Genomic DNA, 55,224 nt, shown 5'->3' on the forward strand with positions numbered 1-55,224 from the left:
CGAATTTGGTTGGAGCAAAATGGTTTATTGTTAGTTGCTTTTCTTTAGTTGTTATTCATGAGCTTCTTTTTGAGTATGTTTGGAACGGCGAAACGTGGATATTTCTATTTTAATGCTGGTTGTTGGTTGATATGGCAAACCAAAGACACGTCTGACATTCATCTATAGGTTGAAAAAAAGTTGTCCTTCATAGGTTTAGAAGAATGATAATGGGGGGATGGAAAGGAAACTTTTTGAGAGTTTAATAATTTGAGAAGGGGCAGGGAAGTGTGAGGGTAACACATAGACTCGTCTTTTTCCATGCTTCCAATCTCTTCCGATTCTGCATCTCAAAAACAAACATACTGTCTAAAATTTCTCTACTTTCTTTGGTTTAGTTTATGGTATTAGATCAAACTGGTTCTTTCTTTGTAGTGCCGGTGTGATGAAGACAGGTGTGGGTAATACAAGAAAGAAGTTTAGTTTACAGATGGTTGCATATCTAACTGGTCTTTTGTTGCTTCATGTTAGTTTAGGAGTTTGCATATTTTGCTTTTAGTTGGTGCGTATTTGTGATAGCAATTAAATTTAATAATGATTTCAGGATAAAGATTGGGAGGGTGAAGAATCAGATGAAGATGATGATAGTGATGATAATCTAGATGTTTCAGATGATGATGATACCTACTATGGAAGAAAACCTACGAGTCGGCAACGTGGCAAAGTGGGACGAACTGTAAAACCTACTAGAGAACGCAAATCATTTGGTGCGTCTGGTCGGCAAAGAAAGCCTAAGACATCTTTTGAAGAGTATGCGTCAACAGCAGAGGATTCTGAAAGTGAAAGTGATGATGATTTCAAAAGCATGAGAAAGAGAGGTGCAAATGCTCGCAAGAATAATGTTCGTTCTTCTGCGGCTGCTAGTTTTTCTGGCCAGAGCAGTGAGGTTCGCACATCTAGTAGGACAGTTAGGAAGAAGGTGTCATATGTTGAAAGTGAAGAAAGTGAAGAAGCAGATGAAGGGAAGAAGAAGAAGTCCCAAAAAGTACTGCCTAAAATACATGCTTTTCATTGATGCTTTTGTCTATGTTGAACATAATTGCAAGTGTTCTGGAATGTATCTTTGTGGTGATTTTCCATTATGTTGGGTTGTGTTATTCACGTGTAAGGAAGCTTGAAAAATTGAATCATAGTGGTTATAGCAGGTGAGATATAGAGTGTATTCCTTTGCACTGTCTATGGTTTTTAAGACATAATACTTTATTCTTTCTGCTGAGATGACTTTTTATTTATTTCATTATGTTTGTTTTCCGTTATTGGGTGATATAAAGGGGTATAGTTTGATGTGTTTGTTACATGCTAGTAGGCTCTTTGTAAGTCTTTGATTTAGCTTAACTTATAGCCTCAGTATGCCTGAACTTTGTTCAAAGTGGCGGTATTGTTTTAACGTCATTATTTCTTTATCTTTTAAGGGTTTTGCTTGCTCCTGACCTGATGATTATGGAAATTGTATGAAAAATGGTTTAATTCTCAAGTAATGATAGTACAATTATTTTCTGGGCCATGTGGACATGACTTGAAGGTGTGTGGTTAACTAGTTATTGGCTTTAATTCCACGAATGTTCTCTTTTTCTTCAATTTCCCATTGTTTTCTACCAACTATTCTGAATTGTGATCCATTTCTTCAGGAAGAGCTTGAAGAGGAAGATGGTGACTCCATTGAAAAGGTGCTTTGGCATCAGCCAAAGGGCATGGCTGATGAGGCGCGGAGGAATAATAGATCAACAGAACCTGTTTTATGGAGTAATTTGTTTGATTCTGAACCTGATTGGAATGAGATGGAATTCTTAATAAAATGGAAAGGCCAGTCACATTTGCACTGTCAATGGAAGTCATTTGCTGAGCTGCAAAATGTATATTTCTCATCCTTATTGTTGATGCTATTTGCTTTATCTACCTCTGTTTTTATTTTCCCCCTTTTTTGAAGTCCTAAGTGATGATTCTACTCCTCTTTTGAGTTAATTTTGCACATCTTTTATATTTGAGGTTTATTCTGTGTGTCTTTCTTGCTCAAGTGGCGTACCTGCTGTTTGTTGTTTGTGAGATTGCAGCTCAGTGGTTTTAAGAAGGTTTTAAATTATATGAAGAAAGTGACGGAGGACATCCGGTACAGGAACACAATCTCAAGAGAGGAGGTAAATAATTGTGTTTGGACAGAAGCATATAGCCTTACCCAATCCCCTTGGACATTCTGGTGTTGTTGAAATATTTTTTTGTTATGAGTAAAACTGCATTGTATTTTCCAAATAATTTACATGTAAGTAAACTTTTTAGTGTATATACTGTGAGAGAAGTAGTGGTAATATGTTATGTGCTTCTTAAAAAAAATTGTGTATCCCTTTACTTCTGCTTAACTGCTGCAGGTTACAATCATTTAGTTGATGTTCCTATGGTTTTGATCTTTTCTTAAGTGTTTATATATATGTATATTTAATTCCTATAGCGCACTGTTAGGGGAACTAATTCCATGTTTTATGTTTGTACTTCAATTTTCTCCTGAATGATTATCATTCAAAGCTTACTTTCGACTTGTATCTTGACATTATCCAAGCGTTGGGCATGTTTCAGTTTTTAATCATTTAATGGGGCTGTTTGCAGATTGAGGTCAATGATGTGAGTAAGGAGATGGATTTAGATATTATCAAGCAAAATAGCCAGGTTTGTTTTTCTGCGTTTTATGACTTTGATCTTCCACTTTTCTTTGTTTTATGATGCACTGCATCTAATTTAGTCATATTTTGTTTAGGTGGAAAGAATCATTGCGGATAGAATCAGCAAAGATAATTCTGGCAATGTTATTATAGAATATTTGGTCAAGTGGCAAGGGCTGTCTTATGCTGAAGTGACATGGTAGGGTAAAGCTAATTATAGATTAACTTGTGCCTTTATTTTTCTGTTCTTATCTAAGGCCTTTTAATTAGAAAGGAACAGTTGATCTTATTGCCTCCTTGTTTTAGGTCCTTACCTGTGGGTATAATGTTTTCTATTTTATGCTGCAGCCGTTAATATTAGTTGATCTTTGTGCATTGGTACCTTCGAGTGTGGAATACTAATGTTTTTTTTTCTTGGTTGGCTTTTCTACCAGGGAGAAAGACACAGATATTGCTTTTGCTCAGCATGCTATTGATGAGTACAAGGTAACTTCATTTTATTTTAATAATTTATTGGGGAAAATTAATTATTTAGTCCTCATAGTTTTAACTTGCTTACAGCTCAGTCTCTGAAGTTTAACTTATTCAACTCGGCCCCTCAAGTTTTAGCTGTTTAATCTATTGGTCCATGTACTTAAATGTCTAGTTTTTTACGGATTGAGTTGTAACCGAATCATGAAGTACAGGGATCAGCAGATTAAATAGCCAAATTTAGATGGCATGGCCTAAATAAGATTAGGGCTTTCTTTGACTTAGGAAGCTTATGAACAAGTGGCATGAAGTAGGTACTCTACGACAAGCATGTGGACTCAGCAATTTAGAGGTTTATAAGTATTATGTGGGTAGTATTTGTCCAAATAAATAGGAAGAGTATTTCTTACACACAACACTATTAATAACTTTTGAATAGTACTACAAAAATGCCATTTATATTCTATATCTCATAACTTTTAGAAGTATCTCCTGTGTCATTTACAATAGAATGAGTTTTACGTGTTCTGTTACGTAATTGAATGATCTCATTTATGCAACTGTTAGGGAATAACAGAAAATACAGATAAAAAATGAGGTCTGAGAAAATTCTATGCATTTTATATTTAAGTAATTTACTGAATCTTTCTGCGGTCATTGTCCTCTAATTTGAGTGTGTCATGAGCTCCAATTTTAAAAATTGGCGTCAATTCAGCTGATAGATGAGAATGTGCGATCATCATATTCTTGGGCTAGCATGTGTTAAACCAAGACTTGGTCCTTCCCCAAGTGAATTTTAGGTCTGAATCCCTTGCATGGGAATGGTGTTTTAGGGAGAGTAAGTTCTGAGGTTTTGGCCCTGCTGGTGCACTTAGGAGAATAAAATCTCTTAGGTGTTGGCCCTACTTTTAGAGTATTCTAAACTATTGAAGTTGCAAAAGTTGCCATGATAGTGTCCTCCCTTCCGTGCATTTGACACATACAAGCACACCCACTCATTTGATTGGGAGCCTGGATGTTGCAAGAGACAGGGCAATTGATTGTCTAACTTCTGCACCGTGGTTGATTTGCTGGGATCAATGCTTATATTTTCTTCCTTCCGATCAATAGTTATTTTGTCCATCTTCTACCTCACGAGCATGTCTCAGAAGGAGTCGTATAGGCTGTTGGATTTATCTTATAGTTTCAGTCCAACTTGTATTTCGGGACCTGTATTTTTACTTAACAGTGCTGTCTATTGTCAGCAAGCTAATCCGTATGGGGAAAATCTGTTAATGTTCTTAAATTACTTATCCAATAGCAGTAAGCATTTTGTTCTGTTACCTCTTGAGCAGGCTCGTGAGGCTGCAATGTCAGTTCAAGGAAAGAGTGTAGATCTACAACGCAAGAAAAGTAAAGGTTTGTGTCTATTTAGTGTTTTTCAAACTGGTATGAGGCTGTGTATTTTGTGAGACTGATGTGAAATGCATATTTCTGTGCCTTATTTCAATGAAACTATGTATATTTGCAATTGTGCCTTGGTTGCACTGTATCCTTCATTTGGCTTTTGGTGCATTATTACTTTGGCAAGTCTTGGCATTTCTGATATATGGGGAAGTATCCTATTCAATAGACACCCTTCTATAAACGGGTGTCTATTGAATGATATATTTCTATTTTAGCCCATTCTCTCCCTTCTATATGTATCATTTTCCCTTTATGTTCTTGGCTAATTTACATAACGGATTTTTAAATTCTTTTCATATTATTATGCTAATAGTGCTATCTAACAGGGTTGCCTTCTCTCATGCTTGGCCCGGTTTTGAAGCTTAGGCCTTAAAACCGTGTGTGTTGCAGATTGGTGTAACCATGTTCATATGTAGAGACTTCTGGGTCTAGATTTAATTGAATGAATCTATTGGAAATAATTCTCTGATACTTCAATGGTTTTTGCCCACTCACTGTTTCACACATAAAAGAGATTTTTAAGTCTGCAATTTTTTGTGCGTCAGAATTTCAATACTCTTACTTCAAAGCTTTTATCATGACATGAAATTATGAAGTAGTTGGAACCATATTGATTGAATACTTTGTGTTAATATTTGTTTTTTGGTGTAAGTTTAAGGTGCAGTGGTAGTATTTTCTCTGGGAACTTATCTGTCTTTTCACATATTATTAATGTTTTCCTACAAAATTTAATTGCCACTATGATTGAAAACAAATCAAGTTATCAGATTATTAGTCTAAAAGTTGAATTATTGAACTGATATATCCATTCTAAATTTAAAAGCATTTATTGACAAACTTATGTTTAATTTACTCAACAGCAAGTATTTGAAAGTTGATAAATGAAATCTTCTTTATGATGAGCATTTCACTCTGGTGCCTTCCTTTTATTTTTATTCTGCTTTCTTCTATATTTTTCAGATACATGTTGGCACTATGGATAATTTTCCAGTTTCTTGTTCTGAATATGTGATATTTTTCATATGCAAAGAATGCTATTTTAATATGTGCTTTTATGATTATTTAGCAAGTTTGAGGAAGCTTGATGAACAGCCTGAGTGGTTGAAGGGGGGAAAGCTTCGTGATTATCAACTTGAGGGCTTGAATTTTCTTGTTAACAGGTATGTATACATGTCTGAATACATCATGCTTTTCACTGACAGATGCTCTAATTTTCCCTATTGTATGACAGTTGGAGAAATGACACAAATGTTATTTTAGCTGATGAAATGGGTCTTGGTAAAACTGTTCAGTCAGTATCGATGCTTGGTTTTCTTCAGGTATAATACAAGTTTTCTGTTTGCCTTTCTGATGTTTTGCTATTTTGAAGATAATTATATCATTTCCCTGTTGCAGAATGCCCAGCAAATCCATGGCCCCTTTCTTGTAGTTGTCCCTTTGTCTACTTTGTCAAACTGGGCCAAAGAGTTCAGGAAGTGGCTTCCTGATATGAATATTATTGTATATGTTGGTAATCGAGCAGGGCGAGAGGTAAGAGCTATTTCTTGAATTCCTGGTCTACATGTGAAAGTTATTACACAGTGAGTAGGATATTTGATTATTAACGTGTTGCTGGAACCCTTTCCTCTCAGTTTAACTGCTGATCAATATAAATTTCATTTATTCTAAAATAAAGCCTAGAATGGGTGGAAAATTTAATCCCTTGCTGGTTTGAATGTTAACAATTATCCCACTGGCTTTGATATTCCCTTATTTCATATCTGTGGGGGCAGTGAGTCTGCTGATTTAGTTTTAAGGACATAGTGTCTCCTGGATCCTATACCTACTACATATACAAAAGTAGGTTAGTGAAGTTGGGATCTAGTCTAGTGTGGGATAAGTTATAGTCATATATGCTTGTTTGCCTTTTTGTTATTTTTTATATTATAATTTTCTTTTCAAATGTTCAAGAGGAAAATGGGCAATAATGTACATTTGGAAGAGGTTTTTACCCTTTATCAACGATTCTTTTCTTAGAGATTATTAGTTATCTTCAAATGTCAATGGGTGTTGTAACCCCGTTTCTTTTCATTTAAACACTTTATGTGTGCTTTAAGATATCGTTTACCATAGGTTTCTCAATCATGAAAAGATGGCTATGGTTCCACTCATTTTCTGTCTCATCGACCGCATTTTCTTGGTATGTGCTTAGTTGCTGTGTTGTCCATTGAAGTTAACCTTATTTGCCATGGTTGCATATGCTGTTTTGTTTATTTTAAACGCCACAAGCTTGGTTCATTGGAGCTATATATATTTTTAAGACAATTTTTGTTCGTTTAAATCCCTACTGTGCACTTGAGTTCATCAACTTTTAATAGTGTGGGACTGCTGCTTGCAATTCGTCACATATGTTGGGATATGCTGATATGGCAGCCATGTTTGAACCCATCAATCAAATTGTTATTTCAATTGTCCTTTAATTTAATCGCGGAGATATACCAAATTTTGTTGTTTTCTTTGGTCTTCAATGCCTATATTGTTTTGTGTTGTGTTTCTCCATTCAAATGTGATGTTGATCAGGAATGTTAAACTGTCAATTTGAGCACCACTTTGTAAAGCGGGGTTCTTTTGACAGAGAAAACTGTAGTGATTTATCTTATTTGAGTTGGCTGGCATAATATTTAGCTGCGATGAATGGGGGGTGGTTCTGTCGGCTGCCTTTGAGTTTGAAATCAGCTCTTCTAGACGTTGGTATTTGTGATTCAAATTAACATCGGAGCAATTTGTTCTGCTTGATTACTTTCGTGCAGATGGTTTAATGTTGTAATGTTATATATTTCATTTTTAGGGAATATTAAAGAAAGCTGCAAACACTTTGTGTTCAATTGTTTTTAATGTTAAATGTCATGTAATTTGCCCCCCCTTGATTGTCTGCTTTCCGGTGGCAGGTTTGTCAACTGTATGAATTTCATAATGATAAAAAGGTTGGCAGGCCTATAAAATTTAATGCCCTCTTGACTACATATGAAGTAGTTCTGAAGGATAAAGCTGTTCTCTCCAAGATTAAATGGAATTATTTGATGGTTGATGAGGCTCATAGGCTGAAAAATAGCGAGGCTCAGCTGTACACTACACTTTCAGTATGTAACGTTTCCTCTTAATTTCCACGTTGACAGTATTTCGTGATGCTCTCTCTATTTTTTTTTTGCCTTTTGGAATATTAACTTACTTTATTTTTCTGATTTCCTAGGAATTTAGCACCAAGAACAAATTGCTTATCACTGGCACCCCCCTACAGAACAGTGTTGAAGAGCTGTGGTAACTAAATAGCATTCTCATTTATTTTTGGCTTGTTAAAGGGAGAGTATCTTCTTTGTACAATAACAGATTTTATTATTTTTTTGGATAGATGGCAATAATTCTGAGCTCATAATGCAATCTGATTTTGCTTTCATCTTTATTAAGGTTCCATTGAATGCACATTTAACTAAATGCCTGATGCAATAATTAGCTGGCACATGTACTATAGATCCTTATGCATATATGATATTCATGTAGGAAAGATAGAAATCATATTCCTTCTTCTAAGATGCTTCTCTTGTTTCATTAGCCTCTTAGTTGCTTCTGAGTGCTAGCTCTATATTAATGTTGTCATGTGTTGAAACTACAGTTTACCAGTTTCCATGGTAGAAACAGAGCATGTCTCATGTCACGGTATAAGCAAGTACTCTATAGCGGAGCACATTTATTTGAGTACTTGACGTAGATCAATCTGTTCCATTGGTTGATCAGTTGATGGTTTTAATGTTGTGGTGAACACCACTCTGTTTATTTGTGGTTGTTTTTCTCTCAGTTTTAACTATCATACATATGTATGTATACACTCTAAGGAAATTATCAAGAAAGATATTAGCATCTTAATTTTGGTTCCCTCAGTTTTCTTCACTTCTCTATAACAGATTACTTTCTTTGTTTCCTAGGGCCTTGCTTCATTTCCTTGATCCTGATAAGTTCAAGAGCAAGGATGATTTTGTTCAAAACTATAAGAATCTGAGTTTGTTCAATGAGAATGAGGTATGGTTTGCCTTTATTATCCCCCCCCCCCCCATTTTATCTGTTCCTTAATTGCCTTGTTCAAGAGTTTTTCTTTCGGGTAAATTGATGCCTATGCATTTTACATGTTAGCTTGCCAATCTTCATATGGAATTGAAGCCTCACATACTCCGAAGAGTCATAAAAGATGTAGAGAAATCGTTGCCCCCAAAAATTGAGCGTATACTCAGAGTTGAAATGTCTCCTCTTCAAAAACAGTGAGTACTATTTTTTTGTTTTAATTATATTGTTCGTAGCCACCCTGTGAGTTCGCTTTTTATGTTCCTGCTACCTTTGCATTTGTATAGGTATTACAAGTGGATTTTGGAACGTAACTTTCATGATTTGAACAAAGGAGTTCGTGGGAATCAGGTCATCTTACTATTGTTTTATAATCTTTTTATAATAATTTTGTTGAGTTATTTTATGTGGTGCCTGTGTTTTTTCTCCATGATGCTGATTTGGGAAGATGGTAGAAGTAATATTGCTTGTATGGGTTATCTTTCCAGTTGTTCTGTTTAAACAGACATTGTTTCAAATGTGGTATATAATGTTTTTTCCCTCTCCATTTCCTGGGATTATCAGTTTGTCAATGATTTTTTCCCTGTAACCATGTTGCTTCTGAATTTCGTTGCTCTTGACCATTTTACAAGCTCAGGTGTTCTCCTTTATCTGTCTTATTTCAGGTTTCTCTACTTAACATTGTGGTTGAATTAAAGAAGTGCTGCAACCATCCCTTCTTGTTTGAAAGTGCTGACCATGGTTACGGGGGGGACTCAGGAAGTAGTGATAGCAGTAAACTCGAGAGAATTGTCTTCAGCAGTGGGAAGCTTGTCATACTTGATAAGCTACTTGTTAGATTGCATGAGACTAAACATCGTGTTCTGATATTCTCTCAGGTTGGTTGTTGGAACTGGTTCACCAGGTGCAGTTCTTGATAAATGATCTTACTGAAACTTTTGCTGAACAATGTTGCATTATTCTACCTCTATTCCTAAATATAAGATCTACTTTGTAGTGCAAATTACACTACAAAGTGAATGTTATATTTAGGACCGGAGGTAGTATATATACAAATCTATAGGAATTGATCCAATTCAAATCTTTACTGTTGGGTATGTTTGTATTGAGGAAACTGGAGAAGGGAAGGGAGGAGGGTGTTTGATTTATATATTTCTCTTTATTTTAGATATAAATAAACATTCCATCCCTTCCCTTCTCCTCAATTTAAACATACAATTATGGTGATTTCTGACGTGTATAGTTGAATTAATTTTACTTGCGATAATTATGCTTGATATTCGGCAAAAAGATAACTATGCTTGGTAATGTTGTTCAAACTGCTTAGTAACTAGTCTACTGGCATGAATGGCTTGGCACAGTTTGTTAAGATGCTTAATTTATCACCAATCAGTACTTATGAAGTTTTTTGTCTTTGGATACTTGAGTGCCCGCTAGAAGTGTTCCTGTTTAGTTAAAAATTTAAAATTGTGATGCAGCCAATAGTTCTTAGGCTGTCATGGAAGCCTTAATGGATGGGTTGCTCTTCTTCCTGTTTTGGAAGAATTAGTTGCCTTAGCTTCTTCAGTGCCTATAGAAAAATTAAAGACAAAAATTTCTTGAAGAACTATGGGAAAACTGGTGCTTATTGATAATATATTTAAACAGTTTATTCCTAGTTGCCAATCAGTCTGAATACTTCCAGTTTCTGAAGTCTGAAAGCAAAGCTGTTTTGATGTCTTATTTATTTTGAAGGTTCATGAAATCTAGGAGGTCATATAAAAACATGGGAAAATCCCAAAAAAAAAAACCTCTTGAATTTCAAAATTCCAGATTAGTCTTATTTATTACACTTTAATGGCAATTGACTATTCTTGAAAAACAAATGACAACACATTTTTGTGGTAATTTCTGATTTGAGATTTTGAAATTCAAGAGGTATTTTTTTGGGATTTTCCCTAAAAAACATCTCAAGTATTACTGAGTGTTCTGCTTGCTGCGGTTGATGTGCTTTAGTCTTGGGGATATATTGATTGCTAATTCTGAATCAATATATCACATACTTATGTAGATGGTTAGGATGCTGGACATACTGGCCGAGTACATGTCCCTTAGAGGATTTCAATTCCAGAGGCTTGATGGAAGTACAAAGGCTGAGTTGCGACAGCAGGCAATGGATCATTTTAATGCACCTGGTAGTGATGATTTTTGCTTCCTTCTTTCAACTAGAGCAGGAGGTCTAGGTATCAATCTTGCCACAGCAGACACTGTCATAATATTTGATTCAGACTGGAATCCCCAGAATGACCTCCAGGTATTAGCATGTTTATTATTTCTATTATCATGTTTATTGTTGTTGGTATTTCAACAATGGGTTTAGGTTACCTACTTCTATCTTTTATTCTCTTTTAGGCCATGAGCAGAGCACATAGAATTGGGCAACAAGAAGTTGTCAACATATATAGATTTTTGACCAGCAAAAGTGTCGAGGAAGATATTTTAGAACGAGCTAAGAAAAAGATGGTATGAATCTTTTGCCTTTCCTTTTACTATATCATAATAAATTTACTTAATAGTATATCCATTCATTTTTCAGAAAAAACTTTACGTTGTGTTTATACGTGAATTTTGCATCTATATTTTTCTCTTGCACATGCAGAGCTATATAACTTATTTGTTTCATAATTTGCCTTGAGCCCGATAATTCTACACTCCTTTTCACGTGAACATGTTTTGTAGGTCCTTGACCACTTGGTCATTCAAAAATTAAATGCAGAGGGTAGACTGGAGAAGAAAGAAGCCAAGAAAGGAGGTCTTTTTGACAAAGTAAGGATACATGTCAAAATTGATTAATTGCTGGTTTGTAGACATGTTTCCATTGGATTATGTGATACCATTGTAGATGATATTACTGGGCTAATATCATCCCTGTTATTTTAGTACATAAAACCTATTGAATCATATTGGTTCCACTCTTTAGGTGTTTGCTTTTGATTTATTACCCTACCGTATCAAACTTGTGCTTCTTCCATGACAGAATGAGCTATCAGCAATTTTGAGATTTGGGGCAGAGGAGCTTTTTAAGGAAGAAAGAAATGATGAAGAGAGTAAAAAGCGACTTTTAAGTATGGATATAGATGAGATTCTTGAAAGAGCAGAGAAGGTTGAAGAGAAGGAAGCCGAGGGAGAGCAAGCGCATGAATTATTGAGTGCCTTTAAGGTACGATTCAGGGACCACATCCTATATCCAGTTCTTCCATGTGATTTTATCGTGTGATTATTCGTATTTTACAGAGCATAATTTGAGTTGGGACAGGGCATTACTTAGCTGCTATTCTTTTTCAACTTGCTTTTCTACAGGTTGCTAATTTCTGCAATGATGAAGATGATGGGAGTTTCTGGAGTCGTTGGATAAAACCTGATGCAGTAGCCCAAGCTGAAGTATTGTTCTCTTTTGATCTTCCCCTAGAAAATCTCCTAAATTTGTTTCTAAAATATTGCTTGTTTAGTTTTAGCATGTATATCTCTCTCTTCTGTTCGATTCAAGACGTGTAATTCTATTTTTTCTGTTTTTTCCCCTTGCTTTTTCTGTTTTCTTTTGTAGGAAGCTTTGGCTCCACGTGCTGCAAGGAGCATTAAAAGTTACGCAGAGGCCAATCAATCTGAAAGAAGTAGTAAACGTAAAAAGAAAGAACCTGAGCCTCCTGAGCGAGCTCAGAAACGCCGGAAAGCTGAGTATTCAGCTCCTGCAACGCCAATGATTGAGGGAGCATCAGCCCAAGTGAGATGTTGGTCCTATGGGAGTGTATCTAAAAGAGATGCACTACGATTTTCTCGTGCTGTAAGTTCCTATTATAACTGACAACCAGTTACGTCATTTCCTTAAATTTCTTATTTTTGGCAGCCTTAATGTTATGATGCCCTATCAGCATTTTCTTAATATGAAAATTTTGATAATCAATTTCTAAATCGGCTGCATGCTTGTTACCACTGAAAAAGTAGCCCCCTTATTATTGCTGCTGCATAAATGTAAGTTTTACAGAGAAATATGTTACAACGATAAAATTTATTGGGATCAGGGTGTAGGTGGGAAGAAGATAACCAAAGTATTGTATTTTATGTTTGATTCAACATGTTGGGAGTGTGGCCAAAATTTTGGACGGGCTAATTCTAGTTTTTTGTAGTTTATTAGTGAAACTGGATTGCAAATTATTGAACATAGTGGCATTATTGACGTGGGGTGTGTAGCTGTTTTCTTTGCTCAGGGTATACCTCCATGGCTTACGCTTTGTGGAGTAGTTTTCACCATTGAATAATTGTTTCCTTCGCAAACCTTGCACCAAATTTAAGTTGGTCACCTTAATGTGATTTAGCACGAGTTTTTTTCTTTTTTTTTGGCCCAAATTAACACAAGCTCAAATCACATCCAATCATTCCGTACACACAACTATGAAGCAATAAATATTTTTCTGTCCTTTTCTGTGAGTACGTTACTCGTGCTGTTATTTGCTATTGTTCATACAAGTTTTCAGAAATATACTGCGGTTTGAGATTTTGAGTGGAGTGGTCCTAGGGGAATAGGACAATATAATTGAGCATAAATTGGGGGTTCTTGTTTTGGCTTAGAGTAGAAATCATGGTTTACCTTTTTGACATCTGAAAACTTCCCTCAGACATGTTTGGGCATCCCTGTGGGTTTAATCAAGTTGTGTTAATTTTTGGGATAGCTTTCTTAGAAACATTTCTTTGCGCCCCTCCCTCCCTCCCTCCCTCCCTCCCTGTCTATCTTGGAGAGATTTGTTCAGAATATGCTTTTATGCTGATTGTATATTCCTTTATTTTGTTATTTTCATCATTTTCCTTATAAACTATTGTTGATACTAATCACAAAAAGAAAATCAGGTTATGAAATTTGGGAATGAGAGCCAAATCCACTTAATAGCTGCTGAGGTTGGTGGGGCATTTGCGGCTGCTCCGCCTGAAGCTCAGATTGAACTTTTCAATTCTCTAATTGATGGCTGTAAAGAAGCAGCAGAACAAGGAAGTATAGACCCAAAGGTTTGTATAGCACTAAATTTCTTTACAAGCATTTGTGGAATTGCTTAATGTATTCTAATCATTTTCATGTGTGGCATGTATAACTGCATACAGGGGCCTCTTTTGGACTTTTTTGGTGTCCCAGTGAAGGCAAATGATCTGCTTAACCGTGTTCAAGAACTCCAACTCTTGGCAAAGCGCATTAGTAGATATGAAGATCCCATTGCACAGTTTCGTGTTTTAACATATCTTAAACCTTCAAACTGGTCTAAAGGTTGTGGGTGGAATCAAAGTAGGTGTTACCCATTATGGTTTGTATTTATGCATTTTCATGAGTTTGTTGATTTCTGGTCTTGCTGATAATAGTTTACTTGTTGACAGTTGATGATGCAAGATTGCTTCTTGGAATTCATTATCATGGATTTGGTAATTGGGAAAAGATACGATTAGATGAAAGGCTTGGCCTCATGAAGAAGATTGCACCGGTTGAACTTCATCACCATGAAACTTTCTTGCCACGAGCTCCTAATTTGAGAGATCGTGCTAATGCCCTTTTGGAACAAGTATGTAATTGTGTTAATCTAATCTACTCTCTTGTTTCAATGCTTTTATATGCTTCCTGGTCTTGTGGAATTGAAATTACTTTTTGACTTCTTTTTCTACTTAACCATGCATGTATGGTGATGATATGCATGCTAACTACAGGAGCTTTGCTAGTCCATGTTTAGGTTACTCTTAGCAGCATCATAGTGTGATTTTTCTTTTCTCCTTTTTAATCCCTGTGGCACACTGATGTGAGGATAAAAGCTGGTGTTCTCAAGCAATATTATTTATGTGCTGCAATGGATTTGCTTTTATTTTGGCATGTATTATTTATCTCCCTGCAAAGTTTCTCTGCATGACAGGGGAATCATACCTGAAGACTGCTATAATATACAAGGTTTTAATAGTTCTTTTACCTAATGGAAAATAGAAGTTGCCTTTTTTGTTTAGATGTGGTTTCTTTTGAACCCTGTAAAAGAAGAAACTAATGGGGTCAATTTAGGTGTAGCGGGTTTGGAGTATCTTGAAACAATTATCACACTAGTGTTATTTCTCACAGGTGCCTTCAAAGATATTATCTTACCTCTGGTTCAGGATCTGCAGTACGGTCCTAAATCAGGGGTCATACTACTTTTGTCTATAGTTGGTTAATGATTTTTGTTCATTGCACTGCAACTGTATTGCTTGACCTGTCATGGTGTCTTTATTTATTTATTTATTTTGGGCCATTAATGGCATGAGCTAATTCCTGGACTATAATTCATCTAGGAACTCGTTGTTCTTGGTGGTAAAAATGCCAATAGTAAAGGGGGCCGCAAGGCTTCCAAGAAGGAGAGGGAAAATCTTATGAGCATTTCAGTGGCACGTGGGCCAGAGAAGAGAAAATTAAGTTCTTCTAAAGTTAACGCCCAAATGAGAAAGGATAGGTCCCTGAGGTCCCAGAGGATTGAACCAATAGTAAAAGAAGAGGGTGAAATGTCTGACAATGATGAGGTGTATGAGCAGTTCAAGGAAGTAAAATGGATGGAATGGTGTCAGGATGTGATGATTGATGAAATGAAAACCTTGAAACGTCTGCACAGGTTGCAGACAACCAGTGCCAACCTCCCAAAGGAAAAGGTACGCTTAAAAGTGACCTCTTAAGGAACCCCACCACCCCACCCAAAAAAAAAAAAATGATGACACTTTCACTATTCACATATGTTTGACCTGGTTTTTTGCAGGTGCTTTCCAAAATCCGCAATTACTTGCAGCTTCTTGGGCTGAGAATAGATCAAATTGTGTTAGAACATGAACAGGAGCCTTATAAGCAAGATAGTAAGTTCTGCTTCCAGTTCTGAACGTTAATGCTCTTCGCTTCTTAGTTATTTTAGCCAATTTGTTAATGTCTTGAATCTTGATCCCATCTTTCTTTTAAACCATGTGGATTTTGTTTATCTTCTTGGATGACTGGCGTTGTCTGACTTTGTTCCCTTGTTACTTGCAGGGATGACAACGCGACTGTGGAACTATGTCTCCACCTTCTCCCATCTTTCAGGGGAGAGGCTGTATCAGATCTATTCCAAACTTAAACAGGAGCAACAAGAGGAGGCTGGGGTTGGCCCCTCTCACATCAATGGGTCAGTATCTGGTCCATTTGGGAGAAATCACCCTAATTCATTCCCTCGTCATATGGAGAGACAAAGAGGATACAAAAATGTGACTTCCTATCAAATGCCAGAACCAGTTCACAATACAGGAAAATCTGAGGCTTGGAAACGAAGGAGGAGAGGAGAAGGCGACAGTCATTTTCAAGGTCAGCCACCATCTCAGAGAGCTATGGGTAATGGAATCCAAATATCTGACCCTAACTCACTGGGGATTCTTGGGGCTGGACCCTCTGATAGACGTTTTGTTAGTGAGAAACCATATAGGACACGACCTGGTGGGGTTCCTCCAAGACAGGGTTTCTCCTCAGGCATAAAATAGTCACTTATCTGTGGATGAGAATGGCTGATTCTAGAGTTTTGGCAGTCGGCTATGGGCCGTGCCTCTGCATGTACATGGCTTCAGCTACTGTATATTCTCTGGAGTATTTTTTTTGGCAACCCATGGGAATAATGAGATCTTGCAGATCCTTTTTTGGCCCCCTCTGGCTGACTTGACGTATCCCGAAACATGGGATTTGCAGCCTTGAACGAGTTAGTCGAAGCCGACGATGATCTGGGCTGTGCAAGATGAAAGGAGTCTTGCCCCCTTTTTTCCTCATTGTCAGCCTTTTGATTTTCACCATCCTCCCTTAAAGTTGAGCTCAGCAAAGTGTTTACGTATATAGCGAAAAATCTTGAAAGGATTTTTTTCTTTTTTAATCTTGACATTCGATACAGACATGTATTAGGAAAGTGTATATTATCAGTTTTGCAATTTAATTGAACTTGTTTGGCCTCTTCAGGATAAAATTATGTCAGCTTATGCATACAGGAATGTATTTTATCTCCAAGATTTTGTGCAACTCTTCCCAAGTGATTTCCACTAGTCAATGAAAAATGAATTCTTGGATTTTTTCCCCCTCCTTGGTTTCCGCATGTATTCTGACTTTTTGTTTTTGATATGTCAATTTTCGTTAGTGTGGTGCACGTGGTTCAACAATGACAAATGTTGCATTCGTTTCCAGGTGATTTTTTTTTTTTTTAAATTCAAAGCCCGCGTTGTTGAACTTGCTTGGATTTATTTGGAACCTTATTTTGTACATTGGCGCTGTAAACTTGTTTGTGTGCAGAAATCTCAGCCCATGTGATCAATTTATGCCCACATTTCTATGTGTATTGAAAATGTTTAGCTTAGTTATGTTCAATGTATTAATTATTGTAATTCATATTTCATACGCAAGTTTCTTTATAGTTGTCGAGTTTTGCTGTAGGACTTGTTCCTCTTCAGAGCTCTTAACATTTCATTAATTAAATTTTGCAAATATTTAATTTGTCCTTTTTATTGGTCATGTGGCTGCTCTAGCTTGTTATTTTGCTAATTCAGTCTTTACTAATATATTTTCCTATAAATATAAAATTTTTTTCAGGCATAAAGAGTGATTTATTTCTTCGTTCAATTCGTTTACCATTATTTTTTTTTCCTAAAAAAAAAAAAGACGTTGGAAGCACAGTTATACGCTGCAAGGTTTTATATACGTACGTGTGTAACTAAGGAGGAATATTCAATGGGCCAGGAAGTTTTTACTTTATAGGATATAATTGAAGAGTTAACATTTGTCTTGTATGTAAGATTTATTTTACAAGTTTATCAGTTTTTTTCCTCAAATTATTGATATTTTTCTAACAATAATCAACCGAGAGGATGGTAGGAAATTAAGAAAAATACTTTAAATATTTTGCAAAAGATATATTCTTCCGATTCAAAATATAAGACCCTTATATATAAGGGTCTTATATTTAGGATTGAAGAAGTATTATATTAATTAATTTAACTATTATGTCTTATATTAAGAATATGAGGAGTAGTTTATAATATATCTTTTAAATATTTGATACAAATGGGTATTTCCGTGGCACGGGGAAAAGGGGAGAAAGCGAGGTGTTGAAAAGTGATTTGAAAATGAAAAATGAACCCTGCGATGAATAGAAACAAAGATGGACATCATAAATTAACAAAGGTCTTTAGCAAAAAAAAAAAAAAAAACACCATCCAAACATCAAGTTTGGACCGTCCATTTTAAGTATTGCTTCGCTTCAAGTAATAAGGATATGAGATATGCCAAGAACACGTTACTTCTTATTAAAACTAGTGTTAATTAAAATTGGCTAAATTATAAAACCCCCACACTTCATGTCATAGGTAAATAAATTTTATAACCTTTGAAACTTTACAGCATGATTCTCTGAATTTTTCCATACATGTAGATAACTTCAAATCATCAATTTCACAAACCCTTAAATTTATTTTTGTATACCCCTCAAATTTTAAGTTATATGCAAATAAATCCTTTAAAATTGAAGACATTTATAGATAAATAATGAATGATATTAATAATTTGAGATTTATTTTAGTGAAACATTAGAGCATCCCCTACTCGAATAATGAGAGGCTAACTCCCGGGACTTGCAGAGGCCCAATAATAGGAGCTACACTCCCAAGCACGCCAGCTCTATTTCCATCTTCCAGCAGAATCGAACCCGGGAGAGATGGTTAAGGGATACAGAGCCCCGGGCTCATTTTTAACCATAGTGCATCCTTCTTTTGTACTTATTGCTTTCCTCAACTTGTTCCATGGAAAGGGAATTCGCAAAAGTACAAAAGAATCCCCCCGGGCTATGCATAGCTATCCTCCTATGAGGGATAGTATCTGAAGACATATCTTCTGCAATCCTATATCCCACGTAGACAGAACTGACTTGTCTTTTGCATGTATTAGATTATTTTTATTTTTCTAATACTACCTCCGGTTCTAATTATAAGAGTCAGTTGACTAATTTAAGAAAATTAAGGAAAGAAGTTAAGTTAATTATTTGTAATAAATAGATATTGTCTTTTCTAAAATATCCTTACTAATCAAGTATATTGGCTAAAACTATAATTATTAGAAGGACTATCTTGAAAAAATTGAGTAAATGTGAGAGACAAAATGGATTAAGGTCTTATATTTAGGATCAACATAAAAGTTAAACGGGGTCTTATATTAAGGATCGGAGGTAATAATAAGTTTATAACTTTGTGTAAATGATAAGTTTTTGACAAAACGGATAGATTAGAAATGTCCAAGCGTACTTCTAGGCATACACATACACATTGATTAGCAACTAATGTACTGCCAGAAATAACTTGAGATTATAAGTGAGGTTAAAATTGCAATGGATTAAACCTGAAGCCGAATTAAACCTGTGACCTCTCATTTACAAGTGAACTTTAATGCCAGTCTAAATGACTGGCCGGCCTGTAGATTTTTTTTTTTTTTTGAATTAATTAGAGGGGCAGGTACTAATAACTTGAGATTTAAGTGGGATCGAAGATATTTGGAGCCTTCCATGTGCAACGTAAGGGGGTTTCAATAGCATACTCATAAGATATACTCCGTCTTCCCAAGTAGAACTCTCTGTTCACCAGTCACCAATTCATGGCCGCAAGATGAGTTATGGAAGTTGCGAAATCAGCTGGTTTGGAGAATCAAGTTAATGCTATCCATATCTTGATTTTGCTTCTCCTCTGGAACTCACAACTTCTGGTTAGTGTCCAGTTCTTGAATAAAAAATTGAGGCGAGGATTTCAAGTAAGGCCTTGAAGTCCAAATATGATTTTCTGTTCGGAGAATCTGAAAAAACACTCTCCTAATTGATTACTGACTTACAGAGGACATTAATTGAGTTTCTATAGTCCCTTAATTCATTGTTTGTCCTCGTAAAATTATAATTTAAGTGTTTCATAATCCAGGGTACTTTTTTTTACATCTTAGTATTTTGATTTGTACGTCGCCAGTTACACTGCATATAGTTATTGCTGTAAAAGATAACGCTCAACAACCAGTAAGTTTAGAAGTTCTTGTTTAAAAAATGATCATTACACTAGCAGAAGAGGCTTAAATTTCAATCTCATTATGTCATTTTTATATACACTTTGGATGTTTCAGTTGCATGTTTGGCCAATGATGGAGCAATAAACAATAGCGTATGGCCAAAGTATTCACATGAACTAAAGATATATAATAATGGGATTTCATTTAGGTGGTTCAGCAGAGGGGAAAATCAAGAACTGATTGAATCTGAGGAAGCTGAAAATTGAATCAGGACTAGATGGATTGCTATATGGGCCAGGAAGAAACCATCTTTTTGTCCCGGGGCCAGTCAACATCCCTGAACCGGTCACTCAGGTGATGAACTGAAACAATGAGGATTACCGTTCTCCTGCAATTCCAGAACTCATAAAAAATTTGATTGAGGATGTGAAGAACATTTTCACGACTATTTCTGGAACTCCATTTCTTATCCCCACAACTAGTAATTTTTACAGATGGACAGGCCAAATTTTACTGCTAACCTAAAACCATGATCATTAGCCTTTCACACTCAGTTTACTGAAAAGATTGTCTTACCCTCTTGGAACTTTGATGTGAGCAATGCATGTCTATGAACAAAATCTAGCTATTGTACGAGAATACTATGTTTATCCAGTGTGTCCTATAACAATCTCTTCTTGAATGGCTTGGTCTTCTTTTGATGTGGGTACGGGTGCATGGGAGAGTGCACTGACAAACACAGAGTCTCCGGGAGATCGGATTGTATCTTTTCTGATTGGCCAATTCGGTTTGCTTTGGATTGATCAGCAGAAACGTCTTAACTTCAATGTTGATGTCGTTGAAAGTGAATGGGGACAAGGTGCCAACCTTGACATTCTGGAATCAAAACTTGCTTCTGATAGAGCACACACCATAAAGGCAATTTGCATTGTTCACAATGAGACAGCAACTGGAGTCACTAATAACCTCGTCAAAGTGAGGAGCCACCTTGGTGAGCATTCCATCTATTTCTCTTCTCTCTTCTTCAATGATAGAGGTCACAATTATAATGAGGCATTGCTTAAAAACTTAAGTTTTTGAGTTGAGAAAATCTGCCACAAAAATCAAGTTATTTTTGTTATAGAAACTGTAATAGAGCCTGAAAGAAGTTCCACTATCCCTTGTTAAGTTTGTGTTATTTTAATTTTTTTTTCCCTGGTCTATAAGTTTACCAATCCTTGCATTTTCTGTGTTTTGGGTACTTTTGGCTTTTCTATATTCATTCATGATCTTTTTTCTTTGTTTTATTGGTTTACTTTCAATTATATTCCCTGTTTCTTCGATAAAGAAACAGCTTAGTCCCACTACTCATTTTTTTCAAGAACAATTTCATTCTTCTGATTTCACAGAAAGTGCAAAAGTCATCCAAATAATGCTAATCAGCTTAATTTTTTTAAAAACTTCCCTAAGCCCTTTCTTTCCATGGATTATCCATAAGATAAATCTCACATGGAGCATTGAACTATCGGAAGAATATCAGCATCCAGCCCTCCTGCTTGTTGATGGAGTATCTTCCATTTGTGCCCTCGATCTTCGTACGGATGAATGGGGAGTTGATGTTGCCCTAGCTGGCTCTCAGAAGGCTCTTTCCCTCCCTACTGGTTTAGGCATAGTATGCGCAGGCCCAAAAGCCTTAGAGGCCTCAAAAAATGCAAAATCACTTACAGTTTTCTTTGACTGGAGTGACCGCTTGAAGTTCTACAAGTTGGGAGCCTACTGGCCTTACACTCCTTCCATCCATTTGTTTTATGGTCTCAGAGCAGCTCTTGATCTCATTTTCTAGGAAGGACTTGAAAATATGATTGCCAGATACCATCGCTCAGGAGAAGCAACCAGGTAAGCACATGATATGCTTATTAATGTTATTATAGCCTTTTAAAAAGTTCATATTTGACATGTCTGATTTTAGTACGGTCTATATAACTGGTCTCCCATGCATCAATTATGGTCCGTTTGTTTAAACATTTTAATTAGCTACAGTAGGAGTTGCTGGAAGAAAAACTATTTTAAACTGATTTTGATAAGTGATTTCCTTTTTTTTTTTTAATAAATTAAAGGGACAGGCACTAACAGCCTGAAGTTACAAGCGGGATTGAACCCGCAACCTCCCACTTATAAAAGGAGCTTACATGCCACTAGACTACAAGGCCATTGACTTTGATAACTGATTTTCAATTACCTTTTTGTTTACCATAAACAAATGGGCCCTCAGTTATAGTAAGGATCATTTTGAAGAATTATGGATGATTCTGAATGTGGTAGAAATAATACAGGCTTGCAGTGGAAGCATGTGTTTGAAGAACTGCACACAGAAGGAGGAGTGGTAGAGTGATTCAGTGATTACGGTTCTTGTTCCTCCTTACATTGATACTGCTGAAATAGTGAGAATGGCATGGAAGAGATACAACTCTAGCTTAGGTCTTGCACTCAACAAAGTTGCTGGCAAGGTTTTCAGAATAGGTCATCTTGGCAACTTAGATGAGGTATTCTTAATTTCCCCATCTCCCATCAATCCATGCATTTCATCCTTGTCTGTTTGTATTAATTATATGTATATGTGTGTATGTAAATGTAGACATGTACATACTAAGTGTTTGGAGATTAAGTGTACAGAGACCTAGTTGGTTTGACGAATCTGGTTGGCAAGGCATTAGGAGGCCAAGACAATGTCTAGCCCAACCTAATCATTTCTCACGAAAATAAACTTATGAAATACTTTTACCCAACAATAACAAAAATATAATATAATATAATATAATATAATATAATATAATATAATATAATATAAAAATTGTAATATTATACTATTCATGAGTTATGAACAGTATGTCTTTTCTTGTCATCCTTTACTCTGAAAAGGAACTCATACACCCATCATACTTATAAAGGGTTGAATACACAACCTTGTATTTAAATAAGACTTAAAGAGGTGTTTAGTGTCAGTTAGACCAAACGGCCCCAATAATATGAGTTATTTCTCAGATTTCATATGATTCACATGATTCACACTAGTTACGTCAACAGATTTGTCTTGTTTTTTGTGCATATTCTCACACACACTCTCTCTCTCCCCCTATATTATGGCTGACCAAATACATACAATAGTACTATATCATTGACTTGTTGATTCTTGCTTATTATGGTTAAATAATTTGCATAACAAACTTTAATCTATGCATTGAAATTTGTTTTCACAGTTGAAACTATTGGGATGTCTTGCTGGAGTGGAGATGGTAATGAGAGATGTGGGATACCCTGTGAAGCTTGGAAGTGGGGTTGGTGCTGCTTGTGCTTACTTGCAGAACAACACTCCTCTCATCCCTTCCAGAATGTGATTTCATTCTCACATTCCTTCAAATTCCTTTCTCTTTTCTGGATTCCATCTGAATTAGACAAACATGCTTACGTGTACAGTCTCTGCTTTTAATTTATTAATTAATAATTAATTTATTGCTTCTTATAATTGGAACCCTATAAAACCCCCCCGGGGGGGCTTGCTTCAGTGTATGAATACAGAGTCCATATCACCTGAATTTGAAAGTGAAGTGTATGGCTTATGTTTTTTTATAAGAAAATCTCCTAAATTTGAATTAAATTATTTAAATTTTATTGTTTTAATTTTAAATTCACTTCTTCATCTATTTTGAACTTGACATGTATAAAATTGCTTGTATTTTTTTCTCCACTAAAATGATACTCCTCCGGTCCTTATTATAAGACCCAATTTGACTTTTTATTTAGTCCTAATTATAAGACCCAATCCATTTTGTCTCTTATATTTATGCATTTTTTTTTTAAGATAATCCTTTTAATAATGATAGTTTTAGCCAATATACTTAATTAGCAAGATATTTTAGGAATGACAACACTTATTTATTATAAATAACCAACTTAACTTACTTCTTTAATCTCCTCAAATAAGTCAATTGGGTTTTATAATTAGGACCGGAGGAGTAATAAAAAATATTTTAAGCAAATTTCTCCCAATTAATAAATATGGGTTGTTTGTAGTTGTAATAGCTGATTCACGACCTGGATTTATCTATACAACATCATTTTCAGAACAATTAAGTGATTACGATGGCATTAAAAAAAAAAAAAACTCGAGTAATAGTTGATTCCCGACTTGGACGATTCCCTACCGACGTTGGGCCTGATGGGACCGATGAGGCCCACTAACGGTGATAATTCACGTAAGGCAAGTCCACATCAAACCACTCACGCCAGACACGTGACAAATGTTTCATTCTGAGTGATCCTAGATGCTTCCACTGTTTTTCCCTTGGCATGTTCCGATCCAACCACGTTCCAGTCTTACACGTGTGAATGAACGTCCTTTTTTTTTTTTTTTTCTTTTTTTAAAATGCAGATGCCACAGTAATACTGGCTGGTCGTAGGCTGTTACTTTTTTTTTAAAAATAAAAATTAAATTTGATTTTGTAATTATAAATTATAAAATATTTTAATACACTGATGACTTGTTATGCCTTGAATTTTTTTTTTCCAGTTGTTTAAGAATAGAAAATAATCCGTGACAAGTTCCACTACCCAATTTTCTTCTTTAATCTCCTAGTTTTTTTTTTTGGCAGTAGTTAGTGGAGATGGTCGACTTATGAGGTCATAAACGTATATTCGTTAATTTTTTTTCCATGTATATTTGTTTTTTCAATCTATTTTGTTTTTTATATTTACTGTTATTTTTAAAATAGTTTTTGCAATAATTAATAATAGTAGTTCTAGTTAATATACTTGATTAGTAAAGATATTTTAGAAAAGACAACACTTATTTATTATAAATATCTAACTTAATTAATTTTTATAATTTATTTAAATTAGTCAACTAGTTTTTATATTAATAACCGGAGATAATATATTGTAGAAATGAACACTGATAAACCATGAAAAATATAACAGTTCAATATTCAAAAATTTCATCTTTGGCCAAAAAAAAAAGGAATCTTCTCTTTTGGTGAAAAGGGGTAAAATGTTTGGTTATATAGTTTTGTGCAATTCACATTTCTCGCGCATTGAAGGTAAACAGATCATCAGGTCAAAAAAAAAAAAAGGGGGGGGGTAAACAGATCACGTTGCATTGTTTGCGGGCTACGCAGACTTTCAGATGTTTGACCCGAAGTTATGTTCATTCTCGATGGCAATATAATTTGGTTGGTGAGAAAAAATTATAGAAGCAAGTGGAGCCCATACGGGTTTGATCACACAGGCATTTGGTGTATCACAGCTTCAGCATATTCACCGTATCTTTTTTACAACTTTTCACTGCTAAGGAAAGAAGACTGACCGGAATCGCTAATCGAGCGAAGATGATCTGAAAAGCTCAAGTTCTTTTTGGAGCTAATCGTCAATCGATGAGGAGGAAGAGAAGAAGAAGAAGAAAATACCAAATCCAGAAACAAATTGACGGCTTCACGACATGGGGATGTCAAAGGAGAATCTGAAAGGTGTCATTTTAGCGCTGGCGTCAAGTGGGTTCATTGGGGCAAGCTTTATCATTAAGAAGAAAGGTCTCAGAAGAGCAGCTGCAGCTACTGGTGTCAGAGCAGGTGAATATGCATTTTTTCCCGTTATTTTTTCCCTTTCTTTTTAACTGGGTGATAAGTGCTTATTTTGGTTATCCGTGGTTTCATTTCTTATCTTATAGGTGTTGGAGGGTATTATTATCTGTTGGAGCCTCTCTGGTGGTTAGGAATGGTCACAAGTAAGCACCTAATGATGTTTCTGAATTTCTATTCTTTTCTAACCTAGTTATTTGAGCTGAACTTTCTTCTTGTTTCTTTATTGGTTTTAATTTGACCCAATAATTATGTGATGTTAATTAGATTTTCTTGATTTTGATGCTTGTTAAAGTTGAACCAATTTCAATTTACGTTGTTTACTAGAGCCTGGATTTAGTACTCCCTCTCATTTTCCAATGCTTGTCCAGGTCATTGCATTGCTTATTCTCTTTGGTTATGCTTGGAAATGAGTAACCAAGCTATTTTTCTAGTATTTCATCTTTACTGCTGTTAATGACTTACTATAATAGGTAATTATCATGGCCATGGGCTTTTAATCTTTTGTTGACTTCTAGCAGAATCTATGTTATTGTATGGTTTGTGATTTAGTGATTGTTGGAGAGGTTGCAAACTTTGTTGCGTACGCATTTGCCCCAGCAGTTCTAGTTACACCGCTTGGTGCACTGAGTATCATTGTGAGGTAGCTGCCTTACTTTTTTTAACCCTTAATTAAGATTTGAAAGTGTTTTGTATTACATTGTAAATTAACATTGTTACTTCTCCATTGACGTGTGAATATGAAATATGAATGCTATCCTCTAGTGCGGTTTTGGCTCACTTCATTTTGAAAGAGAGGCTGCACCCACTTGGAATGTTGGGCTGTGTAATGTGCATCGCTGGTTCTGTCGTCATTGTCCTTCACGCACCTGAGGAGCGTACTATCACATCTGTTCAGGAAATATGGAATTTGGCTACCCAACCAGGTTATAATGCAGTGCCGTTTATATTCAAAGCTGATTATTTTATAGTTCTTGATTAACATTGGTATTTCTTTCATTGCAGCATTTCTGGTATATGTGTGCTCTGTAGCAGTATTGGTCTTCATTTTGGTTTTCCATTTTGCACCACGGTGTGGCCATACCAATGTGCTAATTTTTACTGGCATTTGTTCGTTGATGGGTTCTCTCTCTGTAAGTAACTGAAAATATCTCCTCAGTTTTCTGGCTTGATCTCATTTTCAAGGTGATCTGATTATCTTGGCACCTGTGTTCTGATAAAGCATTACATAAAAAGATTCCTAACCTGTATGCAAATTAATTTTTGTTACTACAAGGGCTCAAATTTGTCACGTCTCTTTACTCCTTGACTCTCTCATCTCTCCATTTTTGTGGGAAAAGTGGGATGTATATGTGAAGAATCTTTCTCTGGTCCAATGACTGCTGAATATTCGTTAGAGTTCTCTGTCTGGAGTTTTTTATACATCTCAATGTGCACTCAATCTGGAAGGATGAGTTGCATGTTCGAATCTTTCTTTACCACCCCTGGTTTCTGTGACTGATCCATATGAAATTGTTACAAATTTTCAGGTGATGAGCGTTAAAGCCCTTGGAACTTCATTGAAGTTGACATTTGAAGGGGTGAATCAATTAATCTACCCTGAAACATGGTTCTTTATGCTAGTTGTGGTTACATGCGTCATTACTCAAATGAATTACCTCAATAAGGTTAGTTACTCTCTGTGCCTTGAAATAAGTCCAGTCGCCTTAGCCTGCTTTTGGAACTTCTCTGAACCAATGAAACTGCTCTTTTGCCTTGTATATAATATATACCTATTTTCTTAACTGTTAATGACCTTTTTGTGGTAGTCCTGACATTAGAGGAATCCTTAAGATGGAATCTCTTACTGTTGTAATTGTAAAGAACCAAAAAAGAGGTAATATCAATATTGCACTTTTGGAAACTTCCCATAACAATGAACAAATATGTGTAAATTATAATTTCCACTCTTATAGAGATAAAGGAAGCAGGATCTGCAAAAGGAGACAAATTTGACGATGCATGATTTTCCTGATCTTTCTTTACAAAGTGCTTTGTTTTTAGAGCGTGATAAATATTGAATCAGTTCTCTTGCATGAGTGCACATGAAGTATCTAGTTCAGTCTGAAAGCTTTTGATAGTCTTGATAATTGATATAATTCACATCATTGATATTGTGGTGAGGGGTTGTCTGGATAACTGATAGGAATGGGTGTATTTACAGTAGTGAAAGCTTACCATTAAGTGGTTCAAATTTAATGTTTTTTTTCCTTTTTTTTTTTTTGGTTTTTGTTTTCGTTTTGTTGTTTGGGAGTACTCCCCAGGGGGAGGGATGGGTGGATTAAATTTGCAAGAATTTGTGGACACCCCTCCTGTACTGAAAATGTGGGCTGAAGAATTATGGTGTGAAGTCTGAGAAAAAGGTCATTATTGCAGCTGATTTTGTTTCCTTCTCTTTTGTACCCAGTCATAATGCCGAGGTTAATTAGGAACGAAAGAAAATAGGGATATTGAGATGCAAAGACGCTGCACTGCGGCACTGCTATGTGAACCATTGGCAGACTTTTCCAGTTAATGGGTGCCAAAGTGAGGTCATGGTAGAACTTAAGTCACAACTCAAGGCACAAGAAGACTGAATATAGAAGGCACACAATATTGACAAGAAGAACGGACTTAAAAGCTTCAATGTCCACTAGATCTGTTATTGGGGGAGGTTATGAAGTTAGTAAACTCCTAGGAGGGGGAGTCTATGATTAGGGAAATATGATTAGTGTAGTGGGTGTGCTGTGGATGTGGTATACTTCTAAGAACATAAATACAGTTCATCATGTATTAAATGGTATCACATCTGGGTCTCTAGCCAACCGGTGTTGCCAGAAATTTGATCCCGAGGGCAGTGCTGGAAACTTGATCACTTGAATGCCCTGGAGATCTTGAGCATAGGATGGAGCTCCATGAGGCAATATAGTGTCACCCGATAGTCATGTGATCGAATCTGGCACTCCTCAGTTGAACCAAGTCCATGATTAATTCTGTTATAAGTTCTAGCATATACATATATGTACGATAGGCAAATTTTTGTTGATAAATATTCTTTCACTGGTAATAATAGCCAACCCAAATATTTATTCTGTGGTTTTTGTTATATCTTGCTGCAAATGATGTTTTTGCATTTGTTTGTTAAATTTGCTTTATTTATACTTGTATAGTTCACTATCTTTGAAGTCTTACATTTGAAGTAATATTCCTCGTTTAACAAGGAATGTTCTAATTTTTCAGGCTCTTGACACCTTCAACACTGCAATTGTGTCTCCTATATATTATGTAATGTTCACTACGCTTACAATCTTAGCCAGTGTAATAATGTTTAAGGTATTACCACCTCGTTATGCTGAGGATGTTGAAGTATACATGATATATAAATCTTAATCATTCGCTCAATATCAAACCACCTTGTGTTCACAGGATTGGGAGGGCCAAAGTGTTGCAGATATTGCATCAGACATATGTGGATTTATTGTTGTTCTTGCTGGCACCATTTTATTGCAGGTGTCCAAGGACTATGAGAGAAGCCCTTCTTTTGGAGGTCTGAAAATCTGATCCTACCACTCAACTCTATTGCCAATATCGTCATGCTACTCTGTTGGACCTTGATTGATATACTGCATTTCACTCTGCATGTGTTGAAAATTTGCAGGTAGCAATTCTGCACTTTTATCACCTTCATTATCTGCCCAACTTTTTTCTGGCAATGGGGAATTATTTAAGCTAGCTGATGAAAATGTGGCCCCTTCTGAGGTTATGAGCTTAAGAAGGCAAGAATCAGATTAGATGAGGATTTTGTCATCTGGTGTAATAGAGTTTTTTTCGTTCATTCAGTCATGGTGGAAGAAGGCAAAGTCTGAACTCTAGAGAATCCGACGGAAAGGCCTATTAGATGGTAATGATATCCCCTGGCAATTCAGGTATTACTGAAATCAAAGTTTGATGGATAAATTCCTGAACACATTCTGTTTATAATCAATGAGCATCTCAGGAATTAAGGGTCATGGATTTCCTAGTTTGGAAGATGATTCAAGAACTGATATGTTGCAGTCAGTTGCTTATTTGTACAGTGTGTCCATAGTTGCTGGGTTCTGATGAGAAGGTCTGCCTCCCTTGAGAAAAAGGAAAATATTTATTGGATTTGTTTAAAGACTAGCTGGATTATGAGAGGACTTGTTTTGAAGAAGTAAAAAAGTGGTTAGGGCTAGAGTTGCCACGGATTTGTTTGTAAAGTGTTGAGGTGTGCAGGGTCAGGGAATTAAACAGTTTCTGTTCATTTTAATTGTTTTCTCCCCTTGTGAAAAAGAAACATTCTTTCTCGTACAGAAATTTTTATTGGTGAAAATGATCCCATTCCTACAGTCTCTAAAATAAGGTCATTTGTTTAAACCATTAATTGGTTTTACCCCCTTAAATATCCTTTTCTTCGATATTTCATAAACAAACAAATTTTTAAATAACTAAACAGCATCTAATCATGAACATTGTAGATGATAAATTTAAAATTTTAAAAGGTTTAATACAAACTTCTCTTAAATTTGTCTTTATTTTGGTTTTGGTTCTTTCAAGTTTTAAACTATAGGTTTTGGCCCCTCAAGAAGCAAAATTATTCAAGTTTTTATTGGATTATAGGGATAAATGTTATAAATAAAAAGAAACTTGAGGCACTAAAATTTATGATTTGAAATTTAAAGGATTAAAACTAAAATCAAGGCAAACTTGAAGATCAAATATTTTATTAACTCATTTTAAAATTTTAAAATCTTTAATTAATTTAAACTAAATTTCTTAATTCGTAAACTGTATTTCTTAATTGAGGGTGATGCACGTTACAAGGAAACGCAACTGGGTGATCAAGTTTTTAAATATTTTTTTCAACTTGGTCACTAGTTTTTTTTTTTTTTTGACCTTGAACTTGGTCGTTATTTAATGCGTATGGAATGCACCTTAAGCATGAGACAGTAATTTCAATATATTCTCTCCATGTAAAATTACAAAGCACTTTTAACTGATAAACACCCCAATTAAATGGTTTAATGGCCTTTAAAATTGCATATTCTTTTTATGTTTGCCTTTATTTAATAGGATGTCTCAATTAAAAAAACCGCTATTAATTAAATCCCCAATTAGGAGAATTTTGAAGAATCCATATTCATCACACCGTGGAAGACAAAAAATGCCTTATATTAATGCTTTATAATTTTGAATGAAGGAGTATTTATTAGGATATTTTAGATAAAAATATATTAGTCATTTTATGACTTAATAACTACTTATATATAAAAATTAAAATGTAAGACTTTTAAACATAAGTCTCATATTTAAAACAGTGATACAATAAATAAAAAAACAGTGATACAATAGGAAAAATACATAAAAACTTGGAAAAATAGCAAAAAAAAAAACTGTCGAAATAAAAAATTACACATAGGGACCAGTTTACAAAAATTGTTATTAAAATCCATACTATTATTATCAAAACTCATATTAATATTATTATGAGTATTTATTTATAATTTTTCTATTTGATGGTTTTTTTTGTTATTTTTTCTAAAAACTTTGTCCATCATAATAATAATAATAATAATTGCACCAATGAGGCTTCCTCGAAAATACCAAGGAGGAGACTTTCTTTCTTTGTTTTTGGGAAAGGCGCCTAACGTGGCAATTTCCTCGTTCCTTCCTCCTCCCCTCAAATTTCGTGTCTTGTAATTCTGATTTCTGAGAATGATCTTCAGAGTGAAAATGGAATAAACACTGTTTCTCCGGGGTAAGAAAATAATTATAAAAATTTAGAAGTTACCCCGCTCACAAGATATTTTAAAATATTAAAAATTTAAGGACTTCAGGACTACGAAATCTTAATTTAGCTTCGATATTTATCTTGGATGCTAAGTCTCGTCCCTCCTTGACCGGTAGTTTCATCCTTCTACTTTCACGAGTTCAGTTCCTTCTTCGTTTTATGGCTAAGCTGGAAGCCAAGCTTGGGATGATGATCGACTCAATCGGTAACTTCTTTTCCGGTAAAGATCAGCTTCCTTGGTGTGATCCTGACATCGTCGCTGTAAGCTCATCCTTCTCTTCACCGCCTCTACCCACCAATTGATTAAATTATTGTTCTTTTTAATTTGAATGGGAATTCGATCAGGCGTTTGGGTTTCTATGCTATTTCTGCTGTGTTACTATCTAGATATTCTCTGTTCGTGTGCTTTGCTTGTTCTGATTTTAAAGTCTTGTTAGTGAAGTTCTCAAGCTATTGGTCGTTTTCTGGAGATGCAGGAATGGGTATTTTCTTAATTTATTAGTTTTTTTTTTTTATATTTCCCTCCATCTGATGTAAAGGGTATTTTTCTTTCATTCTTTTTTTTTTTTTATGCTTTTTCCCCCCCTACTGGTATTTAATTGAATAAGGGTGGTACTTGTTGTATTCAAAAGTGTTACTATGAGGAATAAAGGATTGACGTTAATTTTTTGCTATTTTCAGCTCAAAAGATAATTTGAATGGGAAATTTTGGCTTTTCATATACTCCCTCCGTTCCTTATTATAAGAGACATTTGATACTTATGGCATGTTCCTATATATAAGAGACACTTAAAAGTTGTCTCTACTTTTTGTGTTGATTTCCCATTTTACCCATATTTATTGTCTCCAACTCACACTCTCTCTCCTTCCCACTTCTCTTTCTTTTAATAATTTAATTGTTCTCTCTCATGCTCTCTCTCCTTATTAATGAGGGCATTTTTGGAAAAAAGATCATACTTTTTACACATTGATTGTTCTTAACTAATTTTAACTGTTTTTTTTATCAACGTAATTCGGTTATTTGTCTCTTATAATAAGGAGGAGGAGTAACAGCTAATGAGGTGGGATAAATAGGGATGTCGTCATTTTTTATTTTTTTCTTATGACGTAACCTAGAATGACTGATGAACTTCAAAATAAAGCGCTGAAGATAATTTCACCTTGAGAGAACGTTCTCTATAGCTAATTCCTAATTTATCGAACTTAGATCTTGGATGTCTTTATTTTCTAGCTCATCTTTGTAAGTCGAATTTTCAAATTTGGAGAGGATAAATTTTGTTTCTTTAGAGTTTCCACTAGTGTATATTGGGAGAACATTAAGGTATCTACCTCTTGTGGGAAATCTGGTTTGAGTTTTTACTGTCCCTGTATATGTCATATTTTTAATCTTTCTGGTAGTGCTTATTGTTATTTGTGTTCTCCATTTCTACATCTCCTACTATACTTTTGTTGATTTCCAGATCATAATAAAGGAAACATAATGCTACATGAGTTACTTGTAACAGTCAAATTTTGTTGAATATGCTGTGTCAGCCTGTGCCCGCTGAAGAGAATATCAATTTATCTTACCACCATACTTTTCTTTTGCTTTCCTTTTCTCACATTGAATTTCATTTGAAGCGTGTTATTCTCAAATTTCCTTTTCGACTATACGTTATCCAGCATGTATTTGTTGATGGCACTACGTATTTTTCTACCGGCTTTTTTCTTATCGGTTACCTCGTATGCTTTCTAAATGTATCTGCAGGCATGTGAAAGAGAGGTTGCTGATGCTGGCTCAGATGAATTTATGAAAGAATGTCTCTTGCGTTTATCATGGGCCCTTGTTCACTCGAGACGACCAGAAGATGTACAACGTGGGATAGCAATGCTTGAAGGTAGCTTACTTAAATCTATGACTTAATGTCCACTAGGCATTCACCCAGACAATTCATTCACTTGCTGACGTGCGTGCATGCACATACACCCACTTAAGAGTCATTGCCCTTTAGGTTTTTAACAAGGAAGTCTGCATAATTTGATTTCAAATGAATGAATATTCTTATTGAGCCATTCTGCTTTCATAGATTTATATATACTTGTGTTTATTCTCGCAACATAGGTTAACCATATGATATCATGTATATGGCAGCATCTTTACCTGGTACAACTGACCCACTGCTACAGAGGGAGAGGCTATATCTTTTGGCTGTTGGGTATTACAGAAGTGGTGATTATTCAAGGAGTAGGGATCTTGTGGATAGATGCCTATTGGTATGGCCTTCTGACTCCAGAGTTGCTAATTAATCTAGGAAAATGGCTGCTCTTTAAGCCCCTCTAAAATTTTTGTTTTCTTCTTGGCCGATTTGAACTCCGTTGTCTGGTTTGTAAATCCTTTAGAGATTTTTAATGTGTAAATGTATAACTGCCATCTTTATCTTGAATTATCTTGCTTAAAATACCTGCCTTCATCGATTGTGAAAGAATCTGATTTCTATCAATGCAAAATATTCATTTACCTAGGAATTCTCAACAACTGTTGCTTGTACTGTAATTGGTTGTTTCCATTTTTGATATGTCTGCTGAATTTAACTTTAAATTATCTGCCACAGAAGCTTTGTTTTGAACCCCTACTGTTTGGTTGGCACTAGTTCATTACTATTTTATATCATCTGTGACCAGAATAAATATACGCATTTCTGAATTTGTTCTCTTCTCAAATACTGAAGTTGGATACATAAATCTTGAAAGTTATGAGGGAAAGTCTGGCAGAATTTGTGTGTAATTTTGAGTGGTTTGATGGTATTATGTTATCTTTTACTTCCAAATTTGGCAGAAAAGTCTAGTAAATATTTCCTTCAACTTGAAGATGTTGTCTAGTGCTTTTTACCAGTTCCTTTTACTGAATTTTGACCATTGCTTTGACAACATCTTTGTTTTATAGATTGCTCCTGACTGGAGGCAGGCAGTGACGCTCAAGAAGATAATTGAAGACCGGATCACAAAAGGTTCTCCCACAATTACCAATGTTTCCTTAAACATTTCCTGCGTTTCTTATCAGTTTGGTGATGGTATCGTGATCTAGGGTGTCCTGAAGTTTTGTGGCAGACAATCCCCTTCCTAGGCAATAATATTTGTTATGCTCTACCTCATTCTCTTACATTTATGGTTTGGTGGCTCTAGAGCCATAGGGAAAAATTCTTACATAGATATATTGTGCAAGCTGGTTGTGCAAGGAGCCAACTATAATTCACTAATGTTAAGGCTCCTCATTCAGGGACTTTTCTCAGACACTTGTTATTCTGATCCTCTTTAGTTTTGGCTTCTTGCATCAAGACAACTCTGCCCTGCAAGAAGTACATGAAAATTTCTGGGAGTAAAAGTGAGGGTTTCTTGTTATTGATTTGATTTCAGCACTGATTTTGTCATTTTTTGCCTTTTCCCTCATATATTGTAGATGGTGTCATTGGCCTTGGCATCGCTGCAACTGCTGCAGGACTGGTAGCAGGTGGGATCGCAGCAGCAGTATCAAGAAAGAAGTGACAGTGTCCTTTTCATTCACTCAATGTTCAAGAAATGTAATATCAACCACCGCTTTCTGCTTCATACTCAATAAGAGGCGGAACAGCTGATATGTATGCTCTCGATGTGAGATTGATCCTTCTGTTGAGATATGTGTTTGGTGTATGTGTATAGATGTTTTCTTTTACATTTGGCAACGTATACTTTTAGTCCCTAATATTTGCTTTCAATTGTCATTTTACTCCCTTTCTTTTAATTCTGTCAATCTGGTCGGTGGTATTTGATTCATTCATATGCTTTCTTGCTATCTAATGAACGGGAGCAAATCACTGAATACCTGCATCCTTGTGTGGGTGTTGCAACGATTCACGGCCATGTCGGGAAATTTACTTTGGCAATGAACTAGAAGATCCCCTGTTAATAAATTTATGTTCCTGGTTCAGATGGGGAGGACTGTTATGAGTCCCATGTTGAGAGCCTCACAAGTGTATTGTACTTGATAAGTTTAAAGGACTTTTCTTCCTAATAGACTAGTTTTTTGGAGATTAGACTGTCTTTTTGTGTTTGTATTCATGACATTGGTGTTTTTGTTAAAATTCCCATGTTTATGTAGAGAGCTACCCATGGATGGTTCTGAACAGCAAGAGGTCAAGTGAAGTGCATCTAGGTGTGGTGTGATTGATAAGTTTAAGAGATTTTCTTTTCTTATAGGTTAGTCTTTAGGATTGGGTTTTCTCTCAGTGTTTGTGTTCATAACAATGGCCTGCATTTATAGTTGGAGGTGTTCAATACCCCTGAAATTTTGGATGCTTAAACCCCACCACAACAATTGCAGCTTGTTTAAGAGGGTGTTTGGATAAAACCAAATAATAGTTTAAAGAATAGCTTCTGATAAAAAAGTTATTTTTGAGAATAGATTTTGAAAAAATGAGAGTGTTTGGATAGTTGTTATTATTAGAAACACTTTATATATATATAAATTACTAAAAGGAATACAAGTTAATATGATAATTACATAAAAGATAGATTTTATTGGGGGTGTACATGGGGAGGGCTGGCCAGGACAAGACCTTTGCTCGATGCCCAGCTCGAAGTATGAGTGGGCTCCATTTTGCAGCCTGTTGCCTGGCCCTACTCATAGAAGCCCTAACTATTTTGGACAGGCAAGGCGGGCTTCGCTGCCCAAATAGTGATGACCTGTTGATATCACATGTAAAAAAATTTTTGTCCATGCCTAAAAATACATTTTATAATTTTACATTTTTACATATTGAAATTATCCAGAAATAATTTGAAACAAGTGTTAGCAAATATCCAAATAAATAATATTCATAATCTATTTAGAACAAACAACTCTCAAGATTATAATTAAAGCCTTGAAATTCAAACGGTTTGTATCAATCTCTAGAAAGTTGAAAAAAGAATAAAACATCTGAAAAAATTGAAGAGGGGTTGAAGTACATTGAGACATTCCATTGAGGGTCGGGGATGGCGATGTAATAGAAACTTGATTATCCATTCAAGTGACAAAAATTAAATGTTACCTAAAGGATTGTAAAAGGATATTAAAACTGAAGCAATGGGCTAACATGAATAATATAGACCATATAAAAATAGGGTGAAAATAATTGTAAAAAGAAAAATAAAAAATCTTATAATAATTTAATATAACCACTTTTAATATGCAAACATTTATTATGCCATACAATGCAGTTAGCATTCTATACAACTAAAAGACTTCTTTCTATCATATAACTTGTTTATAAAAAATTAATACAAAATAACTGAATATAAATTAAATAAAAAATAAAACATGTAATTCAAATAATTAAACCCCAATTTTCTTTCCCTGCTCCAACCCCAATCTTGTTTTCTATCTTTGTATAAATATTTAAAATTGTTGATTTATACAAATATGTAATGTATAAACTCCATTCTCTAACAAAGAAAGTTGTTAATAGCATAGAGGAAAAGATTGACTTATAAATAGCCAATATTACAACAGCAACACACAACAGGATATACCCAATAAAACTCACGAAAAACAAATTAAAAGCAAAATACTATTGCTTCTTTAGAAGAATTAGATCCTCTAAAATGAAAAAAATAATAGAAATGTGACAATAATAAATTAAATTGCAAAGAGGGGGGAGATAACTTTTTTTTTTTGGTAAAGAAATGTAATATATTAATATTATTTCATAAATTATAATATATATAATCCGAGTAGGGCCAAATGGGGTAGGGCAACATGTCTTGCTCGATGCTCAGCCCTGCCGATAAAATGCCCAGTCTAAAGATGCCCATTCTTTTTTGGGCTCTTTTTTTTTTTGGGCTAGGCAGGGCAGGGTAATTTTTCTCGGGCGGGTTCAGCGAGCATTTGGGCTTCATGTACATCACTGGATTTTATAATATATTTTTATTTGAAGTAATAAATTTGTTAATAATATATTTTTTTTGCCAACATAATAAATAATATATAAAAATGTAATTAATAAATGATTAATATATGTATATATATTTATAAAATATAAGATTAAAATGTTTCCTTAGGCTAGCAAAGGCGGAATGAATTTTCAGAGAAAAAAGCTTGTAATTGAATATGAGGGTGTTATTTGTCATATACCGTTGGGTGACTTCTAACAGAGTATAATGATGATGCCAACGACCCAAAATTTCTGTCCAAAAGTGAAAATATTCTGCTTGTTTTGAAAGTTAGGTTTTGGCCCAAACCACAGTTTGATAAAAATACTAAGGGAATGTTTGGATGGAAATTAAACCATTTAAGAAGTGTTTTTACAGTTTACGAAGTAAATATGTAAATGAGTTTGCCTCATTTTGCAAAAAAGTACTTTTGAGAAGCACTTTTGAAGGTTGCCAAATACCCCCTAAGCAATTATCTAGCCCAAACTATGGTTTGGTTACAAAAAGTACTTTTTAAGAAATTGCCAAACACCCCCTAAATGATGCCCTCTCCAATAGGATAAATGATAAAAAGATTTATTCCCATTCAGCGTCTGCTAAGTTAGTGCTGGAGGCTTTGCAGTAATATTAAAGGCTTAACTTGAACTCCTAGTAAAGGATAATTTAGATTTTCACCAAGTCTCCGTTAAAAAATTACAGGATAGCTAGTACTCTACATTGAACTCCCTGACAAAACCCTTTGCCTCTCTTTATATTTGCGTTTGTTTTTGCATTTTGTGCCAAATACTCAAACAAGACCATTGAAGATAACTATATCAAGTTCAAGATGGGATCTAGGAGGTCTTACATTTATTGATAATCATATTCAAGTTTAGTACATATGATCCATGTTACGCTGCTGAAGATTTTTGTAACATCACACAGTTCACAGACACAAATAAAACGCCTTACAGATTTTCAACTTGGCCAGTTTTTATTGGGACAAAGATTCAAGTCCTGCTAACTTGAGTTGTTCAACTAGAAAAGAGCTCCTTAAACGACATCAGAACAATTGGGCTTCTCACCTTGTGGGTCCCATCTGACCATGTCAATGATGAGGTGCATGCCGTTTGATTTTTGAAGCCCCTTTTGCTAGTAATACTAACAACGAAAGACCTCTTCTCGTTCAACGATTTGAAGGAAAGAACCTTAGGGTTTACTGTAATATTCAACCTCAAATATGCTGGTATAATGCTTGCTTTGTAGGTTGAATTGGCAAATCCAACATTTGTCACTGTCCTCTTGAACTGAACCTTGAATGGCGTAAAAGGCTTAACATTAACTCCCATTAGCGGATAATTCAGATTTTTGACCAAGTCTCTATGAGAAGATCTGGGACAACTGCTATTGTCTCCAGACATCTGCTTAACCATAGAGCTGTCATAGCCAAAATTGCACAACATTTCTACATAATCTTTCTGAGATATGTCATAAACCAACCCAGGATCACTGGCTTGTATTGGATCCACGTGCCCCGATCCATATTCAAACTCACCAATTGCATCATCAGAATAAGCTTTCTTCATAGGTCTTGCTGTTGTTAAAATGGCTGATTTGATAGCCGCTGGTGACCAATCTGGATGAAGGGTCTTCAAATATGCAGCTATTCCAGAAACATGCGGGCAAGCCATGGAAGTCCCTGACAAAAAATTGTATTTGACAGATCTGTTTTCATCTGCAAATTCTGAAACAGGTGCAACAGGTGAATATGCAGCCAAAATATCAACTCCAGGAGCACTTATATCCGGCTTTAAGATCTCTGCTACATAGAAATTTGGCCCACGTGCAGAGAAATCAATTGTTCTTGGAGCCATTTTATCTACACAAATCTCACTCCTCTTTATCTCAGCTTTTGGATCGTGGGTTGAATTTATGTAGGACACGACAATGTCGAAAGAGTCTTTGGAAATGTCTAATGAAGGTAGTGACACAACTTCTGAGACATCTTCAATTCGGAAAAGTGAAGCTGTGATGACGCCAACTATACCTTGAGACTTAGCATTAGAGTTAAACGTAAACAGAGGACGATCACGACACAGCACAATCTTCCCTTTTACCAGGTTTGTGTCAAAACAAGAACAAAATCTTTGAAAATCTTTTGCACAACTTTTTGAATCACCATTTACCTTAGCTATAGGAAACATCGTACCATTTGAACCAAAAGCATTTATGGAATTCCCAATCAGTGTGTGTCCATTCCCAAGAACAAGTTTGTCGATGATTTTACGATCTGTAGTGCTTGCTGCTACAGCTAGGATCCATGGTGCCACACTTGAAACTGAGCCAAATGAAGGACCATAGTTGCCGGCAGCTTGGACGGTGAGGATCCCTTTCTCCATAGCGTGGAAAGATCCTATGGCTATTGGATCATCGGTTAAATCCCTAGGACCTGCGCTTGATAGTGACACTGAAATGATGTGAACGCCATCTGAAATGGCGTCATCAAAAGAAGACAAGATATCTTCGTCTGGACAATTTCCTAGTTTATCACAAGCTGCATAGGTAGCTATCCTCGCAGAAGGAACTCCTCCTCTTGCTGTACCTGTCGGATTTTTCCAAGATCACACATATAAATACATATATATGAGTGTGTGTGAGAGGAATCACTCTAGCTGTATGAAGTTTGAAGTAATTTGCGGTTTTATAATCTGAATTAGTTAATACTTATACATGCACGCTTAATATTTGAGATCGGCACGTGACCATATGACTACTAGTTTGCCTCAGTGGTTCGTAGTTCACTTTCAATATACTATTTCCGACCCTAATTATAAGATCAAGTCTATAAATGATATTTTATAATTAGGAATCGAGGAAGTATTTGGTGTTAAGAATTATTTTGACTCAAAGTTATTGTATGCAAGTTTTTTAAAATAAAAATTATTCACAAAAATCTTTTTTTTTTTTTTTAAGGGAGCTCACTTTCTTTTGACATATGAAAATATGAAATACATTCAGGCCAAAACAAAAGAAAATATGAAACACATACCATTTGCTATCCCATAAAAGCTGACTCCATGAACTATGTTCCCAGCTGCTATAGAGGCAGTGTGGGTTCCATGGCCTTCTTCATCTCTGGCAGAATCACTAGTTACAGGATAGTACCGAGCTCCAACGATCTTCTTGTTGCAGGTGAAGTTCTTGCCGCCAGCACAAGTCCCTCTCCATTTCTCAGGAACACCGCCGAGACCTTCGTCGCTGAAACTCTCCGACTCCGGCCATATTCCGGTGTCTATGAGTCCGACCACAACATCACTCTCAGCTGAAGAGTTTCGCTTTATAGCCTTCTCGACGAATCCCATGAAGTCCCATGATCTTGTCGTCTGAATTCTGAGAGTTTTGCTTTCAAACACAGAGACCACCTCGTCCATGTCAGCTATCTTGTCTCTTTGATCACTGGTGAGTTTTGCAGCAAAGCCATTGAAGCTCTTACTGTAACTTCGAACCAAGCAAGAACTTGCATTGACGACAGCTCCATCAATAACTTGTTGAAGAATTGTGAGGTGGTGTGAGGTTGGAGAATAAGAAGATGATTGCTTAGGAAGTGATCCCAAGTAGACGATGTAAGTCTTCGTATCATCACATGTTACTGAGGAAATAAGTGTGAGGAATGAAAGAAGAATGAAGAACAGAGAAATGAAAGCTTTGCAATACTGCTTGTTCATTGTGAATGTGTGCGTGTTTTGAACAAGAGACCCTGCTACTGGTATATATGGTGCAAGTCGTGAGTAAAATTTTATTTTGAAGTAAAAAAGAGATACACAAAATTTTAGTTAAGGTGAGGATTTCAAATATAGATATCTATATTCTATATTTCAATGAGACTAACTATCTCTGTATATCCGAAAATATAAGAGCTAGTTGATAGTTCTAAATATAAAATTCTAATTCACTTTGTATATCAAATTTATATAATGTGATCTAAAAAATATCCTTATTAATTGTAAACTGTTTTCACATGAGTGTATGTAGTTTTAATTCTAATGTATATAATTGAATAATGGTAATTTAAAAAAGTGAACACACATTTGTTATGAATAACTAATTTAACTAATTTTTTTTATATTTTTAAATTAGTTATCTAACTCTTATATTAAGAACTAGAATCAGTATTTTGCAAGGTTTATTCATATTTATGTTTAATGAAGTTAAAGTTCTCAGTTATTTTTGTTTTCTTTGTTCTATATGAAGAATAGAAAGTCACTTGCTAAGCATCAATAGAAATTAATTTATTTTAATCTTTTACTTTTTAATTAATTTAAAGGACCAAACTTTTTTTTTTGGGGGTTTAAATAAAGAACCAAATCGAGAGTGGAAGACCATATGGGCTTGTTTGAATATATTGTTATCGTTAAAAATAACTTTTATTCTATTTGAGTTTTAAAAAAAAATTAAAGTTGGGATAAAAATTAATTAGTACAATATGATTTATTTCTATATAATTTTTTATAAGAATATTAGTATTTAGCATTTTTCATTTAGAAGTAATTTATAGATGCTTTTTTTAGTATTATTTATACAAATATTTATAATCATGGTTCGAGATAAAACTCTTCTCACACACACATATATACTTATTTTTATATTCTATAAATCATAATTAAAAATAATCTATAAGCTATTTCAAAAAAGACCTTACCATATTTGAATTCCCACGAAAGTTTACGAAGCAACATGCGGATATGAAATATGAATGTACGACAGAGGACAGCATGAGCAGTGTTGGCGGTTTTACAGGAGAGGTCCATTAATCCTCTCAAATCAGTGCCTCCATTAATGGGATTCGTTATATCATTATTGCAAGCAAATCATATACAAGTTTTAGTCCAAACATGTCACAACAGATAATATAACACTTCCTCTGCTCGTTATATTCCAAATGTAAAAATTATTTAACTAATTTAAGTATATGAAAAAGATTAGTTAAATTAATTATTATTTAAAACAAATATAATTTAATCTTCTTAAAGTTCTATTTTTTTAATCATGATTATCTTTGGATGAATTTTTTTTAACATGTGTAATCAACAAAAATACTTTGAAAAATAAATTATAAATTTGGGAGACAAATTAGCTTTTATATTAAAAACTAAATGGTATTAATTGTAGAAACTTTATGTAAGTTTGGGTTATCTTAAGACATTTTCTCCAATTGTTTAATGCCTACATACCGTGTAAAATTTTTTTAATTAAAAGATAATTTTATCCAAACTTAACTTAAGTTAGTTATTTATAATAAATATGTATTGTTTTTCCTGAAATATCCTTATTAGTCAAGTGTATTAGTTAGAAATATCATTACTACAAGGATTATTTTAAAAAAAATAGATAAATATGAAAGACAAGTGGATTAGGGTCTTATATTTAAGACCAACATATAAATCAAACAAGTTCTTATATTAATCACCGGAGATAGTATTCAAGAAAAAAATAGCAATGTGGCATATATTTTTATTATATTGAAATTTATAAGTTTTTTCTTAAATTTTTATGGTTTTTTAATACATTATTTACATATAAAAGAAAAGTATTTAGTAATATTCACCTAAATTTTGTCTATATGCAAGCATATTAATGAACCATTCACTTTTCTACGCGCTGTAAATACTCGCATTACGTTCATTCTATGTATCGGAACGACTGAAACAATAAATGAATGGTTAATTTTGTTGCTCTTCGTGACATGTTTCAACTAAATTGGAAGAACATTTTTTTTTGGTGAGTAAATTACAAGCACATTTATTATCTCTTATTTGTTAACAAATAATTTAGCCATTAAATTCAGAAAATGAATCTATAAAATGACCAACACCACTCATGCATGAATATTTACAGCCTTGATTCATGAACAAATTAGAAATATATATTTAGGTCGCTGTGCAGATCTGAAATAGTCAATAATACTAATTATTAAATATTAAATATTTATTTTTTGAGTGAAACATTGAATATTTATTAATAAAACATATTTAAAAGATATTCAATTTAACACTGAAATGGATAACCAAAAAAATTAACACTCAAATGTGTACTGTGCCGTGCCCATGTGCATGTGTATGATTGCATGTGTGAAAATAGTCTGCAGACGAGTGAAGTTATGGTGAAGTTTGCTAATTATTTATGAAAATTCTTCTCAATTATCATGCTACCTTTGCTTTTTAATATAAGAGCTGGTTTGACTTTTAATTTGATTATAAATATACGATTTTAATTTACTTCATTTCTCATACTTATCTATTTTTCCTCCTAAAATAGTCCTTGTAATAATTAGACATGTTAAAAATTTCATTAAATGATATTTTTGGCTAATACATATGATTAGCAAGGGTATTTTTAGAAAGATAATACCTATTTTGTTGCAAATAACTAACCTAACTAGTTTTTTTAAATTTACTCAAATTAGTCAATTAGTTTTTATATTAAGAATAAGATATACGTAGTATTAATTTCGAGTAGTGATTCATTATAAAATATAACTATTTTTAATCACATATAAATTTTAATTAGTTTCCGTTTTGAAGCTTTCCCCTTTCAAGGCTTCGAGCACTCTTTTTAAGATACATTACAATCTTTTTAAGCACGCCGAATAATTCATTCGGTCTCTTTTTTTTTTTTCCTTTATAAGAATGTGGTATTTTAATTATTTTGGCAGCTTGAAAAGAAAACTTGTTCAGGTGCTAAATATAAGAATTATTAGAGAGTTTTGCTTTAATCTTAAATATAAATCAAAATATCAATTAATTTTGTCTCCCAAATCTTTAATTTGCTCATCAAACTATCCCTGTTAGTTGTGCTTATTAAGAGGGTTTCTATAATGCTATAGTTTCCAATTAATTAAAGAGATATTTTAAAAAACCAACATACATTTTTTATGAATAATAAACTTAATAAATTTTCTTAATCTTTATAAATTAGTTTATCCATCTTTTATATTTAGGACAAGATAAATACAATTGGAAAAAAAAAACAAAATTTTAGACTCGTGCTCTTCGCATAGAAGTTGCCACGAACCTTAGAAACTCATACACATCTGAATATTAAGCTGCCAAAGTTTACTATTGTAGAGTATAATACAGACGCGCATACATATACGTACGTATTGCTACTCTAGTTGCTTTGAATTTATTAATTATAACAACAAAATACTGAACGCCATCACAATGATTGGACTTCTCACATTGTGGGTTCCATCTGACCAAACAAGGATGAGGAGATTGCTGTATGACTTCTCCAAAATTCAGCAACTTGCAATCCAAATTTGATATTTTTTAAAAATATAAAAGAATTCACAACTCAAAATATAATTATTTTGGTGTGAATGGATAATTTAAATTCTGTAATTTATAACAGGAATTTGATGATTTGCAATGCAATTTTGGCTATTTACATGAAATATAAAGGTATTCACAACCCCAAAATACAACTGTTGAGGTACAAATGAACAAATCAAATTTGACAATTTACAAGAAACATAAAGGAATTCACAACTCCAAAATAAAGCAAGTGTATTTTTGTCTTTTCACCCGTACGTAAAATTTTAGTCCTTAGGGGTGTAACGAGATTTCAAATATTTTGATTTTGAAGGTCAACTGGTATTGTTCAGGTTTATTGAAATTCTTCCTTGCAAGTTTCAAATTGTAGGACAAATTACGTATACAATAACCATACAGAGAAACTCACATCTGAATATTAAGCTGCCAAAGTTTATTATATATTGTAGTATAATACAAACACACATAGATACGTCTTTTCAACTCTGGTTGCTTTTATAATTTATTATAACAATAACAGACTCAAAAAAGATTCTTATAAAAGATCCTCAAAACCCATCACAATGATTGGACTTCTTACATTATGGGTTCCATCTGACCAAATCAACGACGAGGCGATTGCAGTTTGATTTGAGATTCCTTCTCCAGCAACACTAACAACAAAAGACATCTTCTCATTCAATGATTTGAACGAAAGAACTTTGGGTTCCACTGTAATATTCACCTTACCATGAGAATCTGATAAAACAACGCTTGCTTTGTAGGTTGAATTGGCAAATCCAACGTTTGTCACTGTCCTCTCAAATTCAACCTTAAATGCAGTCAAAGGCTTAATATTAACGCCAAGTATGGGATAATTCAGATTCTTGACTAACTCTCTTTGAGGAGATCTGGGACAGGTACTATTATTGTTTCCAGAAATCATCTTAATCTGTGAACTGTTATAACCAAAATTGCACAACATTTCCACATAATCTTCCTTGGATATGTCATAAACCAACCCAGGATCACTGGCTTGAACTGGATTCACATGCCCAGATCCATATTCAAACTCACCGACAGCATCCTCAGAATAAGATTTCTTCATGGGTTTTGCAGTTGTTAAAATGGCAGATTTGATAGCTGCAGGCGACCAATTTGGGTGAACAGTCTTCAAATATGCAGATATACCAGAAACATGAGGGCAAGCCATGGAAGTTCCTGTCAAAAAATTGTAATTCACAGATCTTTTGTCTTCTACAAAACTTGAAACCGATCCAACTGGTGAATATGCAGCCAAAATATCAACTCCAGGAGCACTTATATCTGGTTTTAATATCTCCGGTACCAAGTAATTTGGCCCACGTGAAGATATTTTAAATGTTCTTGGAGCATTCTCATCTTTAACAATCTCACTCCTCTTTATCTCAGCTTTCGGATCTTTAGTTGAATTGATATAAGAATCAATAATAGGTAAAGAATCTGTAGGAATGTACAATGAAGGAAGCATAACCACTGCTGAGAAATCTTCAATTGTTAAATTTGATGCTACAATGACCCCAGCCACCCCTTGAGACTTTGCAAATGTACTTTCAACTAGTTGATTGCATATAACAATCTTTCCTTTAACCAAATTTGTGTCGAAACAAAAACAATCTCTTCCAACTTCTTTGGGACAATCCTCTGAATCACCATACATCTTAGCTATAGGAAACTCTGTCCCATTTGAGTTAAAAACATTTATGGAATTCCCAACAAGTGTGGTCCCATTATTATCGCCAAGAACAAGTTTGTCGATGATTCTACGGTCTGTGCTACTTGCAGCTACAGTTAGAATCCAGGGTGCTAGGCTTACAACTGTGGAGGAGGCTGGACCGGCATTGCCGGCGGCATGGACGGTGAGGATTCCTTTCTCCATAGCATGAAAAGATCCGATGGCTATTGAATCTTGAAGAAAGTCTTCTATGAATAAGCCTCCTACTGAAGCTGAAATGATGGTTACACCATCGGAAATTGCATCATCAAAAGCAGCCAATATATCTTTGTCTTCGCAGTTTCCATTTTCGCTATCACATGCTGCATATGTAGCAATTCTCGCAAATGGAACCCCTCCTCTTGCTGTACCTGTTCACGCAGTTCACATAAAAGCTAAATTAGTTTGAATCATCAAAGAGATATCACTCTACTAGCCTAATTCTTCAATATAATACATTTTCATTCAAGAGGGGGTAAGCCTTGAAACAACTGAAAGATTATTGTTGTTATGTGACCTAGAGGTTATAGGTTCAAATTTGTAAACTGTTTCTCAATAATTTGTGCATACATCTGTTCACAAGCCTTAAAGCATCGAGACGGTTATCATCATGTGACCTGAAGGTTACAGGTTTAAATTTTGGAAACTATATATCTCTCTGTTTGCAGGGTGAGTGATGAGCAACGGTAAGGTTGTTATCATGTGACTTGGGAGTTACAAGTTCAAATTCTAAAAACTGCAATTTTGTTTGTGAGATAAGGCTGCTTATATTTGTTTGTGGGGGTGTAAGAGAGCAATGGTAAGTTTATTATCATGTAACTTGAAGATTACACGTTCAACGAATCCTAGGAGCTGCCTAGAAACTGCCTTCCTATTTGTGGGATGAGTCTGTATTTGTCCTTCTCTAATCTTGATGGGAGCCTTGGGGACCTTGTTCAGGGAATGTGGAACAAGACGGGGAAAACAGGTCCAAGAAGTACAAATTCAGCAATGGAATGAGAAAGTATATTTGAGGGGGTCATAAACTTTCGAATAGTTGATTGCGCTATGAATTTAGAACAGCAAAGTTACGATTTATAATAATATCAATTCTATATCCACACATACCATTTGCTAATCCATAAAAGCTGACACCATCAACTATGTTTCCAGCTGCTATTGAAGCAGTGTGAGTTCCATGGCCATGTTCGTCTCTGGCAGAATCACGGCGTTCAGAATAGAACCGAGCTCCGATGATCTTCTTGTTGCAGGTGAAGTTCTTCCCACCAGCACAAGTCCCTCTCCATTTCTCAGGGACATCGCTAAGACCTTCGTCGCTGAAACTCTCAGACTCCGGCCACACTCCGGTGTCTATAACTCCGACCACGACATCGCTCTCAGCCGATGAGTTTCGCTTTATAGTCTTCTCGACAAATCCCATGAAGTCCCAGGATCTTGTGGTCTGGATCCTAAGTTTTTTGCTTTCAAACACAGAGACCACCTCGTCCATCTCAGCTATCCTGTCCCTCTGATCACTAGTGAGTTTTGCAGCAAAGCCATTGAAGCTTTTCGTGTAACTCCGAATCAAGGAACTTGTGGCGTCGTTAATAGCAGTGAGGCCGCCATTAGAGACTTGTTGAAGAATGCTAAGGTGGTGTGAGGTCGGAGAGTACGAAGATAATTCCTTTGGAACTGATGAAAGCGATCCCAAGTAGATGATGTACGTTTTCGTATCACTATTTCAGAATTGTTAGCATCGCAAAGAAAGGGAATAAATGAGGATGCAAGAAGAATGACGAAGTACAGAGAAATCAAAGCAATGGAATTTTGCTTGGCCATTTTGACGTGAGTTTATGTTGGAGAATTAACAAGAGGCGCTGATACTTATAGCGTTAACATTAATTCATATGCCAAGATTATTTTCTACTTTTACACGAAAACTATTGATTGGAATTCAAAATTTAAAAAAAAAAGAGTTAATATAGTGTTAATTATAAATCTAAATCCCTGGTCACAAATTATAAATCTAAATAGTTAAATAGTTAGTTTCTCAAATTCTAAAAGAAAAATACTTTACAGGTGCAACGTTGATTTTATCTTGCTATCACAGATAAAATTATTATTTTTTGGCCAAAACAGTTAAAATTATTTGAAATCTTTATTTGAAGTACATACTATTCGCTAATGAATAACGTTCCTGTATGTTTGATATTAATATTACAGATAGATGCATGTATAAAAATTAGTCATCAAATCATTATATAAAATCCAGTACTTATTATTATTATTATTTAATAGAAAGAAAAGCATTGAATTCTAGTTAAAATCAAGCTAAATAAAAAAGAGGGAAAATGACACTTAAAGAATATGAAAATTGTATTCCAATTCAGGCACCCAAAATTTCAAAATCCATAGAAAGAAAGGGATGCCTGATTTGGGATTTTGAAATTAAAAAAAACAAAAATAACTGTTTTTTAGAAAACGTGTTGTTAATTTCAACTTGAGACCTGTTATTTCATAATCAAGACTTGTTTTTCTCAGATAGAGTGTTGTCATTTTTAATTGATTCACATATTTATGTATTAGGAAAAAAATATTGTTAATCTCAACTCAAGACTTATTATTTCACAATCAATGTCATTCCTAGATAAAATGATGCCATGACCAGTTAAAAAAACCTAGAGCATTTTTGTCATTTTTTTAATTTAAAATCCCATATCAGTCACCGCTTCTTTGCCAAATTTTTTATTTTGTTAATTGTCTTGAAGATATGTTTGCTATTGAGATTTCCTTTTTATTTTGCGTGTTAATATTTTCGAAAAGTTCTCTTTCCCATGATATATATTCACCGCATTTGATTTCCTAATAATTGATCATAATTCATAACTATACAATGATGGAGATGCACCGTATGTGATAAGAAGTGCTTTTTTAATAGCTGTAGGTTCATTCTCTGAGATTAATGGCTCCATAATCTATCATTAAAGTTGTGGGATTTTTTTCAACTCATAATTGTAAACGAATTATCCGATTTGATTCAGTGAAATTATATCATAAATGATGATATTGTTAAATTGGTAAACTTGAGATTAGGAAAACTATTAAAAATAAGATAAGTTTCTGCTGAACTATTGAAGTTTTTTTTTAAAAAAATATTTATTGCAAATTTATAAGAGTCTACCTTTGGAAACTTTTGTTGGATATAGATTTTATTTGTGAGTAATTTGTACGTATATTTTTATACATATTCTTATTTTAAACCTTGTAAGCATTGGGATTAAATTCCTGTAAGCTTATATTAGGGGTGTTTTTTTTTTGGTGTTGATTAGTCCTCTTAAGTTATTGTAATTCTGTCCATCTCTCTCTTTTTCTTTTTAAAGCCATTCTTTTTATTTTGGTCAAAAAGCCATTGTTATTTAACCCAATGCTTTCTTGTTATAGCCAGTCAACTAGAAACAAAACCTGTAACACAGACACCCTATTTTGGAATCGCGATTAAAATAACTTATAAGTACTTTTTATATAAGTCAAGACAAAACTCTTCTCCTATATTTATTTCGTACTTGATAAATTACGATTGAAAATTTGTTTACGAACCATTCTAAATGAGCCCTAATTCTTGATGATATGATCTCTAGTGTCATAAAATTCAATATATTATTGAAGAAAAGGAACCGGATTTTATTTATTTTTTAGATTCATCTTTCTAGTCTCATATATCAGAGAAGGACATACAATATTAAACGACATATCAATGAGAAAAGATTCGAGGGTCCTAAATTAAGGAGTATTGCGCGTCATTACAACAATTGGACTTCTCACAACATGGGTGCCGTCTGACCAAACCAACGATGAAGAGATTGCTTCATAATCTGAAAGTTCTTTTCCGCTAACGTTGACCACAAAAGATTTCTTCTCATTCAATGATTTGAACGACAGAACTTCAGGTTTCACTGTCAAAGTCATATTTAAACTTGCTGAAAGACTTGCTTTATACGTTGAGTTGGCAAATCCAACATTTGTCACTGTCCTTTTGAATTCAACCTTAAATGACTTCAAAGGCTCAACTTTAGCCGCCAATGAAGGATAATTCAGATTTTTCACCAAATCTCTGCTAGAAGTTCCAGGACAAGGGCTACTTTGTCCAGAAATCTGCTTAATTTGTGAAGTGTTAAACCCAAGGTTACACAGCATTGCCACGTAATCATCCTTTGATATGTCATAAATCAACCCAGGGTTACTAGCCTGTAATGGATTTAAAAGCCCTGATCCATGTTCAAACTCTCCAACGAAATCCCAATAATCAACTTTCTTCATGGGTTTGCTGTGGTTAAAATAGCAGATTTAATGGCTGCCGGTGACCAATCTGGGTGAAGAGCCTTTAAATACGCAGATATTCCAGAAACGTGAGGGCAAGCCATGGAGGTTCCTGATAGAAAAATGTATCTCACAGATCTTTTGTCTTCTGGACTGCTCGAAACTGGCCCAAACGGTGAATATGCAGCCAAAATCTCTACTCCTGGAGCACTTATATCTGGTTTCACAATCTCTGCCACTACTAAATTTGGCCCACGTGAAGAGAACGGAGCTGTTATAGGGGCGGATTTGTCTTCGGAAATCTCACTCTTCAATATCTCAGCTTTAGGGCTTCACTTGAATTTGTATAAGACACAACACTTTCAAAATCCTCGTCGGGAATTTTCAGTGAAGGTAGAGTAACCACATCAGAAAAACCAGGATATGAATAACGTGAATTTTCGATCACACCCACAATACCGAGTTCCTGAAGGTTGTCTCCTACAGCAGGCAGAGCTTGACATAACACAATCTTACCTTTGACAGTGTCTTTTTCTTCAAGACATGTAGTGTTAGCTATAGGAAACTTTGAGCCATTTGACTTAAAACCATTTATAGAGAACCCAGTTAGAATCTTGTCATTCCCAAGAACAACCTTGTCGATGATTTTGCGATCTGTGGTACTTGCACCAACGGTTAGGATCCAAGGTGCAACACTTGCAACTGTGACGATCTCAGGGCCGTTGTTGCCGGCGGAATGGACGGTGAGGATTCCACTCTTCATGGCGTGGAAAGATCCAATGGCTATTACGTCACTGAGAAAATCAAGGATGTCGGAAAGCCCTAAGGACGCTGAAATTATGTCGACGCCATCTGAAATGGCATCATCAAAAGCGGCCAAGATATCTTCTCCTTTGCAAACAAGTCCGTCAAATTCACAAGCTACATATGCAGCGATTCTTGCAGATGGAAACCCTCCTCTTGCTGTTCCTGCTCAGTTCAAAGACTCACCCCAGATTAATTATAAACTCTTCTTCGATCACATAGTTTTATAATTAAAAAGATAGAGATATGAAGTTAATTATATGTACACACACACACACACACACACCATTTGCTATTCCATAAAAGCTGACATCAGGAACTATATTCCCAGCTATTGTGGAGGCAGTGTGGGTTCCATGGCCGTTTCTGTCTCTAGCAGAATCACGATCCTTGGGATAAACCCGAGCTCCGATGATCTTGTTGTTGCAGGTGAAGTTCTTCCCCCCAGAACAAGTACCTTTCCATTTCTTAGGGACAGGGCTGAGGCCTGCGTCGCTGAAACTCTCAGATTCTGGCCATATTCCGTTGTCAATTACTCCGACTATGACATCACTTTCTGCAGATGACGAGTTTCTTTGTCTTGCCGCTTTCTCGGTGAATCCGAGGAAGTCCCATGATCTTGTTGTCTGGGTTTGATATGTTCTGCTTTCAAACACTGAGACAACCTCTTCCATCTCAGCCATCTTGTCCCTTTGATCACTGCTGAGTTTTGCTGCAAACCCGTTGAAGCTTTTAGCATAGCTTCGAATCAAGGAGTCCGTGACATCATTATTGAGGTCGTCAACGCCATTATTAGTAGCTTTTCGGAGAATACTAAGGTGGTGTGAGGTTAAGGAGGAATAAGAAGATAATTCCATAGGAAGTGATCCCAAGTAGACGATGTATGTTTTCCTATCATCACCACCACCCCGTCACTAGCACCACATCGTAATGGAATCAATGTAAGTACAAGGAGAATGAAAGAGAAACAAATGAAAGGTATGGAATTTTGCTTGTCCATTGTCGAAGGCAGTGAACGAAAGGAAGCAATTGGCAATATATATATACACGAACGCACATATATAAAGGGGAGGGTTGAAAATTTTAGAATAAATGCTAAATAGATAAACTGAACTTGGTATGAAATCTCTGAAATCAAGTACACAATTCGCCTGATGATCAACAACGTTCCTGTATGTATGTTTAATATTACAGATAGATGCATGAATAAAAATTTATTATCAAATCATGACAAGAAATCCCATAATTATTAATATTATTTAATAGAGAGAAAAGCATTGAACTCTAGCTAAAATCAACCTGAAGAGATCAAATCTTATTTATTTTGATTGTAATTATGGATGACTCAACATTATATTGAACGTATTGTGACAAGTAGGGCGTGTTAGTTTTGGAAACAATTAAACGTGGACGTTTTTGTTTCATTGACATGTAAATGACTATTTTTTTTCCCCAACAAAAAGTCAAATTACTGAAATTTTTGTCTTTTTTATTAAATCCACAACATGTAAATAGTTTTCTTGCCATTCAGTATAATTTTAAAAATCCACACGTGTTCTCGATTTTCAAGGTTAAAGTACAATTTTAACAACAAATTTTACCCTAAAGGGTATTGGGCACCATAAAGTTTATTTGAGTGCAAAAATAAAAATGAAATTGTCAAAAAAGGACATTTGGCACTACACTATTAACGTCAGTAGTTTACTGTTAAAAGGAACCAATAAAATCAGTTTTAAAATATATTTTTAACAACAAAGTTTACATTAAAGGGAACTAGCACCATGAAGTTCCTTGGGTGCAAAAATATGCACGAACTTTCTAAAAGGAAAAAAAATAACAAAATTCTTCAACTCCCATAAACATCTATTAATTTTTTTTTTTAGTCCCACCAAATGTCATATTTTCTCTTCACCAATTTTCACTTCTAAGTCAATTCATCTTTCTCCATAATAGTCAACACGCATATTATCATGTCGTTTTCTCAACCTCCAAGTCTTTTATATGTATTTACACATAATAACGACGTCTTTCCTTCTAAGATATGAGGTTCATTGCTTGCATTCAAATACCATCTCCAATCCTTAATATAGGATGCATTGGATTAATTTGAGAAGGTTAAAAAATTAAATAAATTACTTTAAAATATTATATTTATCACTTTTTTCCAAATTAATTTACTTAGCTTATGAACTAATATATAATCTAATGATGCATATAAATATTTTAGAGTGATCATATACTCTATGCTATATTTAAGTATTTGTTTTACTTTTTAACCCCCCCAAAAAAAAAAATGTCCATTATATTAAGGAGAAGAGGAAGTAGGGATGAGTTGAGAGAAAATGTGATATTTAGCAGGACCTATAAAAATAAAATCAAGGGACATTTATGGGAATTAGAGAATTTTGTTATTTTTTTCTTTTAAAAAGTTCATGTATATTTTTTGCACCCTTGTAAACTTCATAGTGCCTAATACCCCTTGATATAAACTTTGTTGTTAAAAATACACACTAAAACTAACTTCATGGACCCCTCTAATGGTAAACTAAACTAACAGACGTAATGGCATGGTGCCAGGTGCCTCCTTTTAACAACTTCACAATATTTTTGCATCCAAGTAAACTTTATGGTGCCCAGTGCCTCTTAGTGTAAACTTTGTTTGTTAAAATTGTACCTTAACCTTTTTTTTACTATGACTTAGAGTATGCTTAAGTCACTTTCGACTTGAGACTAATCTTTATGGGGTTAGGAATGTTAAGGTTAAAGTCCTCCCAATAAGTGCGTTTCCTAATATTCGAACTTATATTCTCCTCTTTATGCAGATGAGGCCGCTTATCATATCAACCAATAATTTGTTGGTACACGTCTTCTTGATTTGATTGAAAGCAAGCATTTAAAGGATATAAATAAAGGAACAATTACAATGAGATCCCAAAAAAAGAAAATAAAAAAATATATATGCGGCTCCTTATAGTTTCATTCAATTTTGAATCACGTTCTAAACTTTTTTTTTAAATTAAAATTTATTTTTTACACACAGTTAAAGCCATCTATCCTTAAACAAGTGGAAGTTATAACACCGTTTACTCTGGGTGAGGTGGCAGATGATTATCCACATGTGGCTTCTCACTAGGCCACGACTGGACTCCTCTAAGGCTAGGCTGGCATATGTTGAGTTAAGCAAGGGGTTCGAGTTCAACACGGAGGAGGTTCTTCAAGCGGGAAAATGAAGAGAAGGTCTCCGAGCAACGTCATGTAGGGTGGGTTCTTCAAGTCTTCGAGCTCGAACATGCTCTCACCTTCTCATATCATTGTTGCGGCTCTATTTGCTTGGTTCTCCAACGCTCAAACTAGAGTTGGTCGAATCTTCTTCGTCCACTACAACTCTTTCATCAACTACTCCTTGAATGATCAAATTATTGATGGCTTATTCTACAAAAGCAACTGGTCTGACAAACTAAGCCATGCCTCACTCTGCTGGTATATGCTGCTGGCTAATTGCATTGAGTTGAGAAATATACAAGGCAATATTAATCATCAATCAATGGCGTGGTATTTAATTAACATAATAATGCACCATTTCATGGTATCTATTCTTTAAATATCACTTGACTGAATTGTTTTAGGGTCTTCTATTAAATTAGTGTTCCTTGTCATCATATGATGAACAAGACAATGGGATTCATAATCATAAAACCTCAAACTTTTCAAGATCGCACATCAAATGATGGGATTCAAAAAAAAGAAAGAAGGTCAGATTCTGTTATTCAGAATTGGTCCTGCTTTTGCTTGTTCACTCCTCACAGATGGTCCGGTCTTGGCTAGCTCAATCGTTCTTCCTGGTGTTTGCTTGTTCATCTTCTTCTTCCTGCTTTCTTTCTTTTCTATTCTATGATAGCAAGAGGAGGAGTTCAGTCACAGCCTAATTGGATAACTTACATATATCCACCTAGCTAGGCATAG

At 34.8% G+C, this 55,224-nt stretch overlaps 8 protein-coding genes and 1 pseudogene across 10 annotated transcripts; 6 read left to right on the plus strand and 3 right to left on the minus strand.

Moving 5' to 3' along the window:
- Positions 1-414: 414 nt before the first annotated feature.
- LOC114760166 (protein CHROMATIN REMODELING 5) lies at positions 415-16,806 on the plus strand (the record flags this gene model as incomplete). The annotated part of the gene is made up of 29 exons (XM_028949431.1): positions 415-505; positions 584-1,024; positions 1,668-1,892; positions 2,091-2,174; positions 2,638-2,697; positions 2,786-2,889; positions 3,125-3,176; positions 4,496-4,559; positions 5,674-5,767; positions 5,839-5,926; positions 6,003-6,137; positions 7,535-7,726; positions 7,837-7,904; positions 8,567-8,660; positions 8,772-8,896; positions 8,987-9,050; positions 9,365-9,577; positions 10,750-10,992; positions 11,091-11,201; positions 11,418-11,504; positions 11,716-11,898; positions 12,039-12,119; positions 12,283-12,519; positions 13,581-13,736; positions 13,830-14,007; positions 14,097-14,278; positions 15,027-15,377; positions 15,482-15,575; positions 15,745-16,806. Coding segments are annotated over 29 exons (4,579 nt in total), but the record flags the coding sequence as incomplete, so codon positions are not given.
- A 3,068-nt stretch (positions 16,807-19,874) lies between these two features.
- On the plus strand, positions 19,875-20,942 carry LOC114760170 (serine--glyoxylate aminotransferase-like). The gene has a single exon (XM_028949437.1). The coding sequence runs from the start codon at positions 20,440-20,442 to the stop codon at positions 20,836-20,838; it is 399 nt and encodes a 132-aa protein (XP_028805270.1). The 5' UTR covers positions 19,875-20,439; the 3' UTR covers positions 20,839-20,942.
- Positions 20,943-21,169: 227 nt separating this feature from the next.
- LOC114760172 (serine--glyoxylate aminotransferase-like) lies at positions 21,170-21,580 on the plus strand. Its single transcript, XM_028949439.1, has one exon. The coding sequence runs from the start codon at positions 21,170-21,172 to the stop codon at positions 21,578-21,580; it is 411 nt and encodes a 136-aa protein (XP_028805272.1).
- LOC114760171 (serine--glyoxylate aminotransferase) lies at positions 21,455-23,196 on the plus strand. Its single transcript, XM_028949438.1, has 3 exons — positions 21,455-21,633; positions 22,071-22,280; positions 22,995-23,196. The coding sequence occupies exons 2-3, from the start codon at positions 22,185-22,187 to the stop codon at positions 23,130-23,132; spliced, it is 234 nt and encodes a 77-aa protein (XP_028805271.1). The 5' UTR covers positions 21,455-21,633; positions 22,071-22,184; the 3' UTR covers positions 23,133-23,196.
- A 1,784-nt stretch (positions 23,197-24,980) lies between these two features.
- Positions 24,981-29,757, plus strand: LOC114760167 (probable magnesium transporter NIPA6). 3 transcript variants are annotated; one of them, XM_028949433.1, is made up of 9 exons: positions 24,981-25,358; positions 25,457-25,513; positions 25,920-26,010; positions 26,133-26,293; positions 26,373-26,500; positions 26,897-27,034; positions 28,626-28,670; positions 28,812-28,932; positions 29,044-29,757. In XM_028949433.1, exons 1-9 carry the CDS (start codon positions 25,229-25,231, stop codon positions 29,175-29,177), a joined length of 1,005 nt encoding a protein of 334 aa, XP_028805266.1. In that variant the 5' UTR covers positions 24,981-25,228; the 3' UTR covers positions 29,178-29,757. The 3 variants fall into 3 exon arrangements, with proteins under 3 accessions (XP_028805266.1, XP_028805265.1, XP_028805267.1); XM_028949432.1 differs by having other exon boundaries at positions 24,984-25,358; positions 28,626-28,718; XM_028949434.1 differs by having other exon boundaries at positions 25,340-25,358; positions 25,889-26,010; positions 28,626-28,718.
- Positions 29,758-31,253: 1,496 nt separating this feature from the next.
- LOC114760169 (mitochondrial fission 1 protein A-like) lies at positions 31,254-34,951 on the plus strand. Its single transcript, XM_028949435.1, has 5 exons — positions 31,254-31,455; positions 32,942-33,071; positions 33,326-33,447; positions 34,118-34,181; positions 34,631-34,951. The coding sequence occupies exons 1-5, from the start codon at positions 31,354-31,356 to the stop codon at positions 34,714-34,716; spliced, it is 504 nt and encodes a 167-aa protein (XP_028805268.1). The 5' UTR covers positions 31,254-31,353; the 3' UTR covers positions 34,717-34,951.
- Positions 34,952-38,132: 3,181 nt separating this feature from the next.
- LOC114760173 (subtilisin-like protease SBT4.3) lies at positions 38,133-40,823 on the minus strand. Its single transcript, XM_028949440.1, has 2 exons — positions 40,148-40,823; positions 38,133-39,700 (listed from the first exon to the last, which is right to left on the minus strand). The coding sequence occupies exons 1-2, from the start codon at positions 40,821-40,823 to the stop codon at positions 38,133-38,135; spliced, it is 2,244 nt and encodes a 747-aa protein (XP_028805273.1).
- A 4,141-nt stretch (positions 40,824-44,964) lies between these two features.
- On the minus strand, positions 44,965-47,979 carry LOC114760174 (subtilisin-like protease SBT4.3). The gene is given in 4 exon segments (XM_028949441.1): positions 44,965-45,890; positions 46,101-46,532; positions 47,269-47,878; positions 47,881-47,979. Coding segments are annotated over 4 exon segments (2,067 nt in total).
- Positions 47,980-49,920: 1,941 nt separating this feature from the next.
- On the minus strand, positions 49,921-52,152 carry LOC114760175 (subtilisin-like protease SBT4.3; annotated as a pseudogene).
- Positions 52,153-55,224: the final 3,072 nt, after the last annotated feature.

The sequence above is a fragment of the Neltuma alba genome, unplaced genomic scaffold, assembly GCF_004799145.2.
Source record: "Neltuma alba isolate B1F8T4 unplaced genomic scaffold, ASM479914v2 tig00010943_pilon, whole genome shotgun sequence".
NCBI classification, from domain to species: domain Eukaryota; kingdom Viridiplantae; phylum Streptophyta; class Magnoliopsida; order Fabales; family Fabaceae; genus Neltuma; species Neltuma alba.

Coding starts and splice junctions, on each gene's coding strand:
- LOC114760170 (XM_028949437.1), top strand. CDS start 20,440: ATGGCTTGGTCTTCTTTTGATGTGGGTACGGGTGCATGGGAGAGTGCA.
- LOC114760172 (XM_028949439.1), top strand. CDS start 21,170: ATGCTAATCAGCTTAATTTTTTTAAAAACTTCCCTAAGCCCTTTCTTT.
- LOC114760171 (XM_028949438.1), top strand. CDS start 22,185: ATGGCATGGAAGAGATACAACTCTAGCTTAGGTCTTGCACTCAACAAA. Junction 22,281..22,994: donor ATCTTGGCAACTTAGATGAG/GTATTCTTAATT, acceptor TTGTTTTCACAG/TTGAAACTATTGGGATGTCT.
- LOC114760167 (XM_028949432.1), top strand. CDS start 25,229: ATGGGGATGTCAAAGGAGAATCTGAAAGGTGTCATTTTAGCGCTGGCG. Junction 27,035..28,625: donor AAATGAATTACCTCAATAAG/GTTAGTTACTCT, acceptor CTAATTTTTCAG/GCTCTTGACACCTTCAACAC. Junction 28,933..29,043: donor GAGAAGCCCTTCTTTTGGAG/GTCTGAAAATCT, acceptor GAAAATTTGCAG/GTAGCAATTCTGCACTTTTA.
- LOC114760169 (XM_028949435.1), top strand. CDS start 31,354: ATGGCTAAGCTGGAAGCCAAGCTTGGGATGATGATCGACTCAATCGGT. Junction 33,072..33,325: donor TGGGATAGCAATGCTTGAAG/GTAGCTTACTTA, acceptor TGTATATGGCAG/CATCTTTACCTGGTACAACT. Junction 33,448..34,117: donor TTGTGGATAGATGCCTATTG/GTATGGCCTTCT, acceptor TTTGTTTTATAG/ATTGCTCCTGACTGGAGGCA.
- LOC114760173 (XM_028949440.1), bottom strand. CDS start 40,823: ATGAACAAGCAGTATTGCAAAGCTTTCATTTCTCTGTTCTTCATTCTT. Junction 39,701..40,147: donor CTTTTATGGGATAGCAAATG/GTATGTGTTTCA, acceptor AAAATCCGACAG/GTACAGCAAGAGGAGGAGTT.